The 72,089-nt window shown below is 33.7% G+C and overlaps 2 protein-coding genes across 3 annotated transcripts; both read left to right on the forward strand.

The window, feature by feature from the left end:
* The first annotated feature begins 15,446 nt into the window (after positions 1–15,446).
* On the forward strand, positions 15,447–19,818 carry LOC129224880 (uncharacterized). Its single transcript, XM_054859426.1, has 3 exons — positions 15,447–16,912; positions 18,713–19,049; positions 19,807–19,818. The coding sequence occupies exons 1-3, from the start codon at positions 15,447–15,449 to the stop codon at positions 19,816–19,818; spliced, it is 1,815 nt and encodes a 604-aa protein (XP_054715401.1).
* Positions 19,806–43,513, forward strand: LOC129223862 (ubiquinone biosynthesis O-methyltransferase, mitochondrial-like). 2 transcript variants are annotated; one of them, XM_054858227.1, is made up of 5 exons: positions 19,806–19,940; positions 33,569–33,708; positions 36,519–36,581; positions 39,500–39,574; positions 43,268–43,513. In XM_054858227.1, the coding sequence occupies exons 2-5, from the start codon at positions 33,582–33,584 to the stop codon at positions 43,501–43,503; spliced, it is 501 nt and encodes a 166-aa protein (XP_054714202.1). In that variant the 5' UTR covers positions 19,806–19,940; positions 33,569–33,581; the 3' UTR covers positions 43,504–43,513. The 2 variants fall into 2 exon arrangements, with proteins under 2 accessions (XP_054714202.1, XP_054714201.1); XM_054858226.1 differs by lacking the exons at positions 33,569–33,708; positions 36,519–36,581; positions 39,500–39,574; positions 43,268–43,513 and adding an exon at positions 26,281–29,274 and having other exon boundaries at positions 19,808–19,940.
* The last annotated feature ends 28,576 nt before the right edge of the window (positions 43,514–72,089 follow it).

Below are 72,089 nucleotides of genomic sequence, written 5' to 3' on the forward strand. Positions count from 1 at the left end.
TTTTTGAACATTCAAAGATTAATTCTGAAGAACTGTTTCATGTATCTTATTTCTACCTCTATTAACATTTCGTGGACATATAGACTCCTGTCTTTATCTCGAAATCTTTCTTAGTGTACCAGTAATAGTGTATACATATAGTGTTAAGCCTGTAGTACCTTTTCGTTGCAAAAGAAGTTAAAATTTCATAGAGAATTATTTTTATACATATATTATTTACATCTTCCTATAGTGCGATATGAAATTACTCATTCCTGTGTTAACTTCAGTCAGAGATTTAGTGCCCTGAAAATTTTGATGCCATGGGCCCCATAGGTTCATGCCTTAATTTGGAAATGTCAATGCGCAAATTTATTCTTACTCTTTTCATTTAGTAAACTCCTATCCGCCCTATGTAAACTCAAAAATTGTATTATTTTACAAAACATCATCGAAGCATATCTCACCAACTCTTCCAGCTTTATCATTTCCTTCTTCTATTTCTTCTTCTATAACGGATATAATGCCAGGAAGGAAAATGAAAAATATCCCAAATAATATAGCGACAATTATGCCTCCAGCTGCAGAAAAAAAGGGTTGATATAACACAAGCATTCGAACCCTGTTTTACAAATTTTGGTTCGTAATTGATAAATTTCAATTACTAAAATTTCCTAGATGTAAAATTTTCTAATTTCAAGACACTAAACGCAACGGAAGGTATACCATTCATTAAAACCCTGATATATGCTTCACATGATTCACTTTTACGCCTACTAATATTTTTAATAACAACAAAGGAATGGGATGTATCAGGGGCGGCAAATAGGGGGAACGAGAGGGGGCGGTTGCACCCCCAAACTTTTCACTAAGAATAATTAAAAAATGGCTAAATTCAATTTAGATAACTTAGAAAATTATTTGCTTGCATTTTAAGAACAGAAAAAACAGATGGAGAATAATTGTTAGCCTCAACTAAAGAAGTAATCTCTTCATATGGGTTAAATATTTCAAAATTGTGTACTCTGTGCTATGATGGTGAATCTTCTATGAGATGCCCGTACAGTGTTTAGACTGCGCAATTGTTACGCGTAAACTCCATGTCATTTTACATAAAATTTTATGCTCATATTATGACTTAATGTTAAGCTAATAAGTGTTCATTGATTCCTTGTACTAGAAACATATTTTAGCCACTCTATTTAGGAACATTATATGCTTTCTTAGAAACTCTTTGTAAAGATATGCTCTTTATGAAAAACATCCCACATCAAAAAATACTTTCACATCAACAAATATATCATGAGGCTCTTTACTTGACAATCTCTGAGTGACACACGATGGTATTCAAAAGTTAAATCTATAAAAACCCCGTGGAAGAATTACTGGAAAGTGACCTTTTCAATCATAGAAAATCTGATGTCATTTTAATATGTATGACTTTGTTTGAATTTTTGTTTACTTTATTTATACTGCGGAGCGTTTTTTGAACAATGCCACACTCTATCATAAAAATTTCAATCCGCTAACCTTAATTCTTGGATTGATAATTGATTTCACACTAATGCATGCTTGAGCCCTTGAACAAAGTGTAAAACTTTGTGACAGAACTTTCCATAACAGTTTTTACTGTATGCCAATGTAGAAGAGGTAACAAAATCACATGAAGTTTTAGTCAAAATATTAAATTACTATTTTGAATAAAATGATCAATTCAGTTTCTCAAGAAATTGAGACAGGATTTGATGAGATATATTTATCATTGATCTGTCCAATATTGTGTATATCGGTTATATAAAGCGAAAAAGAAAATATTACACTTATAAATAAAATGTATAGCACGAAGGAAGAGGAATTGTTTTGTGAATTTTTAAAAAAAATTTTTAATGACGCTAAATGAATACTAGCCCAATTAAAAAAGTTTTCTTGGTTACTTTAAAGAGCGGAATTTGAAAGAAATGTGTTTTTTAATATAACTTTCTTGTTTCATTGTTTTTTGACTATTTCAATCAGGTCAGTCATTTTATAGTAGATAACTTTTGTGTTTCAACTTCAATATTGCTTTATTGTTCTTAACATTAAAACCATTTTATTATCACTTCCTGTTAACCAATATGTATTTTATACCGTACTGAGGAAATTCATGTTCAAAAAACTCGACCCCCCAAACGAAATGCTGAAATGCCGCCCCTGGGATGTATTATACAGTCGACTCTCGATAACGCGAAGCCTTGTAATTTGAATATTTTTTTATCTCGAAGTTTTCATTCAGTCCTAAACAATTTAGTGATTTCATTACAAAGTTGTCTTTATATCTCGAATGTAGGTACTTTTTTTAAGTCGAAGTTTTTTCAAAAATTACGTTTTCATTTTTTACATAAAAATGCAGCCAAAGAAAGAAAGAAAAAATTTTTTTTCCCCACTTTAACACATTGCTTTGCTTCTCAGCTTGTGTGAGGAGGGACAATTAATTTACAATAGTGGAAGTGGTCCTCATAATTGATCCCCTATTAATGAGCACAGTGTTGCAAGATTGTGCAAAAAGTAGCGAATTTTTCTGCCGGGGCTGACGACCTAAAACTTACTTGCTGGCTAATACTTGAGAGTTAAAATTTTCTCAAAAATTGGAAGGGTTACTCTTTATTTTCTGGATGACTCAAACAATTGTGCTTTTACAACAGAAACTGTCTACGACAGAAACAGTAGTTAAAATTAAAAAAAAACACTTGCTTTAAGAGATGTTGTTTCATAAAGAGCAATATGATATATTCAATGATAGCGAAGCAAAAGTGATCGATGAATGAGATCATTTTGAAATCTTTGTTGATGTGGAATGGACGGAAATAAATGTATACTTGATTGCTGAGAAAAATATAATTTTGAGTGAATCCTTGTTCTACAAAGCTATTGCGCAGGTTGTTCGTGGAGAGTCTGCTCGTGCAAATTCTGATGAAGAATCTTTACTACCTCTAACTATTCGACAGGCATCAGATTTTGCAAACATTTTACTTCATTACCTGGAAAATTCCGAAAACGTGGATAGGTAGAATCGTGTTCACAAACTCAATAACGCTTCAAGATGGAGATATAAAAAATGTAAGCAGTCAAAAATAACTTCCCTTTTCGAGGAATTTTAACAAAAGTTATTCCATGTAAAGGTATTTTTGAGTAGTACATAATAACAGTTATTTTATCCATACCATAAGTGTTATAGTAAATCTATTACGTACTATCCTTCAGAAAGAAAATAAAAATTATTCTTGAGAAGGCTGGGAAAGGAACTTCCGATTTCTCGAAGGTTTTAGTTGGTCCCATGGGACTTCGAGCTATCGGGAGTTGACTCTATATATGCATAAACGCTAGACTTCTAAAATGCTAAGTTTCATTCTGCATAGTTAGTTTAAAAATTTTCACATTTGCCCCACCACCCTTCCACAACTTGGTTAAATTACATTGAAATTTCATTAATATTTGATTCTTATAAAACTTCATGAATCTTGTTTAAGACTTTAAATCCATTTCAACTTCGTTAGCAAATAAAACTTAAGTTTTCCCATTTGTTTTCGTTTGCAAAAAAAAAAAAAAAAAAAAAATCGCCAGATTTCCAACTTTTGAAATCTTTCCAAAGGGGCCGAAAGTAACTAGAAATGGTTCGATTAAGATAACGGGCAGATGCGTCTCCCGCTTATTTCCTAATTTTTGAACTTTGCTGAAACACTGCAGTGTGTCTACGTGGACAACTTGGCTTGTTTTCAAAAATTTTCGCGAAAGTAGTCAAAACAAAGCGCTTATTTTCTCGTCAAGCGTTTGCTTAAAACAAAATCCTCGAAATTTAAAATTAGGTACTTTTCTATTAAAGGTACATCATTTGAAGCGTTTTTTCTTTTTGGTTATTTCAATTTATCTATCGCTATTGCAAACTAAAAATTTTGTATTGTTGGCTTCAGCTATTTTAACTTCCGAATTCTAGGGTTAACTTGAAGATTTCGCCAAACACTTGCTTTAAGCATTTTTTTTATAGTCGCCAAGGTAAAAAGTAAGCAAGTTGATAAAACAAATGACGTACTTTTAACGAAACAATACGTAATTTTTGATTAAACAAGACTAAATATTCCATTAAAATGAAAAAAAATCCGTCAAATAATTATACTAAGCTATTAAACAGTAAAACAATCATCGAACAAATTTATATTATTGAAAAGCAATATATGTTCCACTAAAATTAAAAAAATAAATATGGAGAACAACTAATGGCCGAATTCAGCAAAAAGAAATGTTTTCAGCAATTCGACATGGTACACGTTATGATGCCGCCAACCTTATCTAGTGGTCAGAAGAGTCTGACTGCGATGAGGAGGTCCCAAGTTCGAATCCCGGCTCAGGCATGAATGTACTTTCTTTCCCCTGTTCGTGTCCTTTCTTAGTGTGAATGTGTTGTTTTGCTGTGAATGGTTGCCTACCCTATAAAACGGGTCCTTATGGCATGTCTGTACTAAGAGGGTTGAACTTCCAAATTACGGTCTAGTTACGCTACGCGCACTAAATTACTGTATAGTAGGAAAAGTGAAACAGCGCACACAGCCGAAACTCTCAGTCTAGCTGGCACTAGACAACAACAACACGTTGTGATTATTCAAACCAAACTTTTAATAAGCTGCTCTTTACAAAGTATTGAAACCGAAAAATGCATTCAGTACTCAGTAGAGATGAAATACTTACCCCTCATTAATGTCTATTTCCAAAACACTTTCCTTTGAGGTAAAATTATTTTCTGTCGGTTTAAAACTTTCAACTAAAATTCTGACTTGTTATTGGTTTGAAAATGCATGTAACAATGCCTCTGTTCGATTCTAAATATGAAAAGCAGAGACAATTTTTCAATTAATTTTGTGTTTTTAAATCGGATTTTAATTGTAAGTTTTAAAATAATTAAAGCACTGAACTGTTTATAAGCACAAAATTACACACGCATGACACGTTCAAAATAAAAATTTCTTTCTTCTGCTTCCAAATAAAGGCTTTACATGCCTTACACAAAATATTAACTGGTAAATAAACCTTGCATGCATACTTTATCAATTTTTAACTGCTTTCGATGCCTAATTGCCTTCTCAAATTTTGAATGCTTCCCTATTTTTTAGGAAACTGGGAGGCTCCGTCATCACCTCGGTGGTGTTGGCTCCGTCCAGTGGCGGATCCAGCCGATTGTTTTGGGAGGGGCCATCCTAAATTTTTGAACAAACTCCGAACTCCCCAGAAATTTTATTAAAATGAAGTTTTAGAAACTCAATTTTCGGGGCATCGAGACATTGGGTGAGGGGTGAATTTAGGAATCTCCCTCAAAAATGTTTCAAAATTTAATTTCCGAGTATTTTTTGAAAATTAGGAAACTAAAAACGCACTTTGTCAATTTTTGATGATGTACAGAGAAAGGTCAGGTTTCGGGCGCTGGCCCCAAAATACTTTTTGAAAATAAAGCTTAGATACCAAAATATTTTGTCATTATACATTGAGAAGTTAGAAGAGGAGGGGTGCTCTTCTAGCTCTTCAGCTGTCCAGCCTAAAAATGCGCCTTTAGGTAATGTTTGCTTACATTAAAGGAAGTGTGAAGGTGCTTAGAATCCTTCCTTCCTGGAAATATTTTGCCTTTGAGGCTCGAAAAATTCGATTTTTAACTATATTTATACATATTTTAGAAAGGGATATAAGATTCGGGAGCTCCTCCAAAAATCTCCTTTTAAAGCTATTATCACGATATAAACTAGGGAGGGAGGGGGTCCTATCAAAAATCGTTTGTAATTAAAGTCCCAACAAGTTTCATTTAAGTTGCTTTTAAGCAAGTTAAGTGATAAGGGCTGGATAAGCTAGTTTCCATTGACATTTTTTCCAAATAAAAGACTTAAAATGCAATTTTTTGCTACATATCAAGGCATTTGTGAAAGGGCATAGGAAAAGAGGATTCTCCCCCTAGTTTCGAAATTAAAGTCATAAAAACGAAAATTTAGACTCTCTTTGGTCTTATGAACAATAGGTGTACTCTGAGAGTAGCAGCATTTAGAGATCGTCCAAGTGTATGTAGTTGGAATCAAGAAATAATGTAAAAGATGGAGAAACATTTTGGAAAAAAAAAGTTTTGTTTTGAGGAGAGGGATATAATTTATCTCCCAATTAAGGCCTATCCTTCTTTTTCAGTAAAACAGATGTGTTAAATTTTGTTATCTTCTCAAAATATTTTTTTTCTTTTTTTTTCCTTAAAAAAATTACTTCAATCACACGGCTTTGGGAGGGGCCATGGCCCCCATGGCCCCCCTCTAGATCCGCCCCTGGCTCCGTCCCTGCAAACAAATTCTCACCAGCCACTAAAAACATAATTTGATGAAATTACTCGATATAACTAGAAAAAATGAGAATCCTGCTCCCCCTCGCAGAAAAAGAATTTGATTAAAAACATGTAACGAAATTATAAAAAAAAAAAAAAAACACTTCGAAGTCGCACATTTAGGACCCGAACTAATTTTACACCAAATTTCAAGGATATAAATGCTATAAAGGTACCTGGGAATAGCAAGAGATGCGTATGTAACGTTTGAAAAATCATTTTCAAATTCATGATCTACAAAAACGTTCAGTGCTATCTTGTTACTTCCTTTTACAAAAAAGGAAGTATTGTATTCGCGAAAAAATTTTCACTCAAAAATCGCCCTTAATTTCCATTTTGCTCACCCCCAAATGAATGTTGAGTTTTTTTTTCGATTCGACCACATGCGGAAAAGTGCCTAAGAATGTATAGACACGCGAAATATCCATTTTGACCATCACCGAGGTAATTACAACGACTTTTCTCGTGACGTCTGTATGTATGTGCGTATGTGTGTATGTGCGTATGTGCGTATGTGCGTATGTGCGTATGTATCTCGCATAACTCAAAAATGGTATGTCCTAGAAAGTTGAAATTTGGTACATAGACTCGTAGTGGGGTCTAGTTGTGCACCTCCCCTTTTGGTTGCTTTCGGATGTTCCTAAGGGGGTCTTTTGCACCTTTTTGGGGGGAAATCATTGTTAATTTCGATGTAAACTCAAGTGGCGTTATAATTTGTCGGACACTTGGCGATATATCGCCAGTCTTTTGGTCGCCAAGTTTTGTCGCCAACTTGGCGACAAATTTGGCGGAGTTTTTTTTTTTTTGGTTTCAATTTGGCCATTGTTGGTGATATTTAGAGAATAAATATTGAATCACATTAAAATAGCGAATAATGGGGAAATGACATTAAATTGGAGTAAAAGGAAGTCATGTGATGCACACATCAGCTCGTTATATAACTCAGTTGTTGAATTGTGTTTGGCCTAGGATTTTCACTAAAAACGAACTTAAGAGCCATTTTGTTTAAAAGCTGGACTAAGTCTACGGGAGTACGATTTTTGACATCATCAATTTTCCTGAAAATTTCATGATGTGTTAGTGTTATTGTCATAAGAAAAAAGGAAGCTTCTTTCCTCTCAAATTGAACTTGTCGGCCCATGAATAGAGGTCAAACTTTAAACTCGTAAATATATGGTGCTAAATATATGATTGTTTTGCTCTAAAAGCAATCTGATATTCATGCCATTTTTTAAAAATATGGATACTACTTGATACTAGGTACATTCAAGCATTAAAAATTTGATGACTCTGGCTTTGGGGGGCGAAGGTCAATTGAAAATGTTATTTTCCTTACTTTTTTTGCCTTATTTATTTCCGGATATCTGCTAAAGCCGTGAGTGAACCTCGGAAAAAAGTGTAGGATAAATTACTCGGCATAGTATAGTACTCTGAAAAACAGGAAATAACATGAGTTATTATTTGCTTTAGAAGTTAAACAGCCTCAAAGCTAATGATTTTCAAAAAAAAGGTCAAGTTTCAAGGTCAATAACACTGTGCGTCAATTGTAAAAAAGTTAGAGACACAGCTGTAGTTATAGCCCGCGTTGTGTAGTTTGAGGTCCAAGTTAAAAACCCATGGCATCTAATCAACTTTTTGCATTGCACGGTCTCAAAGTCGATAATTCGAAACAAAAAGAATAAATTTTAGGTTATTTACTTTGAAAGGCCCGAGTCAATAACTTTAAGCAAGAACTGTCATTATAGCCTACGTGGTGTAGTTTTAGACTCATATCAGAAACATATGGGAACTAATCAGCTTTCTTAATTTAACGGTCTCAAAAATATGGTGATTTTAATATAAAAAGCGTGCATTTTTATTATACTTGGCTTGATTGTCACGGAGAAATCTGAGGCCTGGTTTTGCTTATATCTCTGCAACTAGACTACTTAGAGACTTCGGGATTTCACTAAATGATTTGCTTAATCTTAATGTACAACTTAGTGCTGAAAAATTAAAATTCTAAAATAAAATTATGATTTCAGCAAGGATGGAAAACAGCAAATTTCATGTAGTTTCCCTATTAAATGTCTAAATATAAAACCCATTATGAATTTTATTGCCTTGCAACAGTAATGTTAAAAGCAATCATAATGAAAATTTTGAATCAAGGCTTCTCTGAAGCAAGCATGAAATTATCAAGCATAAATCCTAGAGAAGAGCAAGGATTAATTTTTATTGCCAACTGTTCAAAATTTTAGACACGTATTTAATTTTTTTCCCTTTTAGTATGAAAAAATAAGGTGAAGTTTCGTGCGGGTAAAATTATTCTATTTCTGAAATACATTTACACTAAAAAGAATAAAATAACAGATTTTTTTCAAAAAATACCAAGCACTTTTCATAATGCACTCAAAAGGACAAAATAACGTTTCTGTGTCAGGAAAGACAACTTAAGAATTCCTGTAGTTCTCGAAAATTCCAAGAAAGTGACACCACAAACGAAGAAAAGTACGGTTCTAGTCATTTCAAGCCAAACTTTCCCAATAAGAAAAAGATGAATATTTCAACACTCAAAGTTATGATTGAAAGCTAGATAATGATAAGAAATTCCCTTCATGACTTGAGCCGCACTTTTCTTCGTTTGTGGTGTCATTTTCTTGGAACTTTCGAGAACTACAGGAATTCTTGAATTGTCCTTTCTGACTCAGAAAAGTTATTTTGTCCTTTTGAGTGCATTATGAAAAGTGCTTGGTATTTTTAAAAAAATTCTGTTATTCAAGAGTCAAATGTTCTTTAAAGCTCCCAAAATTTCAGGTGTGATAGAAGTTTCTGCAACCTTAACAAAACATGGCAATTTGTCTCGCACAACCTCATATATGTAATAGCGAATGATCGAGTAACGCTAACGTTATCAACAATAAAACTTGCGCCACGCCATGATTATTTCATAATATTTTTTGGTAATGTTTGACATGAAAGGGAAATGCCGGTCTAAGATGATTGGGTGCCGTCGATTGGGCGCCGGACATTTTGAGCGCCGAGACCATTGGTTGCAGGGCCGTAACCAGAGGGGGTGGCCTGACGGGCCCGGGGCTCCCCTGAAACCCGAAATGTTTGTACCGTAAAACAGAAGAATTTTTTTTTTAAATTCCTAATGTAAAAAAAGGAAAATAACAAAGCCTTTTTTTATTCTTAATTTTGTAACTATTAAAAGCGTGAAAATTTGAAAAAATACAGAAAAAGCAATTCTCGTTCTCATTAGCTGCAAAGCATACTTGAAATTTAGACCGTTAATTAGGACTTCCTGCTCTCTTTCCCAATTCAATTCAGGGCAGATTAGGACTAAGGCAGGCCCTTTGTCAGTTCGGTAAACTTTTCAAGTCTACCAAACTGACTTCTCTGCTCTTTCTCCTCCAGGACCGTGCACAGAAATGTTGGGGCTCGTAACAAATGCCTTTTTTGGGACCCCTCCATATTGTTTATCCATATTTTCAACCCTAGGTTTAAAAATATTGGGCCCCATTCAGGTTAGGGCCAACAGGTGTCCTTTCTCCTCCTTATGCACGCCCCTGCACTCCTCCCCCAACAACTCTTATAAAAAACTTACACTGCACCGATTTCGAGCAGGGGACTCCCATTTGGCTGAGCCCCTAGTTTCCGATTAGGCTAGTATCTTGTTACCAAGATGTGCCAAATTCTGCTCCTTGATGCATCCTGAGTAAAAAATGCAAAAATCACGATTCTCACGTTTTTGTAACATAATTTTCATTTTTGTGACTGATATGTTCCATGTCTTGCCATATATTTAATGCCGAATTCAGTATTATGGAAGTTCTTTTGTTAGTGCTTGTTTTTTTCTTTCTTCTACTGCATACTGTTAATACCTTAAGCATGAGAAAAAAAAAACACTTACTTGACTCTTTCATTTTCTGCACTACTTGTGATTGAAAAAAAAAATGTTTGTTTTGAGAAATATTTCGTTGCATTAATTTTTAATTTAAAACTGGTGTGTCTTACAAAGTTATAATCATTTTGTAAAACTGTGCAATCAACTTCTGAAAAGTGTAAATAAAGAGCTTCAAACAATTTCAGCTGTTGTAGAGTCTTTGAAAATTATTTAAGTTTTTGAAATTCCTTGAAAAGTTCTTCAATTTTGTATCTTATCAAGAAAATAAATTATGAATTGTCCAAATGGCCAGAATATTACTCTCTTCTGTTCCTATTTTCTGAATCTCTACGCCATTTCTTTTAAACCATTTTGTACAATTTTCATACTGTAGGGCATTTAATGAAAAAAATTGGGGGGGGGGGGGGGGGGGGGGGGGGGGGGGAGTGATCAAAAACAAACTACACTAAAAGCCGATATGAGCAAATGATGGTGTGCTTCTCTTTTCTCCTCTCCGTCGATTAATGTCAACGATTTGTGGAGCAAGCAATTTTTATTTTGATTAATCTTGATTTGCAAAAGAATGAATAACTTTTAAAAGACTTTGTTTGCCTTTTTTTTTTTTTTTTTTCATATTTTTGTAGTCTCTATTACCTTAATATAAGGCCTCAAAATACAGATTTTTATATCTATTTTTCAAAAAATTTCTCGTGTGAGAAACCGGAAACCCCCGGACCCTCTGAAATTATGGATGTTCTACATCCGACTTAAAGGGACACCTCTTGTAATCCTTACCACTACAAAGTGAATAAGAAAAATAATAAGAAATTAAAATAAAATAACAACAGTCCAAACAGTGGAATCATTAAAAATCGAGACAAAAAAAAATTCTTCGATGTTAACATTTTTATGCGTTTGGTGTGTCTATATATATGTGTGTGTATGTGTGTATTAGAGCAATGTGCTAATCCGGGCCCCTCCCGAAAAAAATTTCTGGATACGTTCTTGATTGGTCGTCGAGCATATTGGACGCCGGTCGATTGGGCGCAGTTTTTGGGCACCGAAAATGTTGAAAAGTTCCCAAAACCTGAGCTTCCAATGTTCCTGGCGCCCAATATGTGCTTTGCACACAATGTTCCCGGCGCGCAATATGCCCGGCGCCCAATGTTCCCGATGCCCAAAATGCTCGGCACCCATGTTCCCGGCGCCCAATCTTCCCATTTCGGCAAACTCTACTGAAGTACTAATTTTTCTTAATTTCCAAATAAGCCTGAGATTTGAATAGCTTAGAACTATTAAGAAGCTTTGAACGTTTGATGATAACATTTGAATAGGTTGAAACATTCGATGAGTGATGACGCCGCGATTGATGACGTGAAAATCCATCAGAGTCGCTATATATGTATAGGGGCCGATGTTTTCAATAATTTTCATTAACTGGTAGCTGTATTAGAACTCTGCAGTTGCGTTCGATGAGCGGCAGGTAGCTCTTCGGTCGGTTGATCACATAATGATTAACAAATAATGATGTCAGCTCCAATGCTTTAGCATAGCCTAACGTTATTTGCTGTCACTTGATTAACCGATCAGTCGCTCCCGGCTACGCTCGTCGAACGCAATCTATGGTTGTGTGGACTCTAGTTCATCGGTAGTCTGATCACATGAGAAATAATGATGTCATTTTCAATGCTATTCACCAAATTCCAAGCCACGCTTACTCTTTTGAACACTAGGTGGCAGGGCTGCACGGGGTCACTCAAAACTTCCGGCGGAAGTCTTATTTGTATTGCTTCTTACGACGAATTGCTCTGTTTACGTATCTGTAATTTGATTGAATTTTTTAAATTATTCATGAATTTCAAAGGCGCAAAATGTTCGTAAAAAGAGCGAATGTTGTTCTGCTTTCGGGTACAGCCTGAGGACAGGAGCAAATAAGATGTCAGAAATAAAGATGTTCAAATTTCTAAAGGTCCTGATCGTCGAATCAAAGCCAATGCTTTAAAGCGAAAGGATTGAATCTTAATGAATATTATGTAGTAAACACACTTTGTGCGAGGTATTTACGAGCTGGAAACATTCACCTTAATTTCATCAGCTTTGTATTTTTACTGTAATGTGTGAAGATCTATATTGATCTATATTAAATTGATTATTAGAAAAACTCAAGCTGAACAATTTTTTATTTGCTTCCTGCAAAGCTGAAAGTTTCCAGTGTTTTGACGGGTTTCAAACAGTTTGATTTGTGTGATTAAAATAAAGAACCACTATTCATTACCTCATGAGAAAAAAACTTTCCATAGCTCGAACTATCAATAACTCGAACCATTTAGCCCGTCTCTTGGGACTTCGATTTATTGACGGTACTTTAATATTAGGCGCTCTAATTGTAAACAAATTTAGATATTCGACAATCGGTAAACAAACACATTAATTAAAGTTATAGTATAGTATCATAGTATAGCTATTGGTATTACATTCAAAGCAATTTTAACGCAGGAGAAAGCACTCGGAGATTAAATTTAAATTTTGTTATCTTTCAATTTTTTTTATGCCTATCAATCTTGCTACAGAAGCAAGTTGATTAAACAAAAACAAAAAAAAAAGTGATGAACAAATATGTGATAAAATGTATTAAATATCAAACCTGAAAATTAGGTAGCAACTGTAAACCAATAAGTGTGTGTGAACTGAAAAGCTACAACAGGAGAATTGATTGAATATGACACCAAAACTCCCTGTCATAGCCATTCTGTGTGAACACAGTGCAGAAAAGCTTCCATCTTTGAAAAAATAGCTTCAACTTAAGAATAGGAATTACAATTCACAACGTACTTGCAATCCAGTAGATTTGTGATTCTTGAAAGCAGACTTTGTATCAACTTTATTTCTGTTTAGGAGGTATTCATAAATGCTTATCATTGAAATCGCGGTAATGATCGACAAACGAAGACTCGTTTTTTTTTTTTTTTTTTCTCTTATTTCTGTATTTAAAGGATCAGGAAAATCAGATCCGTTGATCGACAATTTTTGAGAATAGCAAAGCCTATTATACTCATTTCATGCATTAAAATACGCAAAAGACATGATTCTACCTAGAACTGAAAGAAAACAAAATTGCCTGAACACTGTAAACATCAATCGTTAGCAATGGATTCGCCCATCCATCTACTAAAGGATCGGTAAGGTCACAGCCATTGAAAGATAATTTTTAACAATAACTAAGTTTGTCTTTCTCATTTAATGCATTGAAATACGCAGAAGACATAATTCTGCTTTTTAAAGAAGCACAACAAAATCGCTTTCGCTATGAACACCTATTGTTGAAACTCATTTGATATTTTGGCAACACTGTTTTTACTATAGTTATGTTTAGTGAACCTGGCAACGGAAAATGTTTTAGAATTACTTTCTTTTGAATTGTCGTTGTTATACGTCCTACGGTTCTAAGCTAATTATATACGATTATTATACGTTTTAAGTTGCTCAATATGTTTAAGAATTATATCCTGTGTATGTCATGTCGTCTACAATAAATTGTATACCCGGGATTTACGAAGTTTTATTTGAGTAACAACAAGTGGCGTCCGTGAAATTTGAACTTTGTATTTTTTGATTCGAATAGCGAATATGTCTGACAACGAAGACGAAGATGATGCCGTTATCACTCAGAAATGCGACAAATTTGAAAGATTACGGAAAGAAAGAACTAATTTACGAAGGTAATTTACCACGACTTGTAATCAATTTGAAAGAACACAGAAAGAAGAAGTCGGAGGTAATGAACTTGGCGCAATTTTTAATAAGTTGGCGGATAAAGCCGAGCGTTTATTTAGTGCTGATGCTCAATTATTGGAAATTTACGAGCAAAGCGATAAGGAATATGATGAAATGGAAACGTATAGAGATCGCTTTATTGAACTTAAAACAGAATATGAGCATTGTTTACGGCGTAGTACGATTGGCGCTTCTTCGCCAATTGATACAGCTACGATTGGGAAGTTGAAGCTTCCAAAAATTGAATTGAAAGAATATGACCTAATGCCAAGGACTTGGGTTGCCTTTTGGGCGCAATACAGTCGTATTCATGAAGATACTAGTATATTAGAAGAGGATAAGTTTCAGTATCTTCTGTCATCATTGAAGCCTACTTCGAAAGCACGCAATATAGTAGAAAGTTATCCACCATCTAAGAAAAATTATGCCAAGGTTATCGAACATCTCGAGTCCAGGTTTGGCAGACGTGATTTATTAATTGACGTGTTTATACGAGATCTTTTAACATTGGTAAACAACCGAGCTAACATTAAACTTTCTGATTTGTACGACAAGCTCGGTTCGTGTTTAAGAGCTCTGGAAACATTAGGCGTCACTACGCAAAATTATGCTGCCATGTTGTATCCGGTTGTGGAGTCGTGTCTTCCAACTGATGTATTAAAGGCTTGGGATAGATATTTATTAAACAGTGAGGTGGATGATGAAGAAACCGTTCAAATTACGAAAGAGAAACTGTTGGAAAGGTTGATGTCATTTCTTCGTCGCGAGATAGAAGGGGAAGAGCATCGGGCTTTAGCCGAAAGAGCCTTTGGTCAGCCCGCAAAAGTTAAGAAGGAATCTTCAAGCAAAGATGAACCTACAGCAATGACTTTAACATCTTCTTACGAAAGGCCTTGTAAGACTGAGTGCATTTTTTGTCAGAAACGTCATGACAGTCAAGACTGTCATAAAGCTGCCTCAATGAGTACAGAAGAGAGAAAATCAATTGTAATACGTAGACGCTGCTGCTTGGTGTGCTTGAAGATTGGACACATGGCGAAAAACTGTCGCAGTAATATTCATTGCCTTGTATGTGGAAAGCGACACTACGTAATCTTGTGTCCAGAATTGTCTAGAAAAAATAAGGTTCAACTCCCTAATGAATCAAAGATAGAAGTGAATACATCCACTTTATTTACGGAACTTACACCTCAGAAGGTTATATATTTGAAAACAATATTGATACGTTTAAGAAATGGAAATCAAGAAATTTATGTCAGAGCCCTCCTTGATGATGGATCACAGCGATCTTACGTAACCAACCAAGTAGTTAAAGAGTTAAGGTTAAAACCTTCAGGTACAGAGTTATTGTCCCAAGGACTATTTGGTGGTAAGCAAACAGCTGAAGTTAAACATGGTCGCTATGACATCAACGTTCAGAGTATCGATAGAAGGTTTTCGTGCAACATGTCAATTTTGGACCAGCCCAAGATATGTTCTTCTTTGCCTCGCATACGTGACCCAGATTTAGTTCAAGAATTAAAACGTCGAGGAATTGAACTAACAGACATAGGTCCAGAAACTCCTCCTATTGACATGCTCATCGGTACTGACTTTCTGGGAGGAATATTAACAGGAAGAATAGAAGTTCTGCCATCTGGTATAACAGCCGTAGAAACGAAACTCGGATGGAGTGTTTTAGGTCCAGGAAAGAAGAGCAGCATAAATATGGTATCGCTATGTATGCATCACTCAGAGATACACAAAATTTGGGACTTGGAATCTTTGGGTATAACAGATCCCACTGAGAGGAAAACAACTAAGGAGCTAGATGAAGAAACGGTCACATTTTTTCAAGAGACAATTCGGAAAACTGGAAACAGGTATGAGGTGGCTCTTCCATGGCTAGCAGGACATCCTCACTTGTATGATGGATACGACCAGGCAGAAGCAAGACTTCGCACCGTTACAAAGCGTCTTTTGAAAGACAATTACTACGAACTGTATGATGGTGTCTTACAGCAGTGGAAGAATGATAACATCATAGAGGAGGTGACAGAAGCTGAAATGTCAAGTTCAAAGTCTTGTCATTATTTGCCACATCATCCAGTCGTTAAATCATCAAGCGCTACCACGAAGGTCAGGCCAGTCTTTGACGCTTCATGCAAACGCCCCGGATATGCCTCCTTAAATGACTGTCTTAGTACAGGACCAAGTTTATTAAGTGAAATCCCTCGCCTCATAAGTAAATTTCGTTGTGGTGCCATTGGAGTAATTGCAGACATTAAACAAGCATTTCTTCAACTCTCTTTAGCTTCCAAAGATAGAGACTACCTAAGATTCCTTTGGTGGGAAGACAAAGAACACACTAAGATGAAATTTTACAGGCATTGTCGTGTTGTTTTCGGCGTTTCATCAAGCCCCTTCTTATTAAATGCCACGATTAAATTTCATCTTGAATCGCAGGAATTCCAATCAATAGTCCTGCAAAACACGATCAATCGAATGAAAGAAGGATTTTATGTAGACAACTTAGTCACGAGTGTGAATACCAGCGAAGAACTGGAACAATTAAAATCGCAAGCTATAGAAGTAATGCAAAAGGGTTCCTTTGAATTGAGATGCTGGGCTTACAGTGGAATTGAAGGAAGTATAGATCAGAATGTACTTGGCCTGAAATGGGACACTCATGCAGATGAACTTTATTGTGCTGGCTGTAAAAGGACTTCAGAAAAGGTCCTTTCAAAGAGAAAGCTTCTCTCTATAGTTAACAGCATATACGATCCTATTGGATTTACGTCACCTGCAACTCTTCTTCCAAAATTATTGCTTCAAGAAGCTTGGAAAAACAAGATAGGCTGGGACGACGATCTGCCTCTAAATATTCAACATAGATATCAACACTGGGTGAAGCATATTGATCTCATAGAACAGTGCAGAATACCTCGTCGATTAATGCTAGGAACTCTTGAGAATACAAGCCTGCATGTCTTTACCGATGCTTCCGCAGATGCATACGCTTGCTGTGTATACTTACGCTCTGAAGAAGAAACGGGAACCTCTGTCCAGTTAATAACTGCCAAAGCCAGAGTAGCCCCGATGAAAAGACCGACGATTCCACGCTTAGAGTTGCTTGGAGCTACAATGGGTGCAAGAATAGCAAGTACCGTTTTAGAAGCAATACAGCAACCTTTGAAAATTTCCTTTTGGGTCGATTCAATGGTTGTCCTAAGTTGGATAACGAAAGGAGAACCGTGGAATACTTTCGTCGGTAACCGGGTTAAAGAAATACGTCAACTTACAAATGTCGATAGTTGGAGATTTGTACCAGGATCTATGAATCCGGCCGACTTGCCTTCGCGTTCTTGTAATTGGAAGGAGCTGATAGATAGTCGATGGTGGGAGGGTCCCACTTGGCTAAAAGAAACAGAAAATACCTGGCCAAATACTGAGATTACGATGCCTGAAGAAGCTTTAGTTGAAAGAAAGAAAATTGTTATCTGCAGCACGAATATTAACTTACAGGAAAACTTCAGCAAGAAGTTTCTATACTTTTCTAAGTACAGCAAAGTTATAAGAATGGTAGCTTGGATGCTGAGATTTATAAATAATGCTAGGAATAAGTCCACCCGAGTTATCTCCGAGTTAACATGTGAAGAAATACAGAAGGCAGAACTCGCCGTCATTAAATTGGTACAAACAGAACTGCATGCTGAATTGAAGGAAAATTACTCGAAGTCTATACGATTTTCCGAAGAGTCTGGAGTTTTAAAAGTTGAAACTAAGTTAGTTTTGGGTGAAGACCCAGAAGATTTTCAAAAACCAACCGTACTACCAGATCATCCCATCGTGAGACTGTACATCGAATACGTTCATAAAGCTTTGATGCATAGTGGTGTTCAGACAACTCTGAATCATATTCGAGAGCTCTACTGGATTCCTCGCGGTCGGAGGGTTGTTAGAGAGGTTATAAGCAAGTGTGTGATCTGCAAGCGACATTCAAGCAAGCCAGTACAGCCGAATACAGCGCCTCTGCCCATTGATAGAACAAAACGCATTTCTGCATTCCAAGTCACTGGTGTAGATTTGGCGGGACCTTTACACTTACGTCAGGGTACCAAGGCATGGATTGTTTTGTTCACATGTGCTGTATATAGAGCCATTCACCTAGAACTCGTCACGTCATTGTCAGCTGAAGCATTCCGGCAAGCAATGAGAAGATTCTTCGCTAGAAGAGGGAGATGCTCTGTAATGTATTCTGACAATGGGTCAAATTTTACTGGAACAGCACGAGCCCTTCAATCATTGAATTGGGAGGAAATACAATCTGAATGTGCCTTGCAAAACATCAAATGGCATTTTAGCCCACCCACCGCGCCATGGTACGGTGGTTGGTAGGAGAGAATGGTACGTAGTATTAAACAAATTTTACGAAAGTGCTTGGGAAAGGCTTGCGTGACATACGAAGAGATGCTCACGGTGTTGTGCGAAGCAGAAAGTGTCATTAATGAGAGACCACTCACCTATATCTCGGACGATCCGAATGAAATGACACCTGTAACTCCAGCTCATTTCATACAAGACATAAGAGGATCAGAAACACATGACTTGGACATCCTTGACTCCCAGCATTTATTAAAAAGAGTGCGTTATGTACAAAGTTTGCGCGATAATTTTCGAAAACGCTTCCAGAAGGAATATTTAGGTGAACTTGTACGTAATCCAAAATCTAGATCAAAACAGCAGGAAATTTCGGTGGGAGAAATAGTTCTCATAGGATGTGAGGACACTAAGAGATTGAACTGGCCATTAGGTCGTGTTGTTGAACTGTATCCTGGCAGGGATGGTATCCAAAGAATTGCCAAACTACGAGTTGCTAATGGCTACCTCGTTAGACCTTTGCAGAGGCTGTATCCTCTCGAAATGTCAATCAGTGATTTGCCATCAGACCTAGCAGCAAATGGAAAGGAGGTAGCAGCTAATATCGATTCAGGGTACTTGGAGTCCACAGCAGCTTCTATTCCAAAAACCCTCAACCCTAACGCTGAGATTTTCATTCCCATGACCGAGGTACCTCAACCAGTGAAACAAACCCGCAGTGGTCGACGAATATTCCCTCCACAACGTTTGGACTTGTAGACATCAATTAGTTTTTTTTCGTACTGTGACTTTAAAATTGTGTTAAATATTATTTGCATTATTCATTATTGTCTTTCATTTTTGTTATATTTTGAAATTATTTATTATGTATTTTATTTTATTGTAGTTTTGTATTGCGTCCAGCTTTATTTGCAATACAAAAGGTGGGAGTATGTTGAAACTCATTTGATATTTTGGCAACACTGTTTTTACTATAGTTATGTTTAGTGAACCTGGCAACGGAAAATGTTTTAGAATTACTTTCTTTTGAATTGTCGTTGTTATACGTCCTACGGTTCTAAGCTAATTATATACGATTATTATACGTTTTAAGTTGCTCAATATGTTTAAGAATTATATCCTGTGTATGTCATGTCGTCTACAATAAATTGTATACCCGGGATTTACGAAGTTTTATTTGAGTAACAACACCTATCTCTAGCAATGGAGATTGGCGCTTAACCGGAAATATGGCTCGCTACTTCCGGTCTACGTCAGTGGTTTGTTTGTTTATTTAGGATATTTGGTGAATAGCATTGACTGATGTCATTATTGGTCATGTGATCAATATACCGGTAGCTACCGGTTATGCAGTGCAAACATACCCATGTCATACCACTCCAACTGCTTCGAGCTCCAATCAGTTTAACTGTTTAACTGTAACTGTGGATTTTGTTTGGTTTTGCAGGGTCGAGCGTGAAATTGGAAACACAAGTTCATTACATAAGCTGTTATGTAAAGTAAATACAAGTAAATATTCTTTAAAAATTTTCCTGTATTAAAAGAGAACAAACCACGTCAAAGATAAATCTTTCTTCTGAGGTAAGCATGAATTTCCACTTCTATTTCCATCAATTCATTTAAAATGGGTAATGTGCTTTGAACTTTCAAAATTTCTGTTTAGGGTTGCTAAACTAAATTCATTTGAGAAAAGAGAAGTTGGGAATATACAATTCAAGTTACAATTCAGTAATCCTGTTACTAAAATAATTGTTTATCTTTTCCATTCATCTGTTGCTTTTCTGTTACATATTTTCGGGATTTTTTATTTTGATATTACAAATTGTTGAAGAATTGAAATTGTAAAACTACTCTTTCATTTGTTTTCTTTTTCATTTTATTTGCACCCTTGTGCAAATTAATTGAAACAAACTCGAAAAACTGAGAAATCTAAGGACAAATGCTATTTTATTTAAATTGTATTCAACAGTAAAAGATTTTAGTATATAATATGACTGCCACAACACTTAATAAACATTTGGTCATGATTTGGCATAGAATCCACCGACTTTTTACAATAATATGTGTTCTTGTACTGGACATGAAATAGCGCAGTGATGAGCTTCTCTTCTCCCTAGTTGAACAGCCCTTATGAAATTGGCAGTAGGTGACTCTTGCATATAGCTTAAAGATTCTCGATTGGATTGATTTCCAATGTCTCAGGGTGCGTTCATGAAGTCAAACTCATTAAACGAGTGAAGCGAGTTAACCGAGCAAGGCGTTCAAGAAGAGAACAAATTAACTAACTGGTCGTTTAGAAAGTGTAGTTTCATGTTCAGTTAGTGTCATGGTCGGTTAGTTTCATGAAGCAAAATTCTTAACGAAGCTCACGAAGGAAAAGGGTGGCTTGCTCGCCAATGCAAACTACAATGTTTATGTTTATAAATGCAATATGGTGTGCAGTTCATATTCAAAGAGTTATGAGTTTATTGTTGAGGAGATGAAATCTTATAGCGAGAAAACGTCAGTTTTTGCAGGATTGAGAAAATTTCAATAAAAGAAATTGAAATAAATACTTCACACTTTAGTGATTTATTTGTTCTAGACAACCGATGATAAACAACAACAACAACAAATATATATATATATATATATATATATATATATATATATAATGCATTTTGAATTTTAAGATCCTTTATAAATTCATAGTACTTTACTTTTAGTCAAATATTTTAAATACATCAATGCCCACTATTTCCAAGGTCTTAACGGGAAAATTTAAAATTAAAAACAAATTTTGCATTTTACTATAATTGATCAAAAAAATAATTCAAGGTACTTTGCTTATATCAGGTCATATCTGATTTTATAGAAGTTAGTAGATTTATAACAGGGTTGGCAGGTTTCTGCCAAGGCGGTAAAAACCACTGGTAGAAACCGGTTAAAACCGGCATGGCAAAAACCCCTTTCTGCCACATTTATGGGAGAAACTCAAAAAATGACATAAATGCAATTCCTGACATACAACAGAAAATTTATAAGAAAAATAATTAAATATTAACCCAAATACAATTTATTTACAACACTATCACCATTCAAAATCAAATTTTTACATTGTTTTCACACTGCAGCAGCCTGTAACAAAATACAAGTTTTGACGCTGTTTCTAAACCTAAACACTTTCTCAATTTGTTGTGCACAAAGGAGAAATTTGAGAAGATTCTTTCAATCCCAGCAGAACTAGCTGGCATTATCATCAAAGAACAAGCAAGATTCACAAAACTTTCATCTATAGCACATTTTTTCAAATTGAACCACCATGCAGTAGCTGGCGTAGTTGTTATAACTTGATTGGAAAAATAGGTTTCGGGAAAAGGGGCCAAGCTATGGTATAAGGTACATAATCAGGGTTAATATTTGTGAGTAAAGTTCGGGCACTTTCTTCTTGATTACATTATAAATTTACTCCCAAATACTTTGGATGGAGCATATAGGCTAGTAAATGATTATCAGTAACTGCTTGATTAAATCTGTGCATCACTTCCTTCTCAAAAGCACACATAAGAGAGTCTTTTGTTAAATAAATCCAAACATTGCAAGCATCTGCAATTGAGCAGTTCTCTTTTTGAACTGAATCCAGAGCAATAGTAACAGGTTTTATCTGCAGCAGCAAGTGTTTAACTTCTTTGTGAATCATCTGATTATTTATAATCTGAACAATACCTTTGTCATGAATATCATCTTCATATTCTTCTAGTATTTGTAAATAATATGGGCGATTCTTCATAAACAACTCTAAGCAGTCCACCTAGCTATTCAACCATGTATTACAAGGTGTATGTGGTTTTACAGCTTTTGGGTAGTCCTTTAGCCAAGCTCCTTGCCTGTGATGGTTTCTGAAATATTTCTGGACTGAAACCACATGTTTAATAAGAGAATCTGGTATGATATCCAGTCCAAGAAGATTTAAGTAATGAGCTGAACACCCATAAGTTGTAACAGATGGCATTTCTTCTTCAATAATTTTCCTCATTAACTCCATCTTGTGTTCATTATCAGTTACTAAAGATAATACTTTGCAGTCATATTTCGTTTCAAGCTCTATTATTGCATTTTTCGCTAAATCAGCACAGTAAGTTGCAGCAGCAGGAGCTCTTTGAGAATAGCTTTATTCAATTATATTAAGTGTAAAATGACAAGTTTCTGAATTTTAGAGTTTAATGAAATAAAAAAAAATCTGTATTTATTTAAATATCTATATATATAATTCTCTTACGTGCCGGCAAATGAAGGGGTGAATTTCTAAACCTCTGTTGGCAACACTTTGCCGATAAATCATGTAAACAAACTTCTACGTTGTTTTGAAATCTTGAATCACAGAATACTCAACGAACTTTTTTTTTTTTTGAGATGAGTTTGAGTCGGGCTGTGGCCCATTTCAACCTTAATCAGCAAAGAAAAGCTCAAAGAAGGCAGGAAACCGTTCTTGAATCCAATTTAAGACGAGCCATTTCCAGAGTTGTATTCTCTGATTCGCTGCCGATAATTTTTAGCGGCTGGGGAATTTTCAGTCAGCAGTTCCTTCAACAGATCAGGTGCGTCACACAATGCCGGTAACCGCACCTTTCCGTCATGGCAACATTTAGTATATTTATTTGCAGTATTACGCTCTTTCTGCCAATAAAGAGCACCACAAAATTCGCATTCTTCACACATTGCTCCACAATCATGTTCATCGGCAATGTTGTTTTGAACGCGTAGGCGCTTTGAGCGTCGTCTATTCTCTGCTTCAGTACGACAGTTCAGTTCAAAATGAATAACCGAGAAAGAATTTACTTTATTCCTTTTATTCTCAGCTGAAAGGTTTCGCCAAATTTGTTTAGGGTTATAGTAGTTTTAGTATTGTGCAAGCAAAGTAGCCTTGGCGAGTTTTCGCGTTTTTAGTTAAACCATTTTTTGTTCGTGACGTGGCAAGGATTCAGAATAACAACAAGAAGGACAAACGTTTGAGAAAATATGTTTGGTGCTCTCTGAGCCTGTTTTTAGTCATGGCCAGCTCTATGTGGCATTATCAAGAACAAGATCTTTTGAAGCAGTGTCAGTTGTGGCTCCCAAACGGGACATTTTTAATTGTGTATATGAGGAAGTTTTCTCAGATTAGAATATATAAGAGTGTAAATATGTAAATATATATAAGAGTGTAAATAATGTAAATACATCCCTCGGGGGAGCCTGTAACCCCTAGAGGGCGCGTCCCCAGGTGGCGGATAGGGGAATGCCTTCATTGGTTTTCCAATGGGTGGTAGAAGGGAAATAAAATACCTTCCGCGGACCAACAGGTAGAAGTGCAATCTCTCCAAAGCAATGACAGACACTTTTGTATCTATAATGGTAAAGTTGTGCACATTGCCAAGGCAGTCATCTTACATACAGCAAAGTTAAACTGTCGAAAATCTGGCTAAAGCAGACAAATTAACATTATGAACGTAATTTTCATATTGGTTAAATGGATGGTGACCTAAATGCAATTACCAACTTTAATTTTTACGGAAAATTTTAGCTAGGCTAATGTATTGGCATACAGCGAGCGAGCGAAGCGAGCATGGATCGCGAAGCGATCCACAGGGAACTGCGTAAGCAGTTCCGGGGGTTGGCGAGCGATAGCGAGCAGGGGGCGATAGCCCCCTAGTTTGATATATTACACTTTATATCTTGAATACAAACAAAATAATTATAAACAAACTGAAAAATTTGTTACTTACAACATTACAAGGCTAAAATTTCTAACACATAGCAATTTCAACTGTGATACATTTTACTTTGCTTTGGAAATGTCAGTCTTGTTATTTAACATATTTTTACACTAATTATTAAATAGCTATTATATTAAGTTTTTGAAATGACGAAATGGGGTTATATTTTTTATTTTACTTAATTTATTTTACTGTCATTAAGTAATATTACTAGAGCTATTAAAAACTTTTTCTAGTTTTTGCCAGTTTCTGCCGGTTTTTACCGGTTATAACCAGTTTCTGCCACTGGCAGGGCAAAAACCAGTTTCTGCCGGCAAAAAGCCAACCCTGATTTATAGTGACGTTTTATATGTAAAAGGCATCTGCCTGACTTATTTTCCGCATATACCAGGGGATACACCAATTTAAGAGTAAACAAGAGACTTTTTTATGTTTTTTTTTTCAGATTTTTTTAGAAATTAACAGAATTTGCAAAGAGTCACAGAAAATAGAATGTGTGAACAGGTTTCTTTCCCCTTTTTTCATTGTTTTAAGAAATGTGTACTTTGTTGTTCTATGCAAAGAAACAATGATGGAATCTGAAAAATTATCTTAATTAAATTGGAATTAAGTTGAAAGGAATCACTTGACCATTTGTTTTCTTTTTTTTATTCAAAAGAAGAATCCTCTAGTCTTTTTTTTTTCATCACTATCTTCAAAAACCGTAGGTATAATCCGCAAAAGCAATGGTCTGCTTCCAAACGTCCGCCATCTTTACTTTTAACTGAGTGTTAAAAAAGTGCACACAGTTAAGAAGAAAACGATGAGCTAACGTTCGTTGAGCCAGTGAGTTTCGTGAGACTTTGAACCCTTGATGTGGTTCTTGAGGAACACGAATTTTTTGACCTTATTGGATGTATGGAAGGGGCTAAAAGCATGCCCACTAGAGGTGGGGGGGGGGGGGGGGGGAGACATGGTTCAGAGTTCAGCAATGAAATTTTATAAGGTGTTTTGGGGGTACTTTTCTTCATGGGGTGTTTTGGGGGAAAGGTTGCCTTTTTTCTTGGGGGGGGGGGGGTGGCCTTGTATAATTTTAGCAAATACTTGCAGTGGAAACAAAAAATGTTTTGTTCTATTCAAAGTTAGGGGAGGGGTGAGGGACAACAGACTTATTTCCCCATACATAACATCCTGTTATAAAATTTTAGCTTTTTCTTGACCTTGTTTTGGTTTTATATTTAATTTTATAACATACTAAGCCAAGACTGGGAAGTTGGCTTGCAAAACGGAGAAACTGTTTGGTTTTAAATGAATCTTTGTTCTCACAAAAATGTATGAATGTATTCCACTTTTAAGACAATATTTCATAACATTTGCTTTGAAGAAGGGGGGGGGGGGCATGAGCTCTGCAGTTAAAGTATAAAACTAGTGTGGTTGTTAACCATCATTTACTCCAAAAATTTCTATTTCACAGAGTAAAAATTTTATCTCCATGTGTGGCTTATTTCTTTTGATCTTTGGTAAAAAAAAAGAAATTATCCATAATAAACATACATTTTATGATAAGCTAACAGAAGTATCACTTCTCATTTTAATTTTTATGCCTCCATTCTGACCCCTGAAAAAAATGGAATGGCAACCCTACATTTATGCATTTTTCTTTCCCAACAGAAAGCCTTAAATGCTGAGTTAAAAGTAAATTATGAACAGACTTTGTTATTATTATTAATATTTTTTAGATAATTATGCTTTTAACTCGCCAGATTTGTAAAATAATACCTAGGAATAAAAATTTGTTGATCTGTAACTTTTATTTGTCATTTTTATTTTCCTTTCAAGTAAAAAGATTTGAAAAATAGTTGTAAACTTGAATTAAGTAGCCTTTTTTTACTGCAAAATTTTTAGATTGCTACTTAGGCTGTATAGATTTTAGAATTGATCAAATCACTGTATACAGTAAAACCTGTCTACAACGATACTGCCGGGATCTGAAAAAGTATTGTTATAGACAGGTTATCGTTATAGACAGTTTGGTTATTCATGCAGACATTTTTCTGCGACCAAGGAAAATATCGTTAAGACAGGTTCATTGTTATTGACAGTATCGTTATACACAGGTTTTACTGTATTGTAAAAAGTACATGCTAAGGTTGCATGAAGTTATCCTAAATGGAATTTTAAAAAGTAATTTACTATATGTTTTTCAGATGGTTGCCTGTGTATTTTCATGTGCCACTCGAAACTTTTTTAGCAGAAGTGCTTTCTGCCACTCCTTGAAATATTTTCAGTGTACTGCTAGTTTTTCATCGAATGCTACCGTAAATCCCAGAGAAATTGAAAAATTTACTACTAAAGCAAATGAATGGTGGGATAAAGAACTTGTACTGCTTCATTCTATGAACTCGGTCCGAGTTCCCTTTATTCGGGATGGTCTCCTTTCAATGTCTGGGATGCCAAAGAAAACAGCCCATCCCTTGAAAGGTTATTCCATTATTGATGTAGGTTGTGGCGGTGGAATTCTATCTGAACCTCTTGCCAGATTGGGTGCAAACGTTACAGGTCTTGATCCTGGACACCAAAATATCGAGAAAGCTATTGAACATGCATCACTTGATGAGAAACTGAAAGACAAACTAACTTATGTGTGTGATACTGTTGAAAACCATATTTCTTCACCATCTAAATATGATGCAGTAGTTTGTAGTGAAGTAGTAGAACATGTGGATAACCTTGAAATGTTCGTTTCACATTGTGTTGAAATAACGAAAGATGGGGGCTCATTGTTTTTTACTACAATTAATCGGACTGCTCTGTCATATTTGCTCTCAATAGTATTTGGTGAATATATTACAGGTTTAATACCTAGGGGAACTCATGATTGGAATAAATTTGTACAACCAAAAGAATTATGTCACATTTTGGAATCTCTTAATTGCCGTGTTGTGTCAGTTCAAGGATTTATGTATAATCCTGTTACAAAAAGCTTTGGGTGGTGTCCTAATACTAGTAATTCTTATGCATTACATGCTGTAAAGTAGTTCCTTAACAGTGTCTAGCTTACAAAATGTGTTGAGGCGTTAGTTAACGTAAGTTTAGAAATTGTTTAGCTGCTTGCATTACAGCAATGCCTGTATAGCATTTTTCTACATTATATAGTAAAAGAAAACTATTTACTTCTCCTTTTCAGTCAATATTCAAACAATGAAATAGTTTGTTTCAAGAAGGAAATAACTTAATTATGCAGAGTGGTGACAGATCATCAGGGAAAAGTCAGGGAACTTTATTAATCAGGGAAATGTCAGGGAATTTTGAAAAAATAACAAAAAATCAGGGAAAATTGATTTTATGAAGAAATTTTTTTTTTTTGCTTTACAAAATTAAGTACTCTAATTCTCTACGCATTTTCCGCCAATTAGCTGTTCAAAAAAAAAAAAAAGTAAAATTAATGAGGTGCGATTATACACTGCCGCATATTTGTGCATCTTTTTTCCTCAACGTCAAAGTATTGAACCTTACTTATTAACCACAGGATGAACTTCCTAAGATTGCTTCTGTGTCTGTTAGGTTGTTTATTTTACCTAGCTTGAAATTTCCCTTTACGCTTTCAATGCTACGTAAAATAAACAACAACACAGGCAAAGAGGAAGCCTTCATTAATGCCTTAGCTCCTTTGCCTTTATTCCATTGTCTCGAAGTAATTAGCGTACTGTAATCACGACTTCAAGAAGAAATCTTTGGTTTTTGAAGTAATGCTATAAAAGCTTAAAAGTTATTACTTAGTGTTTTTAATTTAATTGCTAAAATTGAGCTTTCAATTAAAAATAACTTTGTTTTTTGCCGTTATACTATTTGTTGTCACCGCAGATTATAAAGATTTTCTTTTCTTCAGACTTAAGAGTGATTCTTTAATTTTATAACCAAGTTGTATTCTTCTTTTATATATTTTGAAATTAACTAATTGCTTTTTTTTCTTGCATTTCAAAGTTGTTTGATACAAAAGCAATCTAAGATTTTTTTTCGTTACGTACTGAAATCATTTGAAATAGAGTTAACTTGTGTACTTAAGTAAATATCTTTATTTTTTAATTGTTGAAATGCTGTATTCATTCATTAAAACCTATGTTCTTGATTAGAGAAAAGCTCCCTATGAATGGATGTCAAATGGTTTCATCTGTTTTGCATAAATATGTCAATTAGTTATATAAGAATAACTACATTACTTCTGTTCTTTCACTATTACTTGTTATTCTTACAACAATTATTATACTGTTTTAAAACTTAGTTCAAAATAATTTCAATTACTTTTTAGTTCTATCATAAATACACATATGTTTTTAAGAGTAATTGTAATAGTTTTTTTAAAATTCTTATTCTAAGTGGTTTCTCGAAGTAAAGTATTTTTTTTTTTAAATTTTCTATAATCTTTCCATTGTAGAAAAATTTAATATAGTGTTTTGTAGGTTTTTTTCCCAAAAAATAACTTGATATGTTTTTTTAACAATTTTATTTAAAAGTAGCATTTTTTAAAAATATATCTTTAGTTCAACAACTTTACACAACTTAAAAGTTTAAAATACTGCATTTTATACAGATATACAATGGATTTCAAGTAGAGCAAAGAAAGAAAACCATTATCATTGGTAACGTAAATCAGGGAAATTTGCTGAACTTAATCAGGGAAAAGTCAGGGAACTTTTTTTCACAGTTCCTGTCGCCACCCTGTTATGGGTGATGATTATAAATTGTATTATACATTAATCATTTCCTATGTTTATCTAATTAATAGCTGACATATATTAGAAAAAAAGGCATCCACATTATATTTTGCTTTACAATTAATTTTCTTTTTTTAATCTTTTGTCTGCAGCTTTGGTGATGTTTGTTGAAAAATTCTTTCTGCCAAATTGATCATTAATAAATAGGATTTATAAATTTTTTCTTCCTGTCATGATAATTGTACTTGCATGTGCATTTTTTGTTTCACGTGGAAAAAATTATACAATGGCTGTATAGTAGTAGAAATATGCATATGCAATCAGACTATTGATTGCTTACATCACTGATATGGATTTTAATTTTTTTTTTCTTGTTTTTACCAATCACTTGTTTCAATTTTTCCTTTAAATTAATTCTGATTATCTCAGTATTATCAACTTGTTTGTGATTTAAAATATAATCAATAAAATAGTTTAAAATATTCATGTCTTGTATTTCATTTTTTTTAAATCAAACATGAAAAAGGAGTTTATATTATCATCTACGGTGTTTGGGTGTTTTTGGTGATTTTATTTAAAAAAAAGATAGGTGATCTAACTTAAGTCTTGTATCTTTGTCAGACTATATTTGTTCTTTAGCAAAAACATAAAAGTAGAAAATAAGTATTTTCATTTTCATGTAAGTCAGCAAGGTTTACTGTAATTTTCTTTTGTCAACTAAATGGTTCAGTATCAGGCCCGGATCTACGTGCTAAAGGGGCACGTGGCTCTCAGAGGTGTAAGAAACTAGTCGACCATTAGGGGCCCTGCTGATTGTTTGCTGGGTAGCTCAAAATTTACAGATTTGGACCTGTTCGACGGTATGAAATGAAACTGATTTTTTAATAATTTGTTGTCACTAATCAACTATATAGTAATTTTGCTAACTATTGTGAATGAAAGCTACTCTTAAAATAATGTAAAATTCATTCAGCCTTAAGTATACTTAATTTCAGATAATTTCATTTGATTATAATATTCAAGAGCTTTTTCTCATTCTTCTAACAATAGCTGCATCTAGAGATTGTAGCTATCCAAACTAAAAATTAACCAATTTTGTAACATTAAAAATGAAAATAATGGAAAATGTTTGAAAACATCTCAAACAAGATCGTCATATCCAGGACTTCTGAAACTCAAAACGAAAGCCAGTAAAACATATTTGCCTCTCCCTACCATTACCAATTTTCCTTTCAAACTGATGTTACTATTTAAAAATTAAAATTCTATGCACAAAATTTTACATGAAAATTTAGGTGAAAAATTTGATGTCTGTAAACTTTTAAAAGTATTTACGTCTTTTGTATTTTTTGAAGTTTGGTGTGCTTAATCTACCGAAGGGGCTACTGAGTGCATAAAGATTATATGAATAGCTTGCAATGGATAATGAAATAACTATAACAAGAGCAAAATTATTTTTAACGCAATAACAATGAACTAACTTGATATCTAACCTATTTTCACATTGTATTAATCTACTTGATAAATTAAATTTTCAGATTGAGAAGTACTATCAGCAAAGTTATTTAACCCAGTATTTTGACCTTTGAAAAAACACAGAAAAGTAAATCTTAGAATTTTTTAAGTTCATCAAAATTGAAAAAGCATATAAAAAGTCAGAACTGTTTGAATACTCCTGGAAGTGTTAGTTGGGTTTTAAGGTCAAACAGGTTTTGCTTTTAAACGAAAGGGAGTCTGTAGTATCAGTTCAGCCTATGAGGGACATGGAGCCAAATCAGGTCATTTCGAACAGTTACTGTACATGGTCGATTGAAACTAAACAATAACATTAACCATGCTTTATTTGAAATACTAATCGAACCCTTTACATGTTTTACTGTTTTAATTTGAGGTTTTATTTGATTCTCTTTTCTTCTCTTTAGAACCATTCTTCTTCACTTGCTGTAAATAATAAACTAACTATCTGAACTAAAAGATTGATAGTACATGAAACAAGAAATATATAATCTTTTATAAATGGCTTGTTTATTAGTATCAATTGTCCTTGAAGTAGCAACAAGGGCAACCATCTCTTTTGTTTTTGATAATATTTTCTCCCTTGATAATTCCATCTTCTCCTTACTTTTTTTTCCCCAATCATTTCATTTTTCTTCTAAAAGTCAAAATCTTTTGGGGGGGGGGGGGCTAATTAAAACTACTGGTGCTCTGTTATTTTTGTGTCTTCAATGCCCCAGTTCATCTATTATTTTGTTATTTTGTTGCAATTTTTACAACATCAATGTGCTACCTGGCAGCAGATAAACCCAAACCCTATATAGACGTAAGTTAGATAGTTAAAAAAATGTAGTCCCTAACATTATTTGATTATTTGGTATCAAAATAAAACAAAATGACCTTTGCCCCCCCCCCCCCCCGGCGGACCACCGAGTGATTGATACCCCCCTAGTTATGTCACTGATGAGTTACCTAACCCCTTGAGCCCTCAGCTTTCAACACATACTTTTGAAATGGCATTATTTACATGGTGCTTAATGTACTGTGTCGTAATGCTGTTTTGGAACTTGGGCCAAAGAAAATGTTACAAATGTTATAATATAAGTATTCAATGCTTCCATGGTCTTTAGAAGCTGCCTAATTTTTATATTTGTAATTAAGAGCCCTTAACACTAGAATGACTGAAATTTTCTGTATACCTAGAAAGACTCAAGGGGCCTGTGTGGCCTCTACCCATTGTTTGGGTGAATTCTTTCAAAAATTTTTCCTGAGTGAGTTCACATGCCCGATGCACCTTCTTATATGACAAAATAAAAACTTAGGACATTAATTTTTTCAGCTTTTCTGTCTTTACTTGCCAAAAGGTATAACTAGTTTAACTTTGCAAGAGCAATGGCCGCGGTTTGGCTGGTAAGCAATCGGTACTGTTTGTAGCATTTGGATATCCAACCGGCTGCATAAAGAGAAAGTTACTGGTTAAACTAGAGTGAATAAAATTTATTTTATGCTACAACAGGTAGGTGAAAGGAAAAAAAAAATTATTTTTAAAAAAATTATAGCCTTTTTTGGCTAAAGGGCCACTGTGGCCCCTCCCATCTTTCTAGGTGTAAGGATTAATATTAACAATAAGGGCTGATTGATCATGAAATGAAAACCCCACATTGACATTTGAATCGTTTATTTCAGAAACCACCTAAGTGCGTTTTTTTCAACTTTCGGAAAACTAAAAGAAATTGTTTTGCAGCTTAAGTATAGGTCTAGTCTCCTTAAAATATTTTTTTTTACCAAATTAAAAACATGCTATTGGAATAATCAATGTATTTAAAAAAGTTTTTGAGTTATAAATTTTTGAAAAGATTGCACTTAGGTGGTTTCTGCAATAAATGAATGTATCCAAAGTGATTTTTTAAAATTTATTTTTGAAATTAAGTCAAACCATTAATTTTTACCTGTTTTGTTATCAAAGGTAAGTAACAGACACACTTAAGTGTAAAAAAAGAGTGTTTTTACTATGCCTAAATCAAAAAATACAAGTAGACTACAGGTTACAGTATGTCTATATGCAAAGTATGTGACCGTATTTACTTATTCAGCTTCTGGCAACTCCTTGTCACCTTGTCAGTTGTTGGCCATTGGACATAGTGTCCTAGAAGGGTTCATATCCAACAGTGTATTTCATCAACTTTTTTTACATTGTCTATCTTTTTTTTTCTTTTTTTTTTTGTTTGGGACCTAAAATCAAAAATCTCACTGTGCAAAACCCGATAAATTTAAAAATTTGTTTACATCATTCAGCAGGGCTTTGCTGGGAACTTCTTTTCCTTTGTATGAGACTTAATGCAGTCCTTTGAGCCTAGCGTTCCGAATAATGTTCCATTTGTATTTTTCTTAGGTTCATCATCTGAACTATCCGACATGGCTCAGTAGCTATATATAATGTAATAATAAACAACAAAATAACACCTAATTTTCACCAAAAGCTCATGAAAACTAACCACTCAGTGTTAGATAACCTTTGAATCAAACAAAACAGCAAGTCACAAAACAGGTGAGGCCAACCGTCATGAGTGAAATTTGCCACAGAAAGAACCTAAGCCACAGCGCTTGGGTTCTTTCTGAAATAAACGGATTATTTTCAAGGCAGCCAAAAGGCATTGCTGATATTGAAGGTTGTTATTTCTGTACTAAAAGATGTATTTACTTTTAAATTGTACAGTACCACCAAAAACACATTTTTAAAATTTTGTCCCTTAGGTGGTTTCTGAAATAAAGGATTCAATTACAGGTTCTTTGAAATATTTAGATTCATCATCTAGCCAAATCTCAACATGGTCACTATTCTAATTGAGACATTACATGCTCAGAAGTCACAACTGTGATCTTACAGGATAGATGGGTAGACTAGAGATGTTGCAGAACAGATCTATCTCTCTATCTGAATGCTTAGCCTTCAAATTTTCACCATAATTTAAAGTTCGCTGCAGTTTGGACCTCAAAAAGAAAATAGCTCTCATTATTTTATAGAAAGATATCAGGTTTAAGAACTCTGCTTTTTTGAAAGGGGATGTCAGCTTTAAGGAACTTTACCTTACTGTTACAAAAAATTATTTTCATCAAATATTTCTCACTTCAAAAACAACATTTACCATGGTCTCTGTGCTCATGTATTACTACTGTGCTAAACACAACATTTAATCTAAATAAATTAAAAAAGTAAAATTTAAATTTTATACTTTATTGCATACTATTTTTGCCTTTATTAAAATTTTCTCCTCTTATGAAACAGTACTCTGCAGAATATGGGGAAACGATACTATTGTGACTACTGTGAACGCTCATTTGCTGATGGTGCTGAAAATCGTAAGAAGCATCTGGCAAGTGTTCATCATCAAAAACTAAGGGCAGCACACTATGAGCAATTCAAAGGTAACTTTGAAACATTGTATAGTTTTTATATTTTAATGAGCTCCTTGATCTAAATTTTGAGTTATGTGCAATTTTTTTGCTACTACTTATTTTTTTTGTAGCATTTTTACTTGTTAGAGTTATTATATTTTAAGATACATATAGATAAATCGAATATTTAGATACACTGAAACCTGTTTTCATGCGGTGTATAGGGACGCATACAAAAAATCGCATTAAAAAAATTGTTGAAAACTTCACGAGTAGCTTTTAAAAGTTTTCGCAACGCAGTTTAAAAATATTTTTTGTACGGAGGATAGGGACTGCATTTGCTTGCTTTTATCTTATTTCTATTGCATATTGTTAATCTGTTTAGCACAAAAAAAATATATTACACTACCTTGTTTATTTTTTGTTTTCTGCCCCACTTGAAGTTAAAATTAAGTTGTCAAGAGAAATCTTTAGTTTTTTTTAAACTTAAAATAACCGATTCTTACAAAGTTTAAACAATACTAAAAATTTACAATGAAGTGCTAAAATATCAGAGACTTTAAAGTTGCAATGAAGTGCCTTAAATAATTGAATTGTTCTAGAATTCTTGAAAATAATTATAGATATGTCTGAAAATCCTAAGCAAAGTGTGCTCCAATTTTATTTCTTAGCAAGTGCATAAACTATGAAGTGTCCAAACGGGCAGTATGTTATTCTCTTGTTAATAATTGTCTCTATTTTCTAAATCTGTACACCATTTCCTTTAAAGTATTTTTTACTATTGATCATTTTAGATTTAATTCATTGTTGTATTTGTCAGGGTATTGTAGGGGTGATTGAAAACTAATTGTACTGAACACCGATGTGAGCAAGTAACAATGCTTTGTCCTTTCTCTCCCCCCGCCCCTGCTCTTTCTCTCTGTCGACTCCTGTCATTGATTTGTGGAACCAAAAACTATTTTTACTGCATATTATCTTAATTTGCGAAAGAGTATATAACTTTTTTGAAGTTTTGTTTGTCCATTTTTGTAGTTCCATCGAACCCTTATAAGGCTTCAAAGTGCAGAATTTTATATCTATTTTTCAAAAACATGACTGCATGTATTAAAGGAAAAGAGTCTAAGATATTAAAGAAGAAAAGTAAAAAAAAATTCAAAAATTGCCTCTCGTCCCACCAAGAGAAAAGTTGTTCGGACTGCAAAAGGGGCTCCACACTTGAAATAGCTTTGGGCCCAGTTAAGTCTAAATCTGGCCCTGATCTTGGGATTTATTTAATTACAATTTGGAATAACTTTTCATTTGGTGTGGTAAAAATATAGTTGAAGGTTCCATGAGAAAAGAGAAAAGTTTTATTATGACATTTCAAATTAGATTCACATGTGTAGCAACTGCAGATGCACCGATTAGTTGGCAGTATTTGACCACATTGCAAGTATTTATAATCAGCCGGTTTTTGCCTATCAGTTGAAACATTGAGAAGCAAAGGGATGCAAGTGGCAAAATGAAAAATTTGGAGATAACCAGTACAAATTGTTGGGGAACCCCTCCTCTGTCTTGGGCAAGAGATAGTACTACAGTAGAAGACCATTATAACGCACACCTTGGGACCAGAGATTTTGCGTTATACAGGTTTTGGCGTTATATAGGTCATTTCACAAATTTTTAAACTAATATTCAAAATATATCTATATATTAGCACATCAGAATGAGTTTTATCTGTAGTGAGTATTAAAGCACTAATCATACAATGAGTCATTCACAAATAAATATGTTTTTTATTACAAGAAAGTGAAATATCCTGCACTTCTGCTAGTTTCATGGTTTGCATAACAGCTGCATTTTCAAGAACCATCTGGTATTTTCATTTTACTGTGAATGCTAATTTTCATTTAAAAGCTTTGAATTAAGATGAAAAGATGAAAAACTGATTAAAAATTTTATTTCCCTAACAATTTTTATGTTTGCAAGGCAAAACAGAGGGATTTTTTGAACTTCAAAACTTATTGTTTACTTCTGAAAAGTTGTGCATTTTATAGAGAATTGTCGTATACAGGTCGGCGTTATAAAGGTATTCTGCTGTAGTAGCCTTGGTAGGTGCTGCTGTATAGCATGATTTAGAAAAAAAAATCAATGAAAGCCTACCTAGGATGTTATCTTTAAAGTTGATTTACTCAAAACTTGAAAATGACCACTTACATTCCTTTACTTCCAACTGCCACAATAGGTCGGAAAATATTTTTTGATCAAAATTACTTTAATTATGCCTAATACAAGAAACTACAGTAAATGAATTTATAAACATTAAGTAAAAATATTTTTTTTATTCCTTAAAAAGAAAGGTTAGATGATTGTGAAATGGTTATATGCATGCTTGTCTTGGCTTTCCTCGCCTCCCCTCAATTTTTTGAGAGTATACTCCTTATTCCAACTTTTTTTTTCAGTTATTGTAGTCACTGTTTATAGCAGGGGTTCCCAAACTTTTCCACCCTTTGAAGAATTAGAATTTTGTGACGACACCCTGGTCTAGTTCTATTATACACGTTTTATTGTTACCATGGGCACTCGGCTACACAGGCGGCAAAAATTTCTGCAAAGAGGTTCACCAAAGCTTTTACCACGCTATGGCTAATGCTTGGAAAATTACGGGAGCTATGTCCAAAAATACTGCGAAGGTGGTAGATTTTTGAGCAATAAATTTCTTTGCTCTGTACTTAATCTTTTATTAATTTCAAAATGGAACTTACTTCCCAAACGACGCTCGTCTAATTAATTTTCAATTGCATGAAAACTTAATTTGAAATGCTTTTACTTATTTGAAACTTTTCTTCCCATTGTTGTAGATGCTGCTACATTATTGGCAGAAAATAGGGCAAAGAAGCCATGCCGAAAATTTCATCAAACAGGTTTGTATTTTTTCGAATGCATATTTGTCATTTTATTGCCTTATTCCTCATTACTAATGTAGTTGCTTACTGCTTATGTTCTAGAAATAGTGTATTTGCTGTATAATGTGGGTTTAACCATTAAGTAAGTACAGTAGAACTTCAATCATCCAAACTCCTGTTATCCGAATCGCTTTCGGAATTGCGATTTGCAAAATAATGATTTTGTCTAAATGCATTCCCCTCTGCGAAACTAATAAACAGTTTACTTTGAGAGTGATATTCAGCAAGCAATGACTTTCATTTTAAGTACGGTGTGTACACATTGTACTAATGTAGAGTACTTCTAAGCGCACTTAACAAGTTAAAGTGTTGCCTTTTCATTTCATTAATTTAAAGCTCCCTTACTTCAAAAATAGTTTTTTTTTCTCCAATTTTCATTATACATTCAATAATTAATTTAAATAGCCCTTTTGTCAGATAAAATCAAATTACCTGAATTTTTGATTATTGGAATTGGGTATGGTCACAATTAATTTGGTAATTGGATTCCTACATAACTCTTTTAAGTGATTAAATTCATTTGGTATAAAAATAGTTTAATTTTTTATCTTTTTAACTATTTGAAGGACATAAAATGGTATAAAATAAAAATTACTTTTAAAGAGATATCAGGCAAAATTCATCATAGCTTTATTTGGATGTTTGCTATATCCAACCCTTATGGATATTCTCAACTGATTATCACAAATAAGGTTTAAACTTCAGTCTCTGAATGCTGTAAGGAGCTGTGTTTGGTATTTGCTTGAAAACTTAATGTATTGAAATGGTGTTCGTAACAAAAACTTTTTTGCACTCTGTAAAATTTTGTAAGAGTAATAAAGCCTGCTGTAGGAAAAATACAGAGATACAAGGGAGTTTCAAAAAGAAAAGTAACATGCCTGTGACGGTTCCCGAAAATCATCCACAATAATGACTTTTTTGTCTTGGAATGCAAGGACATGACATATGTTGCTTTCGTTAAGAGGCAAAGCAGCGGTTCCCAAAAATCATCCACAATCCCATTTAGAAAAAAAAAATCTAGGAATTACAAAACTATATGCAATGTAAATACAATATCTGTGTATCAAATATCAATATCTCTGTGGAGAAATAATCTGAATACAAAGATACTCATTACTTCTCTACAGAGTCACCATACTTATCGAGGCATTTGCTCCAGCGATACAACAAATCATCAAAACTGGAATGGAAAAAATGAGAGCAGATACAGAATTTTCAAAGACGGGGCGGTTGATTTTTTATTAACCTACGTATCTGGTTTATACATGCTTGGGGGGAGCGGCTGGCTCAAAATTTTTATTTACCAGAGAAAAGTCCAAACTCCTTTTTCCTAAAATCACCAAAAATCGGCTGAAATTGTATCTTTAAAATTTCAATTCTGAAACAATTTTTAAAAGGACATTCGAATTTGAAACCCATTTCTTTCCTTAACCTCGTCAAAGATGGTCTACATTTAAGTTTTAAGACTTCAATTTGGAACATTTTCCAGTCATGTATTTCAATCTTGAACAATGGTGCTCTCGCAATTGACCCAGCGTGGGGCAGCATTTACGGTTGACCACATATCCGTCAACTCAGCCATCTTTTATCTGACATTTTCTCATGTTAGTGGACACCCTGTTCCATTTACCAGCATTGTTTGAGAGCTCATATTGTCTTCGTTATCTTCAACGTGATTTTTATTCATATAGAAAATCTGCATACTCATTAGAGCTTTTGTTACCATACTTTTTGAAACACCAACATGCATTTTATTTCTTCATTGCCCTATTCATTATATATATTTTCTTATGTCAAGAAAGATTTAAAAAAAAATTAAACTCAAATTAAACTAAAAGTTAGTTTAGTTATGCTGTCTTAGCAGCTATTTATAAGTTTTTGCTTTTGAAATGCATCAAACTTTCTTCTGTTATTTTGTATAGAAATGTTGTGGTTTGACATTGCTGTTTATATATATTTTTTCCAGATGCTTCCCTATAAACTTTTTATCAATAGCAAACTTTATTCAAATTTTTAAAAAATAATTGTGTGATATTTATCAAACAGTAACGTGGAATTTTGGCTGAAATGGCTGATTTCCCTAACATGCGGTGAAAATTTTTATGCTGAAATTATAGTTATTATTATTATTATTTATTTATTATTATTTTTGTATTAGTTGGTATTTGTATATTTTTATTGAAAGAAAAATAATTTTTGTATGAATAAATTTAAAAGGAAATAATTAAGTGTGCTTGTATGGAGATGAGAGTATCATTACAATAGCCTTTCACTATATCACGCTTGTCAGGAAACAATAATAAAAAAAAAGTATCCAAATACCAGGCACATGCAGTGGCATTAGCGAACTTTGCCAATCACACTCAATTATTCTCCAGAATATGTTACCAATTTTCTTGCCTGGTTGTATTGATCAGTGTATTCCAGGCATAAGCATGCATGATGTCAAAGAAATGAAATTCTGTTTTTTAAACCTTAGAAAGAGCCATACCATATTTACATGCAACCATTTTAAGCAGCAGAATATAAATTTCTCCAATGTGCTTAAAAGAGTTTTAAAAAAAAACAAACTTTTTTTTTCACAGAAGAAATCTGACAGAAGTTAAGAAGTTTTAAATGGTTTATTTGTGACAAAACTGATCTACCTAAACAACTTATAAGGTAGTAAATACACTCTATCTGAAATTTTATATTAAGCTGTGAATATTCAACTTCAATTGTGCATGAACTCTTCAACTAATTTACACGTGTGTTCTCTAATTTATTTTTAGAAAATTTATTGAATGTTTTATTTGCTAAAACTACTGCTTTATATAAAAAGAAAATGTTATTTTAAAAATAATTCACTTAGGTAATAATTACTTTTACTTTTGTAGGAAACTGTGATTTTGGATTAAGTTGTAAGTACTCACATTTTACGCCATCAGACATTAAAGAACTGGAAAGAGAAGGTAATTTTGCTGTTCTTGATATTATTTAATAACCAAGGAAGGTAAAATTTTAAATATGTTTCATATTTAAAACTTCAATGTTTTTTTTTTCTTTTCTGTATTACATGAGTGAGAATGAACTAAAGTGCTTTTTGTTTTCAAGTTTAGTAGAACATTTTAAGTTTTATCTTTACATTAAACCCGCCCGGCTTTGGCCGTATTAGAATGAGTAGATGTGTGCATTACATGACTTCCTTTTATTCCAATTTAATGTAATTTCCCCATTATTTTCATTTTTAATGTGATTCAATAGTTAACTCTCTAAAATATCACCAACAATGGCCACGTTGAAACCAGATTTAAAAAAAAAAAAAAGAAAAAATCGCCAAATTTGTTGCCAAGTTGTAGACAAAACTTGGCGACCAAAAGACTGGCGATACATCGCCAAGTGTCTGCCAAATTGTAATACTACTTGAGTTTACATTTAAACTAAGAATGATTTACCCGCAAAAAGGGGCAAAAGACCACCTTAGAAACACCCGAATGCAACCAAAAGGGGAGGTGCACAACTAGACCCCACTATGAGTCTAGGTACCACATTTCAACTTTCTAGGACATACTGTTCTTGAGTTATGCAACATACATACGCACATACATATGTACATACAGACATCACGAGAAAACTCGTTGTAACTAACTCGGGAATCGTCAAACTGGATATTTCGTGTGTCTATCCGTTCTTAGGCAGTTTTAAACGTGTGGTCGAGTCAAAAAAAAACTTAACATTCATTCAGGGGTGAGAAAAATGGAATTTAAGGTTGATATTTCGGTGAAATTTCTTTTGCAAATACAATACTTCCTTTTTTGTAAAAGGAAGTAAAAATTAAAAGGTCTTTTGGTTCGCCTGTATATTTACAAATAATGTACGGTGAATTTTCTCGCCAATTGGCTTATACCCATGTTACGGTTTCACGTTATGATAATTTCGTATCTCGCCAATTGGCTTGTGCCCATGTTATGGTTCCACGTTATGATAATTTCGTAATTTGCTTATCCATCTTATGATAATTTTGGCCTCCTGTTCCTTCTGCTCTGGTTCAGAGTGTCGCGACTTTTTCTCTTTTTAAACGTTTTATTTATTCAGTTGTTTGACCTTTTTGTATGTGTGTGTGTGTGTGTTTTTTTTTTCTTCTCTATTCGTTGTTAATTGTTTGTATGTTGTGCTCATTTTATTTTGTGTATTTTGTACTGTTGTGCCTCTTACCTTCGGGCCCTATGTGATACTATGTGGTGCATAGGGAGTTTCTTTTTGTGTCTAATAAAAAAAAAAAAAGGTGCACACCCCCATGCTACAAACTAACTTTGTGCCAAATTTCATGAAAATCGGCCAAACGGTCTAGGCGCTATGCACCTCACAGAGATCCTGACAGACAGAGAGACTTTCAGCTTTATTATTAGTAAAGATCAGTAACTGACATAATTTATCATGCTCTTCAAAGTTCTGGGTGACAATTAATCACCACATTTTTATTCAGCCCAGTTTAATTTGTGTAAAATTACTGACTTCAGTCATTGAATTGCTTGCATTTTTGACTGACTTTCAACTTTTCAAGCATTTCTTCATTGCACATAGATCTGTACCTACCAAACCGAGACATCTACCCCACATAGCATCAATTTCATGGTCTTTATTTCTGTGAGATTCAATACAGTCAACTCGTGCTACAACGCAATTCCAGCTACGTGAAACGGCTATCACTCAAGTTTTTCACGAGTAAAACATTTTAGAGCTAACGTGAATTCCTCGCCCGCAACAGGAAAATTTTTGTTAAGGAATTGCTGCATGTAAGTATCGTCTTCAATACTGGCTACTAAATGTTATTTTTGTGATTAGACTTCATCCCTTTCATCATCAATGAAGTGCGGAAGTTCCCACATGTACAAGTCAAATTATCACTTTGTTTTTGTATACAAATAACCAATCCCTATTTTCCATACCAAGTGTGAAAGCTTATTTAACAATGCAGTATCTAAGCATGCTGGTCCAGCTTAAGCTACAGAAGCGAAAGTTTCTTAAAATTATAGAAAAGGTAAAGATCCTCAATATAAAGAGAAACATTGATATCAATCACATGAGTTTCAGTCCGAGTCTTCAGTTTTTTAGTTTCTACTGTAGACTAGTGCAATTGTGTTTCATTTTGTTAATAATATTATTGCATACTGTACATACAGCATTGCACTTTGTCTCACTATCCCATTGATCATTGGTTTTGTTCATCTTAACAATATTATATACTGAATAACGTTGTTTTGTTCTTTAATCACCTTGCAGTTGTTGACGAGATATCTCGTCTATTTAACATGTAATCCTAGGACTGTCCAACCGCAAGGGGGTTAATTTAGTTGAAATTCAGTTCTTTATGTAGAAAATATTGACCTATACTTTTGGAATGGTTTTTAGCAGTCTGAAAGGTGTTTACAAGGGTCTAAAATAAGTGTTGATGTTTATAAAAAAAATCGTATACCTACCCTTTTTTGCAACTCGAAATTTCGACTTACGCGAGGGGTTTTGGAACGCACCCCTCGTGTAAGTCAGGATTCGACTGTATAGCAAAATTGATTTTGTAGAAAGATATATACCCAACAAACCTAGCACAAAAACTTTGAACCGTTAAAGCCGAGCAACTGCTAGAAAGTAAAATATGATTGTTTATGCTTTGATGCTTTCATGTTACACCACTAAATTTTGCAATATTTAATTTATTAATCTGATGGGGAAAAAAGGTACCTACCACAAATTTATTGATGTATATATGATCATTAATTAATTGCTCTCTGGCAAAGGAGACTTAAAAGTTCCCAACTTAAAAGGAATTAGATAAAAATATTCTAAAATGAAAGACAAAAATATATATAATTCATATCTTATAAGTTTTGTTACCTTTTCTTTTCTTAACTGAATCTTTATCAAAATATAAACCTCAATCTTCAAAAGTTTTACACCAATCACCGGTTGGCAACCACAGCTATAAAACATAGAAATTATAACCAGATACAAGAGTATTTCAAAAATTATAATAAAGTTTCAAAGCTGCAATCCTTGATGAGGCAAACTTTAATTTGTAAGAAACAATTCAGACTTTTTTCCTTTTCTTTTCTGTCCGCCAAAACACACCATTTCTCTTTTGATCAACCTGGATGTGGGCTACATGGCAACTTCCATGTGACAAGGATTCTTTTCTTCATATTTCAACAAGAATCAACAGTATCTTCGTTAAAGTGCAGGGTGTACAAAAAATTCACATTTTTGATAATCTAATCTAATTATTAGAGACTAATTGTTAGCAGACTTAATTGTTATTGGAAAACGACAGCTAGAGTATACTTTTTAGGTGAAACAAATTAGAGCAGTTGGTTTTTTGTTTCTCTAGAAATCTGTAAAAATGTGAATTTTTGAAAGTGTCCCAATAGTTTTGGTCATATAGTGTATATAAATTACCATAGTATAATTGGTAATCAGTATTAAAACCAAGAGTTATGGGGGGCAGTTCCTTCCACAAACCCCCCTTTCTGTGTCCTTGTCTATTAATGATACTGTTGTATTGCTTTTCCTATTCTAAAAATTTATCTCTTGTTGATTGAAAAGATTGAAGTAAACCAAGTCAAGAAGGTTTTGTTTTCTTACATGATATTTTATGATGTTTTTACTTTTAGTTTTCAGAGAACATCTAGAAGCTTCTGGGAATAAACCAAGGATTGAACCAGACATTGATGCCTGGGTGCAGACTAAATTATCAAAGTACAAAGAAATAGTACCAGCACCTTTAAGTTTTCCACAGCCTGTTTTGCCTTCGGTTTTAATGAATATTCCTAATCTTCCACCTTCTTTGATACCTCCCAATGCAAGTGATTTAATGAATTTCGATAAAAATAAGTCTCAGTGGGGTTAGTAGTTTATCATTGTAGTCTTTTTTGTCATATTTGTAAATAAATTTATTAATTTTCAAATGTTTCTTTTCCTTTTCTCAACAGATCTAGTTAAACTTTAAAATTAATAACTTACCTTAAGAAATTAGGTAACCATAATATAGTGATAGAGTTAACCTGACATTTGCCTATGTTCATTGACCTGTGAATGTTAACTTGAGGATGTCTTGAAGAAGATTACGACATTTTTAATTTTTAATGTTGTAAATTTCAAAAAAAGAAATGCAATTAAAAATTATTTTAGTGTAACAGCTAAATATAAAAATAATAAAAATTCATGCAATTATATAAGAGAACTTTTCAAAGCATTTTAAATGTTTGAGAGACAATTCTGTTTTGATCAATTATATGATTTTTTTTAATTGTTAACTTATAGTAATCAATAGAGTTAATTAATCAAAGGGTGATTTTTTTTTTTTTTTTTTTTTTTTTATAAGAGTCTCCTTCCATTTTAGATTTTTCGGCTCATGACAAATTTTTATATGCTGAAACATAATTTCTTGAAACAAATAATATAATTTCTTGAAACAAATCTGAAAGATGCAACAATACTTCCTGAAAATCTTGCCCCTGCTTTTGTGATAATTGCTTTCAATACAACATAGCACATATTTCTGTTATTATTTATTTTAATTTACAAATTTTTCCTATGCTTTAGCAAAACGAAACCTAGGTCCTAGTTTATGTAGCTATAGTTATCATACTACAGAAAAAGAATCTTTGAATACTCATTATGCATCACATCCTTTTACACTGTATTTTCAGATAGTTGACTGATTTTTTTGGGGGGAAGGGGGGGGCAAACGAATCATTGGGTGCTTGATCAATATTTATTATATCAGTCATTAATTACCTGTGAATAATAATATTGTTGATTTCCATTTGAGAAGTGATGATCTTTCAGTTTTACAAACTAATATTTTAATAATATTCACATGCTGCATATTAAGAGTTGTAATTATAAAGGAATTTTGTGCAGATTTTTTCAGTTGAACAAAATGACACCAATTCAGTTTTGACGATTATTTTATATTTTGCTGGAAAATACTAAAGATACATTTGATTAACCCTTTTTAATTTGTAATAATAATTTACACAATTTAAAGAGAGTAACATGTTATAGTGTAAAATTTTTATGTAGAATTCAAAGCACTTATCAAAATGTATTTCAAAAAATTAATGACCTTTGAAATAAAAATAGTTCTTAAAAATAGCTAAGTAGTTTAGGTTTTAATGTAACTACAGTTAGGTTAAAAAGATTTTCTAAGAAATTATTGTTCAAATATTCTTTGAATATATAGATAACAATAAATCAAATACTCTTTGAATATATCAATAACAATGAATCAAACATTCTTTTAATATCTTTGAGCAGTATTGTTCAAATATTCTTTGAATACTTGAACAATAATGCTCTTTAAAATGCTCTTTTGCTTGCTACTTAAAAAAAAGAAACAAAAGGAAAAAAAGAAAAACTTCATTGATTCGATCCACAACGTTTTTTTTTCAAGCTCTGGTTTTTTATCTCAATTCGTGTGTGAATAAAGTTTACTTCTGTTTTTTTAAGTAGTACAATTTGTGACAAACAATGAGGATTCATCTTTTAAATCTGTGAAATATGATAAAATTTTGAGCAATTTTTTTATTGAGCTATTTTAGTCTTTGTGAGATTGCAAAAATGGCATTCATTATCTCAACTTCTTTTTTCAAAAAAAAAAAAAAAAAAAATTAACACATTGTTTTCAGTTGCACTCAAACTGAAAAATAAATAAATAAATATATTTTATTTATTGTTCTTTTATTTTCGTTTTACTTTCAGTTGCAGTAATGTAAGTACAGTATTAATCCGTGGCGCCATCTTGTAGGAAAAGGTGGCTAAATATTTTGTATTAAGTAGAGGTGCGACATCGATGGCAAAACATCGATGTTTCAAAACATCGATGTTAGAAATTAAAACATCGATGGTATTGATACATCGGCCAAAAAACAAAAAACATCAATGTTTCCAAACATCAATGTTTTAAAACATCGATCTTTTTATCAATGTATAACATACATTTTTGAATATACTACACTGATTTAAGCAATACAAAAGAATACGTATCCGACGAATATATTGAAAATACTGAACCTCAAATCATGAATATAATTTAATAAGAATATTTTCGCAATATCTCGGTATACATAGTAAGGCAAAAATTGATTATAAGACAAACACCGATTAATACAACTAGTTATAGTAATAAGGAAATATTTTCAAACTGAATGAAGCTAAAAGTAAAGTTACATCAAAAAATATTCTAAGAAAAATGTATCATAGCACTGACCGTCAGTTTAATGATGAGAAATGTTGTGCTAAATATTTTTAAATACAAAATAATTCCAACAATTATTTTTAAGAGCAAGAAATATGTGTTGTACTGTTAGTTAATAATTAAACACAAATTGTAAGTAATGGAGGGAAGGGGGAAGTCGATAAGTAACCACGAATATTGGTGTTGACAGTTTGGAGAAAAAGAAGCTTGTTTATTTTGTTCCCTACAAGCGCATTTTGCTTTTCGCAGACAATCCCATCAGTCAGAAAAACATCTCTTTCCGATGGAACAGAAATTGCCATCACTATCAAATATTTTAAAGCATTTTTTACGAACTCTCTCTTACCAGTTATAATTTTCACCCTAGTAACGTATAGGATATCCCTTTTAAGAACTGGGGCCTTAAAATAGACTGCAAGTTCTGGCACCAGACTACCAGTGTCGGGTTTTTCCAATAGCTTTGACCTCTTTCTCACTCTCTTCTAAACCAAAACATCCATGGTCCAAAAACATTGAAAGAGAAACATCGATGTTAAAAACATCGATGTTTTAACAAAAACATCGATGTTTCAAAAACATCGAAATCGATGTCGCACCCCTAGTATTAAGTTATCTGAATGGTCATATGAAGCAAATAAATGCTGTCGGCCCCGCTTAATAAAATATCTTCGTTTCCAAAAAATATTTAATTAAGGGGGGAAATTTTCTTTTCCTTTCTAAAATAGTCCTAAAACCTATTATTAGTAAATCACTAGCTATATAAAAGAAATAATTAAATTAACTTACAACTTGGGTTATGAAATCTTTGTTTTGGCACCTTTTTTCAGTAAAAAATTTTTTGAAAAATTCTGTAATAGTGAATTGCTTGCTCAAGGTCTTTTGAAACACTTTTCTAATTCCTTTTTTTCCTTCCTTGCCTACCGTGTATTACATTTCATCAGTTAATTATTTTCTGAATTGTGTATATTTCTTTGCATGTTTTAATTTAATTATCAAATGCAATACTTGTTGTTTTTTTGTAATGGCAATGACAAAAGAAATTAGATAGAATAATGGAATATTTTGCTGGAATATGAGTGTGTTTCTCGCCCATTGATGGCAAAAAGTATTGTTTTACGTTGACAATTGTTCTTACTGAGCTTTTTTGTAATATATTTAGAATTTTTCTCAACAAAAATTTTTGCAATTGATATTATTCGATTGTCTAGGGTTATTCAATTAAGTGGTCATCTTGAACATTGCGTCTATGTGAAAACATTTGGTTCCAGGAGGTTCTATTTGTATGAACGAGGTATTCGTTTATCCGTTACCCGATTAAGCGGGGCTGACAGTACTTCTATTTTAAACCAGTGATCACTACATAATTCTTTTCAGTAAAAAAAATGCAGGGAAGCCTTAGGGTTGCAGAATGAGCTTTTGCAAAGTTTTTACTCTCTGGATCTCAAATTACAATGAAAAAAAAAAAAAACAGATATCAAAGCATTTATTGAAAAATAATTGAATATTCAATATAATGTAATAGTTGGGGGGGGGGAGCGTGCTTTAATAAATTTATTATTTTGGTTCATCTAACACACACACACACACAAAAAAAAAAAACATTTTAAGCTCATGAAGTTGAAATTAAAGTGGATGGAAACCATTGAAACATTTTATATGAATAGATGTGTGACATGGTTTTATGAAAAAAATATGCCCCGAAAGAATTTTCAATGCATAAGTACAATAAATAAAATAATCTCGAAAGATAAAAAAAATGAGAGAATGAAACACAAGATGAGGAAGAATATACTATTTTCAGAATAAAGTATAGTCGAACCTGTCTATCTTGAAGAAGTCGAACCAGAAGAAACACTTGAGAGATATGGCGGTTTCAAGATGCAGTAATGTTGATAAAAGGTATAAAATAAGCAATTGGTAAAGTTAAATACTAAAATATTTTCAGTTTTCTGCACTGCGTATTTAGCAATATATTAATTATGTTCCTCAACATATAGTTGAGTCAGAAAAATAATAGCTCTGAAGCCAAGGTATGAGACATTGCCAAAATTTGACACACATGTTGTTATATTTTGTGGGTTATCAAAAATATCTTTTGTTGTTATAAATGATTAATTTTAGTATTTAAAATTTTTAGTGTTAATTGAGATCTACTGATGCCCAGTGTAGTATTTATTTAGTTATTACTAGGTTTTTAATGTTTAAGAGTTATTTTTTGCAAGCAAGATACTTTGGTGATAGTTGGCATTGTCGATTTGACCAAAATTTATGTTTACCACCAAAATTCCTCTTCCAACCTTATTTTTTTATACTGTCATGGTAAAAAGAAAAACCAGCATCTTCGAGAAAAAAAAAATCTCTGCAAAGTTATGGTTACTTTTTTATTAATTTATTTTTTGAAAGAAATAACTCTTTGCATTGCAGTTAAAATATTTCAAGTTTAGATGTTAATTTTTGAAAGCTTCAGATTGGTGCCAAGTTATTTTTCTTTTCACACTTGGTTTGCAGAATGCTATTATAAAATTTTAGGCTTTATAACTTGTTGTCGCCTGTCTAAAGTTGCTAGAAAGTGAACCCCTTACATGAGGATTTCATGGGCAATTTTCTGATGTTTGAGACTAAAATTTGGCAAACTTAAGGCAAGTGCCAAGGGCGCCCATATAGGGAGGCAAGTGGGGGCTCAAGCCCCCCCCTTTTGAAATTAAACTTCCTTGCTTTTAGTACTTTTTTCTTTGAAAAAATGTAAAAACATTTCTTTTCTAGCAATTAATGAATAAGTAATTAAAAATAACTTTTAATAACTCTAATCTGTACTGAAATCGGTTTCTGTGGGGAAAATATCTTGCTAAACCATGGAGAAAATATCTGACCCCCCCCCTCCCATAAAATTTTGCATATGGGCGCCCTTGGCAAGTGCTAATTTTTTTTATACGCCATTATGTTTTAGAACCATGTTAAGATTATTATTTTACAAAAGTAAACATGGCAACTCCAAGCAGTTTTACAAGAAATGTCATGCCAAATCAGGTTTTCAAATCTTTTCGTTTTTGAGGACAATTTACTCAAAAGTCCCTACTTTGTCCTATTTACACCAGAAGGTAATATAACTGTCATGCAACAAGAGTCTGTTATCGACTGTTGTACTCTTAGATTTTTTTCTTTAAATGACCATGACCATTTGATTGAATAGTAAAATATTCGAAAACTTAATGTTTGCTTAACATTTCTGGAAAACTAAATTATAATTTGCTGTAAGTATTATAGTCTCTGATACTTGAAGTTGTCTCAATTATTTTCGCACAAAAAATTCTTAGCATGCTTATGCTTCTAAAACTTAATGCCCTATAAAAGCAATGTTTTGCACTCATCAGAAGGATGCAAACAAATTTCATAAATTATGCTCTCCAAATCTTAAACTGCTCGATTTTTTTTTTTTTTTGGAGCACACTAAAACACGAAGTGTACATGTATAATTGTTTTTTAAGCCATGTAATCTGGCTACACTTGGGGATGTTATTCAATAAGTGAATTTATGCTTTTTCTTGGATGCGTAAGATCGAAGTAGGACATGACTTACAACTGGTACTCATATATTAGTTTGCGCTGGGAGGCAACATTTTGAACATTCTCTTGATTCACTATTTGAAACATTCATTGAATAAAATTATTAATGAATCTTACATAATAATGCCTTTCTTGATCATTTTTAAAATACAACGGAATGAAAGTTAATAACGTTTTCTATTAAAAAAGAAAAGAATCGATAATCATTTGAAAAGAATCGATGATCATCTGAAGACTTATCATCTGAAAAAAAAGAAAAGGAAAAGAAAAACAGCGGAAATATGTCATTGCTGGACCTAAAGGCTCCACATAAAGCAGTGGGTCTTGTGATTCGCTATCTGCCAATTAAAGGAAAGCGAATAAAATTAACAAATGCCTATCCAAGGCAACATTGCCAGAAATAGTCCAATCACCACATAAAAGCAAATTATTCAATTCAGCTCTTCTCTAACATTGTTGGGGATCAGGCTAGCCTGGCTCGACATCTTAGATATGCTTGACGTGCCTTCCTCAGATCACATCCTTCATTTTCAGTGAATTCTACAGTGCTGGTAAAAAAAATTTCCTCACCTTCGCATTTTCACAACAATGGAATTATGTGAGAAGTTTTGGTCGACCGATTAACGATGAATGTATGTGAAATTCTGCAAAACGTATGAAATAAACATTTAACAGCAGGAATCCGATAATGGTTTACGTAGATCGGTACTGTTTCCGGGCCAAGGCAAACGGCTGACCCCATGCTCATTTTTCCATTTCTGAACCTGCGTGTGAGTGTAGAGAAAAAAAATTACTTAACCCTATGCCAATTTTAGTCTAATGGCGGGAGAAAGGTTTTTAAATTGTTACTTACCAGTTTTGCACTATGGCTTGGAGCAGAATCATCCTGGAAAATGACGTTTGGAACTGAAGTAATGTAATCCCAGATAGTAGAAAGCCATTTTTTCTCCAAAATGCCAATATACACCTGAGCGTTTACTCTTCCTTGCACAAAGTGATGCCCACCAACTCCTTGATCAGAAATACATCCCCAAATCATCTGGGATACGGGATGCTTGACTGTGTGTTGAATGCAATCGGGATGATATTCCTCTCCTTTGCGGCGCGGGTGATGCAATTTTTTTTACCACCACTGTATCACGTAGCGGGTTATTGGTAATGAAAGGACCGATTTCATAATCAAGTCTGCTGTTGAAGGAGGTGTGAGCTCTTGTAAGGATCTCATATTCCCATTCATTGAGGTTCCCTTGCGATCTTGCGAAGATTAAGCTAAACCATCTCGAATTTTTTCCCCAACTGCCAGTGGTATTTTGCGAGAACTGTAGGTGGGCCTTCCGTGCTTATTCCAAGGTCATGTCAAACCGCCTATTTGCGTTTCGTGGCCATACCAGAGCCCCTCCTTGAACGCCAGTGGGGCTCTATGGCATCCCCTGCTCATATCTTAAAATATTGTTTAGCCTTAACAAAAGACTCCGGGATCCACAACAATTCGTCGACTTCTTTCAGATATTTAGGTTCATAGCAATAGCAATGGATTAAGTCACTCGCTATCTACCAATCACAAAGACGATAGAATGAGAAATGCCAAGGCTTAGCAAAATAATACCAAACATCAATATTGATTGCTTTAAAAAAAAAAAATCTAAAAATCGTTAAAACATTTATGTATTTAAAAAGTATAATTTCTAACTTGCAAACTGAAGAGCTAGCAGTAATTTCCTTTTAGTTATTACACATTATAGATCATATATATGTTCAGAAAAGTCACGTGCATGCAGTTCATATCCTATTGTATTTACTTATTTATTTATATTTTACCACTTTTTACGAGAGTTCATGTTTGCTGTTTTAACAGTACTTGCCGCAAATGTCACTGTTTAAGATCATAATGAATAAACGATGCCCGTTACCGCAAATGAAAACAATTCTAAAGTATCTTTTACACATGGGGGTAAGAAAAGAATTAAAAATGTGTTAATACTGTAATTGGAATAAATGGGACAATTTTTGTGAGTTTCAATTATCAGGAAACAGTTTTATACCTTCTGCTGCAGCTGATGGAGATTCGACAATTTTAATGAACTTCAAATGATCCTCTAATGTTGTCTTTTGTGAACAGTGTCAATAGGTAAGGACTGATTACTGTATTGGACAACTAAGCCGTGTCCTAGGGCTCCCGCTATTTAGGGGGCCTCCAAATGGCTGAAATAATTTTAGTCTGTTGCTAAAACTGTCAAGTTTGAATACAAGGGGCCCCTAAAAGGTATTTGACCTCCCCCCCCTCCCCCCGATATCTTAATCGGACCCTATCATCAGGTAAAAGGTTTATGACTTAAACTTGTCTTTTGAAAGAAGTTGTTCGTTAAAACAAATTCGTGTTTTATTTTACATTCATTTATTTTGTCAATTATTTTATCCGACAAAAACCATTCATTATAAAAAATTAGAGTCCACTTCAAAATAAACATGACTTTTACATGGTCATGACTAAAAAAGCCATCCAGCATTCATTTATATCTTTGGACGTCTTGAATTCAAATTATGTTTTTCGCAATCACGCATTGCGATAAGACCCTACTTGTTGAGTTTTTTATTTCTACAAATGGAATGGAAGGAATGGAAATGGCCAAGAAATTTTTGCTCCCGTCATATTTTGACTGACAATTTTCTAGAATAGGTAAAACAAGGCATATTCATAAAAAAGAAACTGATTAGGACGTGGTAATAAAGTTAAAGACTTCACCGCCGATATCCACCAGTACACTTAACATAAAGATTATGTACTGCGTATGACGTTATGTATTTTTATTTTTATCTATCTTAGGAGAGATGTTTGTAATACAAAAATTTTGGGTTGCAGTTTCCGAAAATTTTGAGTTGACAACACATTTGAAAACTGAGAAATTATTACAAAAAAAGACTTAAATTAAAAAAAAATAATAAAATTGCATGCATATTTGAACAGTTTTTGCGGGGGTGGGATGGGAGTTCGAGCTTTCTTATAGTTTCCGAAAATTTCACAGTCATCAGAAAACTTTACTTGAGTCCACTTGCACCCCAGCTTAGAAAATGAGGATTAGTAATTCGGATATTTATATTTAGATGAAGTTTTACTGTTTAAATTCATCTCTATAGGTGTTTTTACGTGTAAAAACGTAATTATCCTCAAAAGCAGTTTTCTTAATGTTAAGTCTTTGAGTTATGTACTGAAAAAAATGAGTAGAATCAAACTGCTCACGATTTGTACCAATTGCGACCGAAATTTCGCTCTCTAAATAAATATTAAAAACAACCGCCGTCATGGTAATCTGAAAATTCAGGACATCAACTTTGAGAAAGTGTGGATAATAAGCAATTTGTGATTGCTCAATAATACATAAGTAAATAAAAAACGAAAAAACAAATTAAATAAAAAAACTTCCTATTGCCATAAAATCAGATGTGTGTCATTAAAGTGGAAGAGAAACTCTGTGCTTTATTAAACTAGCAGTATTAATAGATCTGTGCTCAATGCAAAGCAACGTATTTCTAATCAAGCAGAAAGCCAAAACATCTCACAAACTAGGTTAATCCGCATTTCATTACTCGTAATGCAATCTAATATCATCGACTAAACGAGCATAAATTAAGTTTGGTGAATTCTTCGGTGTATTTCACTTAAAGTACATGCGTTACACACACACGCGCGCGCGCGTGCGAGCCACATTCTCGATAATCAAATAGATGTTATTCTACCGCAAGTTGCTAGAGAAATTGCCACTCCGTTTGAACATGCTTAGCATCAGTATTTCTAGCAATTAATTTAAATGCAGTAGTTAGAATGAGAGTAGAGTAAGTCATCCTAGCATAGTTTCGAGTGGCTGAAGGTTTTTTGTAAAAACATCTGTAAAAAATTAAGACTTCGTAAATTTGGATTTCAAGAGAAGGATTTGTATTTATTTAAACATAAGTACTTTTTGTTTGAAAAATATGCATCAAGTTCTATGAAAGTTGTATATAACTTGTTTTAAAGAATGACTTGAGCTACTGTCATTCGAAAACTTACGATGAATTTACTGAAAGAAATTCAAATATATGCATGCTTATCATCAGTACTTCTAGTAATTAATTTAAGGGGCCTAGGCACCCTTAACCTTCAAAATTTTTGATTTTCTGGAAAAAATATATGTTATGCATAATTTAATTCTGAACAAGTTGATACCTAATTTATTACCATACGCAAAAAACTTTTCAAGTTATCTTGAAAATGCGTAAACTTTCCCCATAGAGATTTATGTTTGCAGCATCTGTTTGAGGAGCAGAATTCGAATAGGTACTAACTATTGGGATTTTAGTAGAAACGGAAATAGGGTGACTAGTAAGAGAAAATATTTTAACAGTTGGGATTCAAATAGTCGCGCAGCATTAATTAAAGGTAAGATGGGCTTATTTAAGGTTTTTTATACAAATGCTCGTAGTATTAGGAATAAGATGGAAGAATTGAAAAGCATAACAATGGACGAGAGGTTGGATATTATTGGAGTTACCGAGACATGGGCTACCGAAAGTGATGATGATTTATTATCTATTGCTGGGTATAATTTGTTTAGACAAGATAGAGTAGGTAAAAGAGGTGGTGGGGTTTTATTTTATGTTAGATACACTTTAACTTGCAATGAATTGGTAATTAATGATAAACCTAATGAGATTGATATGATTTGGCTGGAGTTGATGAGCAATAAGGGCAATAAACTACGTTTAGGGAACATTTATAGGCCACCCAACTTAAGCCAGGGTCAAGATGAACAGATGTTTAGTATTATTAGTGACATTTCAAGCAAGGGGTCAGTCATAATAATGGGAGATTTTTATTTTCCAGGAATTGATTGGAATAATTTTTACCATAGTAATAGCAGAGAAGAGGAATTTTTGAAAGTAATTGGTGACTGTTTTTTAGATCAAATTGTAACTCAGGGTACTCGACAGGACGTGATTTTAGATCTAGTTTTCAGTGATATGGAAGGTTCTGTTCAGGGGTTATGTGTAGGGGAGCACATTGGAGACAGTGACCGCAACAGTATTAGGTTTGGGATTAAATTTGATACGCACAAGGTAGAGAATTTTAGGTTTGTGCCCAATTTCAGAAATACTGATTTTGTGGCACTTAGGCAGAGTTTGAAAGCAGTTTTTTCTTCTGGATTGGACAATAGCGATGTGAATCTTCAGTGGGCAGAGTTTAAGGAAAAGCTAGCGAAAACGGTTGGGGATCATGTTTCTTTTAGGAGAAAGGGTGTCAACACTAAAATTTGGCCAATGTGGTCCTCCAGGGAAACTAAAGATGCTCTAAATGCTGCTTTTCATAGGTTTAGAGAAACTGGTCACAGTGCAGATAGGCTCCAATATTGTAAGGCAAGGCGTAAATTTAAGTATTTGGTACGGATTCAGAAAAGAGAGTTGGAGCAAAGACTGGCAGATAACATAAACAGGAATCCCAAGAAGTTTTTTGCATACGCTAATTCGGGGAAAGTTCGAAATAGTCATATTGGGCCAATGGTTGATGAGCACGGAATTTTAATTCAGGACGATAGTGATATTGCTAATGTTCTTAATAACTTTTTTTCGAGTGTTTTTAACGATAACTGTAACTCAACAGTTGACACCAACAAGACACAAGCTATAGTACAGCTTGAGGACTTTGTATTTTCCTTGGATGACGTTTTACTTCATTTGAAAAAAATTAAAGAGACTAATGCTCTGGGACCTGATAATATTTATCCAAAAATTTTAGTTGAATGTGCGGAGGAATTAGCAGATGTAATCGTAAATATTTTCAATGCTTCTTATAACTCGGGGACAGTGCCAGAGGAATGGAAGCTGGCTAACATTACACCGCTCTTCAAGAAAGGGTCTAAAGGGAGTGCGGGAAATTATAGACCTGTGAGTCTAACTTCGGTGGTTCGCAAAATTTTTGAAACATTGATAAAAATTAAGATAGTAAATTTTCTAGAGACTAATAATCTATTGACTAGTTACATTTCTATGACAAAGTTACCATGGCTTTGGACAATAAGAAGCCTGTAGATGTTGTTTACATTGATTTTCAAAAAGCTTTCGATAAGTTACCGCATGTTGCTCTACTTAGCAAATTAGCTGATATAGGAATAGGAGGGAAAACTTTCATTTGGGTAAAAAACTGGCTGACCGGAAGGAAACAAAGGGTAGTTGTAAGGGGAAATTATTCTAATTGGAGTGAGGTTTTAAGCGGGGTTCCTCAATTATCAGTGTTAGGGCCTGTTTTGTTCACTGTTTTTATGAACGATATTCACATAAATATTTCTGGGAACATGAATTGTTTTGCTGATGATGTCAAAGTTATGGGGACTGTAGAAAATGAAGAACAAGCAAAACAGCTGCAAGAGGATCTAGATCATATTACGGAGTGGGCTGATAAATGGGGTATGGCTGTTAATGTTGGGAAATGTCAAGTGCTACATTTAGGGCATGGAAATAAGTGTACAAATTATTATTTGCAAGGTTCAGTCATTAGATAGGCAGACAAAGTTACTGATCTGGGGGTCTTAATAAGTCAGGGTTTAAAGTTTAGCCAACAGTGCAGCATTGCTAGTAACAAGGCCAATAAGATGCTTGGGTTTATCAATAGATCTATTTCAAACAAATCTAAAGAAGTTCTTCTGCCCTTATATAGAAGTTTGGTAAGCCCTCATTTGGAGTATGCTGTTCAGTTTTGATCTCCTTATCTTAAGAAAGACATTAATGTATTGGAAAGGGTTCAAAGGCGAGCTACAAGGCTAATAAATGGACTTTCTCACTTAGACTATGATTCCAGGCTTGGAAGGCTAAAAATGTTCAGTCTTGAGCAGAGAAGAGACCGAGGGGACATGATTCAGTTGTTTAAATTTATTAAAATGAAAGATGTTACGGGGCTGAAGTTTAGCACTGAAAACAGGACAAGGGGTCATTGTTTTAAGCTATTTAAATCTCAGCCTAATATGGATGTTAGGAAAAATTATTATTTTAGCAGGGTAGTGGAACCTTGGAACAGTTTACCGGAAGAGGTGGTAATGAGCAAGGGAGTAGATAGTTTTAAGAGGGCCATAAATTTCGAATTGTTCTAAAGTGAATCTATTGAATAAACGAATAATTGAAAAAAGAAGTAAAAAAACTTTCATTCCGAAAAAATTTGATCACAAATTTTACCAAACTATTTCATGTTATCGTGAAAAAGAGAGAGGGGAAAAAAAAAGTCTGTTTAATTATTTAAAAATTTTGTTTTGAAATTAAAGACATTGTGAAGTTCTTTTCTTCAAATATTTGGTTCAAACAGGGTCTGTTTACTGAAAAAGCCAACTGGGTCGTGGCCTACGTCCCCTGCTTTTTATAGGGGACCCCAAATGGCTTAAATTGTTTATGCCAGCAGAAAAATTTGTAAGGTTTGACTACAGGGGGCCCAGAAAAAGTGCCTGACCTAGGGCCTCCCGATATGTTAATCGCACCCTGGTTGTAAAACCTGAGAAATATTATCATAGTAAAAAAACTGAGTTCATCAGAGTCACAAAAGAGGTTAAAAAAATTATCTCTCAACATTAAATTGACTGTCTTGAGCATAAATAAAGTCTATTTAAATTAAAAATACAATAGTGCTCTTATCGATTGTTCTTGCAGAAAATGCGGATTTGGACGTGATAGCAAATTTAAAAATGAAAATCTTTTGAAAAGTATGGACTATATAGCAAGATCAATTACAAGTAGTCTAATGTGGGCAAAAGTGAAACATTTATGGTAACTATTTACTTATTTTCTCAAAATGAACGATTTGGACCTTTGTTTTTAAAATTACTATGCGTAAAGAAAGAACATTGTTGAAAAATAAAACTTACATTGAAATATTATTTTTCATTTTTGGCTGTAAATTCGTTCTTCAAAAAAAAAAAAAAAAAGTTGAAAGATTTTCTACTTTTAGCCCCATGTATGGAGTGAAGTGAAAAATAAAATATTTTTCCAATGATCTATTTTGTATTTGATTCTTAGAAATATTTGTTAGAAAATGAATGAATTGGCGCATGAATAAATAATTAGCCTTAATAATTAAATCGCTTTAATTAGTTGAAAATATTTTTCGAACTCAAGAGGTTATAAGATTCTTCTTTTTTAAAACTTTGTTTAAACTGTGAGCTATAAATCATAGGAAATATTAATATAGTTAGAAAACAATTCTGCAACTTCGGAAAAGAAATTTTGGGAAAGTTAGAAAAAGAAAAACTGGATGCCTCAGCAGATTAAATTGACTGTCACGAACACTAGTTGATCTTGCAGAAAAGCGATTTTTTTTTTTTTTTGGACGCGTTCAAACACTTATAGACTACTGATAAAATTTTAAGTGTTAAGAAAGTGCTTCTAAGCTGTCATGTAGAGAATATTTTCTTACTAGAAAAGGGAAAATCATTAAGAATCGATTGCTAGAACAATTGGAAAATTAGAGGAAGAAAAGGTTTTACGGCACAATGTGATAAATTTATTTCTTTTACTTTTTAGTAGGATAGATATTTCTTATTAAAAGTACCTCTAGCATTAAAAGTGTTCGGAAGTTTAATTTTCATATATCCCGATACATACATTTACTTTTGTCTCTTTAAGAATAAGAATGATAAATCACAAATTACTTACAGCCAAGAGAAATAAAAAAATTTAAACTTAAATATCTTGTAGCACATTTATTGTATAAGGCAGTGAGAAGCAAAGGAAGGTACAGGTGAGTGATGAATGGGATCGTTTTCGAAATTTTAAAAGTATTTTTTTCTGAAAGGGCATGTTTAAAAAACATAAGATCTGACCATTTTTTAAATAATTTGACAAAGTTTAATATTTTTAAACAATTATTTTAATCGGTGCGCTTTTATTGTTTATGCTTCTGTCGATGACATCACAAATGATCAAATGTCATTCACTGGTGCCATTCATAGAGAACAATAATTATTTCCCATCTTTGCTCACGTGTATTGGCAACGGTATGGTTGATAACAAGCGTGGAGCGCAATATTTAATTCGCTTCTTCCTTATCATAACGTGGAAACGCGGTCAGCAAGCTCAAGTAATAGATTCTCCAGTTGAGAAGCGCCAAAGTACATCACTTGTGACGTCATAAAGACCGCGGCTTATTTTCAAAATCAGATATTTTAAGAATTTAATTAAAAACGAAGCGTTGGGGAAAATTAAAGTTTTTTCTCACTCCATGTTTTTTTTCGGAACAGGACTTCTCCGCCGCAAGTTTTATCGCCCTTTTCCCCGCATAGGACTTCTCCGCCGCTGCTCTGATCCCCCCTTTGCCTTAACAGGACAAATCCGCCGTGCCATTTTCAAGGGTGAAAAGGGGTTACTGGTTTAAAATTTTCATTCTTGGCAACACATCAGCTTTTGGCGACGAACAGCGTATCTAAATACACGAAATTAATTCACGGGCTACTTTGCGAAAGATCGCAATCATAGACCTAATGTAGCGCATTAGAAACCTTAACAGAAGTTATTGTTGGTCAGCTTGACAGTCCATTTAAAGTCAAAGCTCAGTATAAACGTTTTCAAAAATATTTTGTGCACATTTATTTATTGTATACATTTTACTTGCTGTAGATAGTTTTAATAGAATAATTGGAATATTTAACTGTACTTAAATCATATAAATGTCTCGATTGAACGTTGGTGAACGAAGGCTAGTCCGTCTGACTAATTCCGACAAATCCTGGGTGCAAAATCCCTGAGTAACAAATAAATAAATATATTTATTTTAATAATTTTATTATATTTATTTATTTATTTTATTTTTTTCAGAAATCTATCTTAAAATAGATTTCATTCCCACATCCACATACTTTTTTTTTTTTTTTGCAAAAATAGTTTATTTAAGCAGAGAAGATATATTTCTGCTTTTCATGGAGCAAATGACGTAAGTATTAAACGAAAAAGAAAACATCTGTTGTGAACCTCATATTACTTCTTTGTACGTCTAGTAAATAATGGATTTATTTTTATTAACTCAAAAGAACAGGTGCATAAACCCATGTGTGCTCATTAAGAGTAATACCTTTTAAATGCATATTTTTTTTAGAAAGTCATAAAATATTTTCAGTATGAGTATGGTACTTTCAAATTAAAAGAGTTCGGATGTTTTTGTAGGTGTCTGAGATATGAAATTGAGATAATAACAGTAATAATAATAATAATAATGGTAATAATAATAATGACAATAACAACAAATCCAGTCATGCTCAAGAATCAGCAAAAAGAAAAAAAATTGCGATTTGGATGTTACACTAAGAGCGGCTCCTCATTTTTGAAACAAGGATGAATGAGAATGAAGAATACAAGAATGGGCCAACGATGGACATTCGTGCTTCACTAAGATTTAGTATTTTTTCTAACGATTCAGTATTTAAAAAAACTTATCGAAGTCGCGGGGTTTCTGCAGCTACGCAAGTATCTAGGACTTGTCATTATGCATTCTATATGTACTGTTCAATGCTCCCAACCCCTTTATTCTCTGAATAAACGTCCCTTCCCGCAAGTATCTAGGACTTGTCATTATGCATTCTATATGTACTGTTCAATGCTCCCAACCCCTTTATTCTCTGAATAAACGTCCCTTCCCGACCGATTCCAGGAAATAGCTTAGGGACAAAAAGGTCAAATGTAGGAGACAGTCAAAGGAGCATTCGCGATTGATTACACATGATCACTAAACGTGATAACTATTTTCAGTAAATTTGTATTTTGTGTGTAAGAGAATATCAAACACGAATAATCCTCTTTACTATAATAATAAAGTTGAAAGTCTGTGCCTCTGGATGTCTGTTAAGTGCATAGCGCCTATACCGTTCGACAGATATTCATGAAATTCGGTGCAGAATTAGTTTGTGGCATTTGGGTGAGCACCTCGAAGCGATTTTTACTTCCTTTTACAAAAAAGGAAGTATTGTATTCGCGAAAAAAATTTCACTCAAAAATCGGCCTTAATTTCCATTTTGCTTACCCCCGAATGAATGTTGAGTTTTTTTTTTCGACTCGACCACACGTGGATATATGCCTAGGAACGTACAGACACCCGAAATACCCTTTTGACGATCCCCGAGTTTATTACAACGAGTTTTCTTGTGACGTCCGTATGTACGTATGTATCTCGCATAACTCAAAAACGGTATGTCCTAGAAAATTGATGTTTAGTACGTAGACTTCCAGTGGGGTCTAGTTGGGCTCCTTCCTTTTTGGTTGCATTCGGATGTTTCTAAGGGGGTCTTTTACATTTTTTGGGGAGCAATCATTGTTAATTTCAATGCTTACTCAAGTGGTGTTATAATTCGTCAAACACTTGGCAATATATCGCCAAGCTTTTGGCCGCCAAATTTTGTCACCAACTTGGCAAAAAATTTGCGTTTTCTTTTTTTTTTTTTTAATCTGGTTTTAGTTCGGCCAATGTTGGTGATATTTAAAGAGTTAACCACTGAATCACATTAAAACTGCCAATAATGGGGAAATAAATCTGTGTAAAACGTTTTTTTTTTTTTTTTTTTTGTTTTTTTTTTGCTTCGGTTTGCAAGAAACAAGGGGGTGAAAATATTTAGTGTTTCCATGCTTACTCCAAGGTGCTATTATCATTAAATTGGAGTAAATTATCATAACGTGAAACCGTAACATGGGCAAGTAAATTAAAATAGCAAATTGGCGAGAAATTCATCATCCATTATTTGTAAATATACAGGCGAACCAAATGACCTTTTCGTTTTCTACTACGGGCAAAGCAGTGCGGGTACCACTAGTATCTAATAAAGCAATGTTTTATATTGAGAAGTTATTGAATGTTAACATTCAAGTATACATATTTAATAATTTGTAAAACTTATTTATACACTTGATTCTAATCTAGTTACATAGAAGTTGCAAATCTTGATTAAAAATTTTTACTAGCATGTATGACTTAATCTATTTTACTTATTATCTGTTTTTTAAAAATGATTTTTTAAATAATGGTAACCAAATTTTCCTACATACATAATATAATCGTGTGCGCAAATTAGTGTTCATAATATAGTGTCAGGCCCGTCGCCAAAAGAGGCCCTTTTTTTAGAAATGGGAGCCACCAATTTCGTTTCAGTGATTTTTTTTTTAAGTTTATTTAAAAGTAGTTTCCAGAAGTCGCTACAAACTGCAATTTTTTTTTACATCGCACTACTCACTACACTATATTTTAAAAAAAGTAGTGAGTTAGAATACAAACTACTAAAAAATGTAGCTACTACAGTAGCATAGGTACTTTGTAGCGCGCTACTTCCAACCACTGTTAAAACTCAATAGCTTTCATTTTCAGACAGTAAAGTTACATTGCAAGGAAGGGAATTCATATTTATTTTGCTTTCAAACAATATCAATCATTCAGTAAGTTACCGCCCTATAGCTAGGGTATATATATATAAACGCCCTATAGCCATATGTATTTCATGTAATATCAATCATGTTTGAAAGTCAATAATTACTATTATTATTTCAAGTCTCAAAGGCAGTTTAAAATAGAAAATCTAATTGTTGTAATTAGACACCTTACCCAATATTATTGGTTGAACATCTGCTTTTTCTACAAAAGCCTTAGGTGTTTCTGGAAGATCATCTTCCTACTCTAGACATCATAACCAGCTCTTTTTTATAAACACTAAGTTAATTCATGTTTTCTTAATTACACGTTGTGCATATGTATCGATATATGCATTAAACTCTTTATATATATTTATCTATCACTAAACTGAACGTTTTTTTTTTTTTTTTTTTTTGAATCAATGGAACCTAACCCCTATTTTAACACTACTATCAAGTCTCAATTTACGCGGTATTTCCATGGAATGTAATCCCCGTGTAAAACGAGGGTTTATTGTATTGCAATATATAGTCACACTAGTAGTTCTAAGTGTTTCAATGTATAGAGCGAATATAAAACAAAACTTTATAAAAAGATTTAAAATTCAGAATCCAAAATATTTACAATAAAAAGTGCGAAAAAAAAGGACTTACGGTATAACTAAAAAATACCAATAAAACCAAACTGTTTTTTTTTTTACTGGAGCCTCCAACATTGGTAATTGGAAAATTCATCATGAAAAAAATAAAGGCACTCAAAGGGTTTTAGAAATGAAAAATTAGGGGAGACTTTTACACAACAGTTTTATCAATAATTTAATTGAATGAAAGAAGATTGTTGGAATATCTTTGGATAATTGATTTTCCTTTGTACATCATTGCTGGGAAAGTGACATACGTTGATTTGTGCTCACAAACTACAATTGCATAAAATATTCCTTATTCTAATTTTAAAAAAAAACTCCGGAGGGGGGGGATGCAATGCATTATGAACGTGAGAAATACTTGACTTAAACATGGAATTCAAATTCTTTTAAAACGTAAAAAAACGAAGAAGTCAGAAAAATACAGGATGGAGCCAAAGGAATTTAAACTTTGCCAATTTTTCTTCGCCAAATATTGCACCCTACCAGCTCAATCGGCGGAGTTGTCCTGTCCTACGAAAACGGAGGGAAAATACGCGGCGGAGATGTCTCATGGGGGGAATGGTAGAGATAAACTTTGCGGCGGAGATGTCCTCCGCTGCGGCGGAGATGTCCCGTGCCCTTTTTTTTTTGTTTGCTTATTTTATCAATTTCAGTGACTAAAAATAGTACTTTTGACTGAAGGAACCCCATCATTACAAAGACCTATGAAATACGAGAGAAATTTTTTTAATAGAGTATTAGACCAATGTTTGACGTGTAGTTACAGATCGTTGGTTATGTGAGCTGGATTCATAGTGGTCGCGAACAACATTTGATGGGATATGAAGCCATTCTTCTGGAGAGGACACTCGAATTGCAAAAGTGTAGGTGCTGGAGGAAATCAATCATGGAGTTTTAACTCCATGTATCCTCACAAATAAACAATAATGTTCAAATCAGAAGTTAATGGTGTCCCACTGTTCCTTTATTTTAATGGATAAACTCAGTTACTCCCATTTTCAAACCAAAAAAAAAAAGAAAAAATATCATTCTACTGCTAAAATAAACGTTAAATAATAGGCTAATGTAAGGTTAATAACACCAATCTGTAAAGTTTTTCTAACAGTTTTGAAACAGTTCAGTAACCTTGTCGTCTAAAAGAGGGGAAGAAGGTACCTTACGTCAAATCCGGTAGTTCTGATTTTTTGCTGAGTTGTTTATGATATTGGTTTATTATATAATCCAAGTTTGTGACCTTTAGCGCCGAACGCAACCTAGTTAAAAATAAAAAAAACCGTGAAATTTCGGCTATTTATTGTAGTTTTTGGCGATTTTAACCCTAAACAACTAGTTTTTCAGTAATATCTTCAATTAACGTTTTTAAAGTTACTAAATTTGCTATATTACGAATTCAAAACCATTTTTATAGACACGATAGTTTTCAAGATATAGCCCTAAAACTTTTTTTTTTTTTTGAAAATAGCTATTTTTTGCAATATTTTGTGGTTCTAAACTAATTTTGACCCCATTTATTTAGAACGTCTCCCCCCTTTGACTCCTCATCACGTTCTAGTGATTCTGAAGAGATTTGAATGCCGCTAAGCAGGATCCCCCCCCCCCTCTCATTTTTCAAACATTCATTTCTACATCTGCTATATGGTAGCCGTTTATGTTTTATTATGGGATGTCAAAATCGAAAACAAAAAGGTTCAAAATATGATATTTAGTGTTAAGCTCTAATATGTCAAATAAAACGGACAAAAAGATCTGATAGATACATTCATTAAGTTAATTTTTTAATCAGTTTTTCAGTTGAGTTATTCAATGTAATCATTAAGTTAATTTAGCCCTCTTAGATGGCTCCAATTGAGGTTTGTCCGTATCTGCCTCGTCATATCGCGATGGCGTACCCTTATCAAGGATTGGCGATCTATCGTCGTTTTGTGCCCACAAGACATTTTTCATATCGAAGACGGGAAGATCGTCACCTTTTGAGGAATCGAATATCTGTTTTTATTTTCACATCTGGTACATTATCACAGGAGGCTTCACTGCAGTTCATGCATACGGAGGAGAATTTCATCCCCGTCTTTCTGTAACTGCAAGCATTCCCACAACCTCTGGCAGCCTCAAGAAATCATCCGCAGGAGATGTGGTACAAAAAAAAACACAAAGCGCTCCGAGCGTCTTCGAAGATTCAAGTTACACTAATCGCCACAGATAATCTTTGATGAGACAATCGTGGTACTTGATTCGTCAAGAGAAGTTCTTGTCAAATGAGAAAAACAAATTTGTTTCATCAACTTACTAAAAGATTGAAATGAGAAATCACAACATTCAAGTATTTCAAGCAGAGAAAGATGCTGATCGGCTCATGATTACTTCATCTGTAGCTGCTGCTATGATGTAGTATTAGTGGTTGGTGGGGATATTGATTTGCTAATCATTCTCAGTTCAAATTCAAACCAACGTGAAATGTATTTTAACAAATGTGGAGAAGTAAAGTATCAGCTTTTATGTATTCCAGCATCAATTCTTCAAAATCCTCATTTAAACCGGAGCTTTTACTTTTCATCCATGCCTTTAGTGGTTGTGACTCGACGTCCTGCTTTTTTGGCTTAGGGAAGAAGTAAATAATTCCGTGATCGAAAAATATCCGAACGTTGAAAAAGAAGCTGAGATTTTTCTCGACACCAATGCTACACTAACAAAAATAGCAGTAGCAGGAGCGAGAGTCATAATTGCTCTATACGATGGCCACCCGAACAACTACAACCTTGACTCGCTGCGGTACTAGCTTTTTGCTGGGGCTGCGACGAAAAACAGCTTCAATATGGCCAGGTTACCGCCTACAAGAGACGCTGCAAGATTTCACTCTTTGCGGGAACATCATCAGATACAAATTATCCATGCATCCACTTCATGAATAACTTTTATTCAAAAATTCCTATTAAATTACTAGTGAACAATCTTCTTACAGGTACAGGCGTAGTTGGGAGTCACACTGAACCCTTTCTGCTGTGGGTAGATATTTACGTCGCAAAGCCTCAGCTCCAAAAGGACGGCCAGAGGGCAGCCCCATAACAATTGCGGATGGTTTCTTGCTGCTGCCAAAGAGGTGGGAATGCGGGTATGAAATAATCATCAGTGTGCAGGCAATGCAGTGGAGCCTTCTAGGTATTGGACTTGTGTCCAGAGGATCCCTGGTTAGATCCTAGCCGGTAGAGGATCCAAAGTCTTCATGGTGACTGGGGGAACTTTACATATGCTCGTGGTGACAAAGTCATACAATCGAAACGATACCTTTGGGGGTGCTGGACCAGGGATTACTCCGCAACTGGTCAGGATTAAAAAACCAGAGTTGTCTTCAGGGTTCCATCCAACTGGATAAAACACAAACAGTGGTAGGTACGGGGAACCTTAGAGTGAAACTTGGAGTCTCCTGTGACAACGTACCAGATGTTGAAGTAGAAACAGAATTCGATTCCTCAGAAGGCGACGATCTTCCAGCTTTCGACATCGAAAATGTCTTGAGGGCACAAAACATCGATGATCGATTGCCAACTCTTGATAAGGATATGCCGTCGCGATATGACGAGGCAGATATGGACGAACTTCAACTGCACTGTTAAAAATACAGGTTGCATTCGGCACCTTTCAGGGGTGAAACGCTTGTTCACCAGCGGCACCCATTATGGAGCCGAAATTGCACCTCTAACTAGGGTGAAAAACAGGCACCTTTCAAAAAGTAGGCAGCCGGGGTGAAAAGAATGAACCTACGGAGAGAGAAATGGCACCCTTACTGTAGATCCTCCTCCCCCCTCCCCCGTATTGTGTGCTTTTTTGAATATAATTGTGTTTTTTTTTTTTTTTTTTTTTTAATAGTTTTGTTTTGATTCATGACAGTCTACGTTTTGCACACTTTTCACATTGCATGAATTCAGTACTGGAAATGATTAAAACTTGTAATTACAGCATTTGATCATATTTCAGAGTTTTCAACATAGTTAAGGAGTGCTCATTGCTTTAATTCATCTGATCATTCTCTACATCAGTGTTTCTCAACCTCTTTTGACCCGCGGGTCGGTAAAAGCAAATGAAAAACATTGCGGATCTGTGAAATTTTTATCCTTTTCTTAAAAATAAATAATAATAATTATAATAACTCTCGGGGCGGTAAAAAAAACTTGTAAAAAAACTCTGCGTACTAATAAGTTTTTTTTTTTTTTTTTCAAAGTTATATTAAAAATGAATAAAACAATAAATATCTACAGACTTTATTTGGTATCAAAGAGTTGTCACAAATATATTTAAAGTTAAAGACGAGTAATTATTTCAATATCATAGTTAAGTTAATGATTATTTGTGAGAAATAACCGCACCGAAAGTAAAATGTAGATGTACTTATGAATTATTTACATGAAGAGCCAAAAATATTCCGGGATATTAAAGTTACGGAAAAACAAAATCCTTTCTCGAACGTTAAAAATTTCAATCAAGAGTAACAATAAAATAAAATGCATATGAAATTTTTCGACAGTTGAAAAACGTAAAGAAATAAGAAATTCCTAACGCTAACGAAACATTAAACGCTAGCAGGAAATGATTCAAACACTTGAACGAAAAAGAAAAAAAAAAAGCTAGACGGAGAGAGATTTCCTTTTTATTTTTTTGCACTCGCTGTTGTGTAGTAATCTACGAAGCACAAGAATCATTTTTATTTAGGTTCTCACTTGTTGATTAGTGATAAATTGCGGTTATTATTTTGGTGATTAAATGTTGCTTATCGAGTTCTCAAGAAAATAATGATAGATATATTTAGTAGCGTTTTGAATGATGGAAATTTCACGACAGTAACGGTCAACTGAAAATCAACAACTAACGGTACTACGGTATCGTAACGAACTACCGGTAACTGAAAAGCATTAAACGTACTTTTAACTATGTTTGAAAGCCCTAAAACCTACAAAGTGATCAAAAGCTGTACTTACTTGTTATTTTAAAGAATTATCCTAGAAAAGTTGAGATTTAATCCAATAGTGTACTTCATTCAATGTGAAAGACATTGAAGCCACGCTTAGATGCAACCTATCATTCATCCGCCATATTGAAGTGGTTGAATGGTGAATGTATGCCGGAAGCGCATGCGCTAGCAAGTCATTTTGCGATTGCTTGCTGTTTTGGCACACCTGTCTACGATTGTCTGCTGTTTTGGCACCCCTGCTCTACTTCCTGGCTAGTATTGCACCCTTGGGCCCCATGCTTTCACCTTAGAGGGAACATATTCACTCGTCTGGAACCTCTGGTTGTAACAGTGTGGGGCCATCCAAGAGGGCTAAATTAACTTAATGATTACATTGAATAACTCAACTGAATTACTGATTAAAAAAATAACTTAATGAATATATATACATCTATTAGATCTTGTTGTGCGTTTTATTTGACTATTCATATCAGAGCTTAACATTATACATCATATTTCGTTTTTTTTTTCGCACCTTTTCGTTTTTTAACATCCTATAATAAAACATAAAGTATTTCATAATATAGCAGATGTAGAACTGAATGTATGAAAATTAGAGTGGGGACCTGCTTAGGGGGCCCTTAAATCTTTTCAAAATCCATTAGAACGCGATGAGGCGTCGAAGGGGGGAGATGTTCTAAAGAAACGGGGTCAAAATTGGTTTATAACCACAAAATATTGCAAAAAATAGCGATTAAAAAAAAACTTTAGAGGCTATGTCTTGAAAACTATTGCGTCTATAAAAATGGTTCTGGATTCATAATGTAGCAATTTACTTTAAAAACGTTAATTGAAGGTGTTACTGAAAAACTAGTCGTTTAGGGTTAAAATCGCCAAAAACTACAGGAAAAGCCCGAAATTTCACGCTTTTTTCTATTTTTAACTAGGTTGCGTTCGGCGCTCGAGGTCAAACACTTGGATTATTTTATTGACCAATATCATAAACAACTCAGCAAAAAATCAGAACTACTGGATTTGACGCAAGGTCCTTTGTATATGGTTACTGGACTAAACAAGGCAACAAACATTGCAGATATTTTAGTTTAATTCAATCAAATTATGGTGACACATTTATTTTCCGCACACCAGATGTTCTATACGATGGCCACCCGAACAACTACAACCTTGACTCGCTGCGGTACTAGCTTTTTGCTGGGGCTGCGACGAAAAACAGCTTCAATATGGCCAGGTTACCGCCTACAAGAGACGCTGCAAGATTTCACTCTTTGCGGGAACATCATCAGATACAAATTATCCATGCTATCGCTATCCATAGGTCGCTGGTTCGTATCCGGCTCGACCATGTTCTTACCTCTTGGTAAGATTATCTTTTTCTCTTAGCTGGTTTCTTGCGGTTGGCTCTACTCTGCAACGCAACACAACACAACCATTGAACTACAACAAAAGTGGACTGTATAACTTTTATTATGATTAATTTCATACACTTGAGAGCAGCATTCTTTCAGCCGCTCTAACCTTAAACTCCCTGAATTGGTTGCAGCCAGAGGTTTTTAACTAAACATAGGTGGCGCTTTAACACCAGATTTCAAGGCTACCAATTACCATTAATACTGTTTCCAGTCTGTCAACTTGACTTTTAACTCAAGTTGCCTGTCACAGTCTTCCTGACTTGACAGGCTGGAAATATTTGAAGCAGAAAATAAATTGCTGTTGTCTCACCGTTTTCCCGTCTCACTGTACTCATCCTTCCCCTACTTTTTGCATTCCCAAAATAATGGGCCTTCTCCGTCACTGAGAAACGAGCGCACTGCATTCCAGCAATCATGTGTTTTTTGAACTCCGACGATACAGTCCTTATTAAAGTTTTTCAGAGAGTGAGGAAGATGAATCCAACACATCTGACTGATGGTGAGCCACTGATTCCCTACCTTTACATAACAAATAGAGGACAGATTTGAGTGCAAAGAGACATGCGCGTTGTACCTCTTTGAAATGAATTTTTGCCTTTTTCACAGGCATTCGTATAATTTGTTCTCTATCTGTAAATGCCAAAATTTTAAAATTTGGAGATAACCAGTGGAAATGGTAGCATAACTTCTTCATTTTGGGAAAAGAGATAGTAGTCATTATACGAGTAGCCATTGGCAGATGCTGCTATACAATATTATTTTAAAAAGAATCAATGAAAGCTGGTCTAGGATCTGATCTTCAAACGAGTTCTGCGTACAATTTGAAATCGTCTACTTAATTCCTTTGCTTCTCTCTGCCTCATATATTATTTAACATCTTAGTGTTTTCAAAATGTTAATTTAAATAACGTAAAAAGACAATTTGAGCTTGATTTCTTTAAAAATATAAATGTTTGAAAATTTTAAATAATACAAGCGCTATATTGAAATTATGAAACCAGTGGACGTCATATTAAAAGTTGACTTTATTTTCAAACCCAAAATAAAGGATTGGAATATAATTAAACAAACTCAAACTAGATTAAAAAATGAAACACTGAGAACTTCCTATTTTTCCTTTATTAGAAAATCGACATTGTTGAAAAAAAAAAATATATATTATTAAAAAATCCCTCGTTTTTCATTAACTCAAAAAGACATTTATTGGATAAGAAGAAAATCTAAATTAAACGCGTTTACTAGTCCAATGACTTGAAGGGGAGCGAAATTGTAATGAAAGATATTGAATGTGGTTTGAAATCAATGCATTTTACCATCTTTTAATTGGCTGTCAAATGTATATTATCTATTAACCATAAATTTAATATCCTCATAGCTAAATTGGATTGTTTCTTATGAAATCGGATTGTTTCTTGACTTTGAACCTCATACCTATTTAATAAGTTTGTCTTGAATTTTTTTAGATATTTCTCCTTTAAGCAATAAATGTTGCTTAGTTCATTCATTCATTCGTTATTATTATTATTATTATTATTATTATTATGTTTATTATTATTATTAATATTATTATTATTTTAATTATAAATATTTTTGTTGTTGTTGTTATTAATATTACTGTTATTATCATCATTATCACCACCTCCAACATCATCAATCATTTTTGTTGTCATTATTATTATTATTATTGTTTTATTATTGTTAATATTACTGAAATTTTACGCTTTATTGCTTCCTTAATAGTTTTTAAATGCAGGAACTACTTTAAGATCACACAGAAGTTCATTTATTTTCCTCCCTTTAGTATAAATCACTGCTGACATCTAAATGGTGATAAAGCGTTTATTTCTTTTGTTATGTTGATGATATTATGTTTTAATAGAACTATTGAATAGATTCTTATAGATATTGTATCTTGGTTTCATTAATTTCAAATACGATAGTTCCTTCTGGCAACTGCATTCATAACTAAGTGACAAACTAATTAGAATGATGATGGTGTTTTAACTATAATAAGAATAACAAAAGCATCGAAAATGACATCAGCAACAACCGTAACATCCTCATATATACAATAGCGAATTCACTAATCGAGTAACGCTTTGACGTCATCAACAATGAAACTCAGGTCATAGCCTAATAATTTGATAATATTTTTTGGCAATGTTTGACATGCAGGAAAATACTTTATTTTGACAAGGCTGAACTAGATCCGGTAACTTAACTGTTTTAGTGGTAAGACAATAATTTTAGGAGAATGAAGAAACGAAAAAGTGGAACGCGATCTACTGGAGTTAAGGGTTAATCCACTGGAGTTAGCTCAAATGTAGAGGCAATTTTCAGCCGCCATACCTTGACGGGTGATTTTCTAATAATAATGATAAAGTAATAACATTAACAACGAAAGCTACTATATAAGCAAGAACAATGATTATTTTAGTAACAATAATGATAATAACAATAACAAATAATTCTAAAGGAAAAGAAGTAAATATGAAATAGAGGTAGGTACAAATGTGGAATACATACTTTTGCTAAGCACCGTATGCTGAACAGAAGGCGATTTCTTTCCCTTTAAACCGCATTATCTTCTTAGTGTTATCTGTATTATTCTTTAACTGTAATCGTTTTTATTACCAGTATTTTTAGTTAATTGAAATTTATCCAGCTAGTTATTGAAAAAAATAAGATTTTATATATTGCAAAAAAAGAAAAAAGTTTGATAGGAAAACACTCAAGCTTTAAAGAAAAATGTGGAAGAATCGCTCGGTAATAAGCGGCTCGGTAATAATCGCTCGGTAATTCATAATGAATGCAGCAAATTTTAAATTAGAACTGCTCAGAAACTTTGAACGTTGAAGTTTACCTACTCAATCGAATACAAATTACGTCACACAGACCGATGCATCAGCTAAAGTTTAGCCATTTTGTATCGGATTTTTCATTGTTGCGGAGCTAGGGTTACCACAGCAAAGTTTCGTGTTTCGCCAAATTTGCCGTAAATAATATTTTATTTAATACTAGCTGCGTTGTCCGGCTTTGCGCGGTCTACTTTGAAAATAAAAATTGCGTCAACTGACGTATCTTCTACAATCAGGCTTAAATAAAAGAAAAAAAAAAAAACCATCATGCAAAATTTCCCCTCCAAACAATGATGAAAGATATTAAAATACTTTTAAGAAATTCAAATGAGAAAGATGAAGTTAAAAGGCGTAACCATGGAAACACAAAGAAAAATAAGTTTAAGTATTAAAAATGAGA

This window comes from Uloborus diversus, chromosome 6 (genome assembly GCF_026930045.1).
Source record: "Uloborus diversus isolate 005 chromosome 6, Udiv.v.3.1, whole genome shotgun sequence".
In the NCBI taxonomy this organism is placed as follows: Eukaryota; Metazoa; Arthropoda; class Arachnida; order Araneae; family Uloboridae; genus Uloborus; species Uloborus diversus.

Coding starts and splice junctions, on each gene's coding strand:
- LOC129223862 (XM_054858226.1), top strand. CDS start 26,281: ATGGTTGCCTGTGTATTTTCATGTGCCACTCGAAACTTTTTTAGCAGA.
- LOC129224880 (XM_054859426.1), top strand. CDS start 15,447: ATGTCAATTTTGGACCAGCCCAAGATATGTTCTTCTTTGCCTCGCATA. Junction 16,913..18,712: donor CATATTGATCTCATAGAACA/GTGCAGAATACC, acceptor TCCAAAATCTAG/ATCAAAACAGCAGGAAATTT.